Source organism: Triticum urartu, chromosome 4A, assembly GCF_056163025.1.
Source record: "Triticum urartu cultivar PI428250 chromosome 4A, HENAU_Tu73, whole genome shotgun sequence".
In the NCBI taxonomy this organism is placed as follows: Eukaryota; Viridiplantae; Streptophyta; class Magnoliopsida; order Poales; family Poaceae; genus Triticum; species Triticum urartu.
The window spans coordinates 507903066-507975154 of NC_141876.1; the positions used below are offsets into that span (position 1 = coordinate 507903066).

Consider the following 72089-nt stretch of genomic DNA (forward strand, 5'->3'; position numbering starts at 1 on the left):
TTATTTTACGTACCTCGAAGCCTTTCAGCAGACACATAAAAGCTTCATGCAAACCGCTTTCGGCGGATGAAATCCTTTCAATTACCGTAGCCATTAGCGTACGATGCGCTTCCGAGACGGCAGCTTTCCCCAGAAGATCCTTCAGCGCGTCCGACCGCACACAGTATGGACCCTTGCTGTCGCTCTCCTCAGGAGCCGGATACTAGGGATGCCGGGAAGCCAAAGGGTTATCCTCTGGCGATATTGGATCCGGAGATACCCTTCGCGACGACACTTCAAGGCCGCCCGCTTCTTGAGCTGGGGAGTCCGGGGGAGGTGTTTCGCTCTCCATCATCTCCGGAAGAAGATCCCCCGAAGATGAACTCTGTCGAGAAGGGCTACGATCCGGACTACAATTTACAAGCATCGGTTATTGTCTTCGGAAGTAAGGTAGGATATCTTCACTATTAAGTACTTTTTGATTACTTACAGCTCGGTAGAGGGCTGATCCCCGCGCTGACATTGTGCGGCAAGAATACCCTCCGAGGCAGGACCCTTTGGCGGAGATTTCTTCTCCCGTTTGTAAACCTTAGTTTTCGGATCTTCAGAGGTAGTCCTCTTCCTTCCCCGGGGAGAGAGAATGTCAGATTCTTCCCCTTGGTTATCCTCCCTCGTGGAGGCGCTCATTCCCTCGATTGGAATAGGTAGCGATGGAAGCCCGCTTTCGCCCTCTTTATTCCCCCCTTCATCTTCCTTTGAGGGCACTAGACAAGGTGCTGACTCGAGCATCTTTTCCAACACCGGATTGTCCAAGCCTTCAGGAAGGGGGGCCGAACACCGGATCATCTTCGCCTTTGTTATCCAGTCCTGGTAAAAGAGCGATTCTCCAGAATTTTGTCATGATAAATAAAAGGACAGTGTGTTCGGCCATGGGATTACTTACTTGGGCAGCGGGGCGGTTGCAGCTCAGGCCCACGTCCTCGGTAGTGTCCGGACACTCTATTTGGGGTCCGAAGAACGATTTGTACATCTCCTCGTGCGTCATGCCGAGGAAATTCTGAATAGTGTGTGGTCCTTCCGGGTTGAATTCCCACATACGGAGGGGCCGACGTTTGCAAGGCTGGACTCGACGAACCAGCATAACTTGCATTACCATAACCAGACTGAAATCTCCCTCGAACAGATCTCAGATATGACTCTGCAGTATTGGCACATCCTTGGCTGGACCCCATCTCAGCCCCATGCTGATCCATGACATCAGTTGTGGTGGAGGGCCCAAGTGAAAGGTGGGGGCAGCTACCCACTTGGCACTTCGGGGAGCTGTGACGTAAAACCACTCCCGTTGCCACAATCCGGACACCTCTGGAAAGGAACCCTTTGGCCATAGAGCACCCCCGCGCGCTGCGTACTACCCCTCGACCATCTTCGGCTTCACATCGAAGGTCTTGAGCCACAGGCCGAAGTGAGGGGTAATGCGGAGGAAGGCCTTACAAACGACAATAAATGCCGAGGTGTGAAGAAGGGAATCCGGGGCCAGATCGTGAAAATCCGGCCTGTAATAGAACATAAGACCCCTAACAAAGGGATCCAGAGTGAGGCCTAGTCCTCGGAGGAAGTGGGAGACAACACAACACTCTCGTTGGGTTCGGGAGTAGGGACGACCTGCCCTCGGGCGGGAAGCCTATGCGAAATTTCGGCGGTCAGATATCTGGCCTCCCTCAACTTCTTGATGTCCTCCTCCGTGACGGAGGAAGGCATCCAACGGCCTTGAAGGTTGGATCCGGACATGATTGAAGGTCTGAAGCACCTGACCTGGGCTTTGGGTGTTAGAACTTGAGGCGGGGGAAGGATTCAATTGAGCACGGGAGGGAAAAAAGAAAAAGCCTTGTCCCTTTATAAAGGGGATGAATATCAGGCATCCTCCTCGTGGCCGTTCGAGACTTACCTAAGATCTAGGAGTCATACCAACAGGCCCGGTTGGGTTACCCACGTATGTATTGATGAGAATCCTGTGATAAGGGGAACATGATCTCTGCTTTGACAAGACGTGTCAAGAAACCGCCTCGCGTTATGTGCGGGGCTGGTTAAAGAAAAACGGTTCAAATAATTACCAGGCCGTGGCGTGATGTCATGCTGCCAAAACTTGTCAGCAGATTAGATTTGTGGAAATATTATTCTCTCTACGGTGGTATGTGGAACTTATTTTGCAGGGTCGGACACTATCCTTGTATTCAAACTCTTCCGTGGTGTATTCGGAGGAGGAACCCGCCTTGCAATGCCGAAGAGAACACTGTGCGCCAGACTCATCGTCATTGAAGCCTGGTTCAGGGGCTACTGAGGGAGTCTTGGATTAGGGGGTCTCCGGACAGCCGGACTATATCCTTTGGCCGGACTGTTGGACTATGAAGATATGAGATTGAAGACTTCGTCCCGTGTCCGGATGGGACTCTACTTGGCGTGGAAGGCAAGCTAGGCAATACGGATATGCATATCTCCTCCTTTGTAACCGACCTTGTGTAACCCTAGCCTCCTCCGGTGTCTATATAAACCGGAGGGTTTTAGTCCGTAGGACAACATACAATCATACCATAGGCTAGCTTCTAGGGTTTAGCCTCTCTGATCTCGTGGTAGATCTACTCTTGTACTACTCATATTATCAAGAACAATCAAGCAGGACGTAGGGTTTTACCTCCATCAAGAGGGCCCGAACCTGGGTAAAACATCATGTTCCCTGCCTCCTATTACCATCCGCCTTAGACGCATAGTTCGGGACCCCCTACCCGAGATTCGTCGGTTTTGACACCGACGGCGGTCATGGATCTTCAACAGGATGGCTTCACGGAGAGATTCAAGTTTCATTCCACTCCTCCCAGGAACGCTCACTTGCGTCGGACTCCCTCACTTGAAGACTCTGACTACTCATCCTCAGCTGCAACTGTCAATGCCAGAGTTATTGATGACGAAGATGATGCTACTTCACCGACTACCACTTCGCCTCAAATCGACACTGCACCAAGTTCGTCTGCACCACCAGACCTCAACGACGACCCTACTGCTTTGCCTACTCCTCATGGGAACGAGTAGAAGCTCTATGTCTTCAAACCTTTTTGGTCCTCACTGACAAAAGGGGGAGAAGCATATGAGTTGATAGTCTTCAAGCGGGTCCATAAGGGTGGTTGCTATACTTTTGCCAAGTGCTTACAACTCTCGCTTTTGATACATTTGGTTCTTTTGAGTTGCAACACTTAAACTTGATGGTCGTCTGCTACCTTTTCTGTCAACTATGTGATGCGATGATAAATTCCGCATGTGTGACGATAAATTCCGCACGAAGTCATTTTGCAGACGTCCATTTATCATTATGCATGTCATTATCTTTTTTATATCTTTTCATGCATGATGAATTGTCTTCATAAGTTGAAGAGGATCTCCATAAGTACAACTTGCCATGTGCATTTGCATTCAAAAGCAAAATACTCATATGCACATCTTCAGGGGGAGCCTTTTGCTACTTATGAAGACAATACCTTAATCCTTTACGATTTCAGTTACTTTTATCCCCGTTGAGAACTTCAGCCAGTTTGTCATCAATCACCAAAAAGGGGGAGATTGTAAGTGCATCTAGTGCCACCCCTAGTTGGTTTTGGAGTATTGACGACAAACCTGGTTGAGGGACTAATGTGTTTGTGAGAATTGCAGGATAACATAGGTAGTAGTCCCTCATTGATTCGGTTTACCTACCGGAGATGACCCTTAAAAATGTGTGAAGACATTGAAGACAATGGTGGTCCGTGAAGAGTTTCACATTGAAGACTATGACATGAGAAGACATCGTATGAAGACTATGGATTGCGAAGACATAGTTGTTTCGTAGTTTCCTTTTCTTCTTTGTTGAGTCATAGGAACCACCGTACTGTTAAGTGGGGTCTAAGTGAACAAAGTCAGAGTGACTGAAGTGATGCTCAACCAAATCCTATGTCTTCGAGCGAAGACAATGAGAGCAAATCTTATCCAGAGCTAGATAAGTCAGCTTTACTTGTAGCACAAGTCAAGCTGCCGCGTGTTTTGAAATCTAACCGTTAGACACGTGTCAGTTCCTTAGTGACCTAGGGTCATTTAGGACAAATTAGGTCGGGTTGCCTCGTGGCTATAAATAGCCCACCCCCTACACCATAAATTGGTGGCTGCTCAGAGTTAGTGCACGACTTTTGTCGTTTGAGAGCAACCCACCTCGAAGCCTTTGAGAGAGAAATCCTTGCGAGGACAAAGCCCTAAACACCCAGAGCCAAAGAGTGTTAGGCATCACTGAAGTCTTTCTGTCTGCGTGATCTGAAGACTTGTTACACTTGAGGACTATGAATCCTCCAGCCGGTGAGGCGTCGCGTTCTAAGCATCCAAGAGTCATTGTGGATCGCCGGTAAACAAAGTCTGTGAAGGTTTGGAAGTCTACCTTGAAGACTTACCAGCGTGATTGGGCGAGGACTGTGTGTCCTTAGCTCAAGGGGAATAAGGTGAAGACGTGGTCTTCTGAGTTGAATCTCAGCCTCCCTAACCAGACGTACAGTTGTCACAGCAACTCGAACTGGTCCAACAAATACCTGTCCTCACCAAGCAACTGGTTCTATCCTTACCTCTCTCTTTACTTACCGTTTGTCTTCATGAAGTCATTGCCTGCTTGCATGATATGATTGACTTCACTATGTGAAGACTGTTGTTAATTGGTTTCATACTTTCTTCCATCTTGATCCATACTACCTAGTTGCTCATAGTCTTCGTGCTTTCACTTCATTGCTTACTTGACTATGGCATGTCTAGTGTAGTCTACCTTCCGCTGCATATCGATAGGTTCATTTCTACTGTTTGTCTTCAAAGCCCCCGTGTTTTGAAGACTTCCATAAAAATCGCCTATTCACCCCCCACTAGTCGATAACTAGCACTTTCACTCACTCGCACCGAGTGGCCCCGTCGCCGCCGTCCACCGCTCGCATAGCCACCGGCCTCCCCTACGCCCCTAGACACGCCCCTGAGCTCCACTAAGACGCCCTCGTCCTCTCCACCGAGTCATGCAACGCTGGGTGCCCGGGAACGCCGCCACCACCGCCGTCTTCAACTCTGGCCTCCGAGATCGCCGGCAATGCCCCGACGGCGTCCGACCTTCCCCGAGCCCACTGAGACTCATGCTGCAACCGCTGTGAGCTCACGGACCGACCCCCTCCTCCCCTGCTCGTGCTCATACTCTAGCTCACGGACTGACGCCATCGTGAATGTCGCCGTCGTCGTTACGGCCGGCGAACGCCGCGTATGAGCACCCGGTCGAGTTCCTGCCGCCCCGTAGCTTCTGCCCGTGCTCTTCGTTCGCTCTAAATCGAGCTGCAGCCCCGTGCCCGTGCACCACCGAACTCCGGCCGGCGCCCAGCTCGACGCCACCGCTGCTTCGGTCCACCTTGCTCCCTCCCATGGCCACCGCTAGATGCGCGCGTGCGCCAGCAACCCATAGCCGCAAACTGCGCTCGAAACCGTCCCCTGTAGCACCTTCCCATGGCATCTCCGTCGTCGGTTTTGGTCGCCGTCGGCCGAACTCCGGCGAAGCCGATGTGGCACACTTAATTAGCACTAATGACCCTGCTAAACACGTCTTGAGCCACTGCCATGTGGGCCCCTATGCCTGTTTAGGTTAATTTAATCTCTGTTTAGATTAGTTCATAACCCAGTGGGACCCACGCGTCAGTTTTGACCATGCTGACATGGCTGTTGACCAAGCCCACCTATCTGTGACTCTAGCTAGCGCTGTCTCACTGACCTACGGGTCCCACCGCTCAGGTTTGACCCGAGGCAGCCCTGTTGACCATGCTGACGTCACCCTGACGCATTGCTGATGCAATAACTCATTCTCTGGATTAGTTTGAATTTAGATTAACCAGGAAAATCCAGAAAAATGTTTAGAACTTCTAAAATTCATAGAAATTCAACCGTAACTCCAAATGAAATAATTTATATATATGAAAAATTATCGGAAAAATCCAATCTATCCATCTGTACTATTTCTATGCATGTTGGAAAAACTTAAAGTTTCTGAATTGGACAAAACAAATAAATGGCATTTAAATAACCACATGTGGAGTTTGAATTTGAACCTTTGGTTCGAACCAACTTCATTTAATCTGATTGCTAGTTGCATTAGCTCAAATCACAGCATATTGCCATGTCACATTCATGCATCATATTGTTGCATCGCATTGATTGTGTTCTTCCTTGTTTGCCGGTAATTGCCCCCTCTCAATAGACGACGTTTCGACGATGAGTTTGATGACACCGATGAAGAACTATACTATCTTCAGAAGTGCCAGGCAAGCAAAACCCCCTTGTTCATTCTGATACAATCCCACTCTCTCGCTCTTGCTCTCTTTTACTGCATTAGGACAACCATGTTTCAACTGTTACACGCTGCGGTAGTTGAACCCCTTTCCTCTGCATGACCTGTCATTGCCACAGTAAATAGATGAAACCCCTGCAGGGTTAACATCATCTATTCGAGTAGCCGTGTCCACGGTAAAGGACTTCTGGGTTGCCTGTACAGTTCATAGACAAGTGAAAGTGGATACTCTAAAATGCGCAAGATAAGCGTGAGTGCTATGGACGGCGTTCTCGTAGGGAGACGGGAGCGAATCCATAGTGGAGTATTGATATGGTGAATATGTGGACTCATGTGCGCCACCTCAAAGAGTTACTCGTAGTCGTAGTTCAGGATAGCCACCGAGTCAAAGCTGGCTTGCTGCAGTTAAACTCCACCACCCCCTTTGTTGATACTGATGCATATGTAGCTAGCTCTGATGTAAGTCTTGCTGGGTACATTTGTACTCACGTTTGCTTAATTTATGTTTTTGAACAAAGACTTCAGTCTCGCTAATAGTTCCGCGTGGACTTCGACGTTTAGCTTGTTACCTCAGCTACGATCTTGTGCCCTCGGCAGGGTCTTGTAGACAGTCAGGTTTCTTAGCCTTTTTCTTTTGTAGTTGTTTGTACTCAGACAAGATAAGCTTCCGCATGTGCTTGTTGCTTGTATGACTTGAATGCTGGGTCATCAGACCCATGTTTGTAATATCTGGCTCTTCGGAGCCTAATGAATAAATACTTTGAGTTTGTAGAGTTTTGTTGTGATGCCATGTTGTATTTACACATATCGGGCATATTGTGTGTATGATTGAAATGCTTGGTATGTGTGGGATCCGATAACCTAGTTGTTTATCCTTGGTAGCCTCTCTTATGGGGAAATGTAGTCTAGTGCTTCCACCGAGCCATGGTAGTCTGCTTCAGCCCGGTTTATCGGAGTCTTGCTAGCCCAGTTACTACTGCTCCAAAACACTTAGACTGGCCGGCATGTGATCCACTTCGTTCCTGTGTCTGTCCCTTCGGGGAAATGTCACGCAGTGATTTCTGGAGTCCTGCTAGCCTGCTACATCCCGGGTTCTCGGAGTCCTATTAGCCTAGTTGCTACAACCCGGATTCACACGTTGATGACCGACACGTTCGAGACTGGGTCATGTATGCCTGTCCCCGTAAGTTAGTGCCACTTTGGGTTCACGACTAGTCATGTCAGCCCGGGTTCTCTATCATATGATGCTAGCGACACTATCATATACGTGAGCCAAAAGGAGCAAACGGTCACGGGCGAGGTAAGGTGGCACCCGTGGGAATACCGTGCATGAGGCCGCAAAGTGATATGATGTGTTACATGCTAGATCGGTGTGACTTAGCATCGGGGTCCTGACAGCTTTGGTATCAGAGCCTGACTGCCTGTAGGATTACCAAGCCAAACTGGTCGAAGTCGAGTCTAGAAATTCTTTAGTTATATAAGGGAATTGATTGTGGAAGGGAACGTAAGGCTCTTTTTACTCCTTTACCTTATGCCCTTCTGATATGAGTCATCCTCTTCTCTTCTACGGGGATTAAGAACTAGGCTTCTCATCTTTCTATCAGGATAACGTGTTACTAATCTATAGACTTGTAGGAATGTTTGATTCAAGCCTCAGTTCAGCTCTTATTACCTCCGTGTGTTGACAGTTGCTCTCGGAACATTGATATTCTGATGTTGAGTGGTTATGCCACCATTTTTGCAGGATGTCTCAAATCTTTTTGAGCATTTACAACCGTTATGTTGTCCGAGTCATCCCAGGTTTCGAAATAGTGTGATGCATTTTCAACTCCCTTCATTCTATTTCCGATGTTTCTTTGGGCTAGTTTAACCACACTAATCGGTGAGTTGAGGTACTCTATTGCCTCGACATATATGTTGGAGCTATTATCATGACCCTAAGTGTCTTAGAGGATCACCCAGTAATCTAGCAATGCTTATATATATCCCCAGTGTGATGATTCTGGCCACCATTCTCGAAAGCATCTTGTGATGTTATTTAGTTGGTAGGTATTCTATTTATGGGTTCTCGAACCCAAGATTCACTCTACTTACTTCCTGTTGATAGTGTTTGCTCGTTCCTTTAGGGTATTAGTAACCTTTGTGATAGTCTTTGAGGACCGTGGTATATCGTTCTTCCAATACCATGAAACATTATGGCAGAAGTTCTTTTGAACCAAAAGATCACAACAAGAGTGCTCTTGACGAGTTCTTCATTCGATAGTTGTGAATCTGCCAGTTCTACCTTTCTGCATGGGTTAATCGGAAGAAATGTTGAGCTTTTCTTGACATACTAATTTATGCATCCACAACTCAGAAAGTGATATGTTCCTTTGAGTTGCCCCTTTTTAGTTGTATTCTGACACTCTTGTATCAGTTGATAGTGAGGAGTAGTTGTGCATTCATGTTAGCGATGCCTATTATTCTTGTGGTCCCTGAAGCCATTCTATTCCGGAATGACTAGGAGAAACAAACTCCGGTACCTCATCCATTTTTAGGATTGGGTCAAAGTAGTTGTATTCCATAGATCAAAATGCCAATCCAGTTTTTGTTCTGTTCTACCTTGGAGTATTACCATCTTTATATCAAGAATATCATGGGAATTGCACACCATCATATGAACCCTTGATACAGTGATACTTCTTGCCATCATTATTCATTCCTCGGTCCCCGTGTTGTTGCAACCGGAATGACGACAAGTGAACTATGATGTGTGAAATCAATACTCCTAGCAACCCCGTTGCTTGGTACTTAATGGACAACAATCTCATTCTTAGCATGTTGGTTATTCAATCATCATCTTGAGATTGATCGTGTTACCTAGTCCATTTTCCTGGTGCACTCCTCGACCAATGAGTTAGGATTGTGTCAATCCCTTGTTTATTTGATCATATTGTCTTGCCCTGAAGAGCAAGATTGTTCTCGAGCTTAATAACATATTGGTGGTTCGTGATTTTCTGAATATCTTCTCGGAAGTATCACCAGGCTGTCCCCTGACTGTTATGTTGAGCTTGTGATCAAGTTGGTTTCTTGTAAACCACCCCTTCTCCAAGAATCTATGTTGGATACCCTGAACTAGTTAGTTAAGCTAAACAACAACTTGGAGAGTTGGAAGATAAAGCTTTGCCTTACTTAATTCATTCTAAAGGGATATCTTTTGAATGTATGTGTTGAAGAAAGATGATATCTTCATCAGTTGGTCCTCGTGATCAGTTATTGGATCTATTATCTTGTCCAAACTTTGATTCGAGTGTGGGCTATATCCTCAAATCAAATCAGAACCAACGATGTTCGTAATGTTGTCTTACTCGTGGTTTATCCCTCGAGCATACACCATTACATGTTTTGGTCTGACCAATGCTATCACCTTGTTCACATAACTGTGGAATTCCATTTATATGGAAACCATGATGAATTGTTATTGAGCCCATCAACAACATCCCTATGTTCTCCATGACTTTGTTGGACATTAAGCTAGTGTTGGAAACTTTGTAAGTAATGCCTTCGTGTTCCATTCATGAAGCTTATGCTTGGATGGAAGAAGTGACTTCCTCGAATTCATGTGCATTCTATGCAAGTTGCTGCTGTGAATCCGAGAAAGCTTGTTTTTGCTTCCTCTGGAATCGTCCCAAGTTAGTCACGCATGTGCAAAGTATACTATGGTTTGAGAGATTAGCTACCTCCATTCCACATGTATTTCCTAGCACATCAAGCCACTTATTGATTTGTTCAAGGAAAATAAGCTCCTTCTTAAGACCCGAGGCTTATACAAGGACTTCGATATCCTCAATGATGGTTCCCCACCCGAACTCGGTAGTGTTTTATTATAAGACTACTACATGGTCATGCTTGTCTTGGACAGCGTGTTCACAGATTTGTAGCAGAACCATCTCATGTTTTGGAGCTTGCTATCGTAGTTCATTTCCCGAGAATCTCGCAACGTTATCTCGTCGATTTGTGTTGCAACTTTTCTTTTCAGACATGTTGAGTCTGAAGTATCTGTGACTAACCAGATCTGAATCTCAGGCAGACATGATGGTCTGGAACATTCCCAACATTTGCATTTTGTTCCCACCTTGCACCCACGTTTGTGCCATTTTACTCTGGTCTACCTTTTCAGTAATTGTTATCCAGGATTATCTTCAGAAGTGGTCCTACCATGGGTCCCATCCATTTTCGATGATAAGCAAAAAATCATCCATTGCGTTGTCTTCAACAAGGTAGTCCACATCATCCATTCTAGTCTGAGTATGCCATTCCTTTGAACTCTTTGAAACGATCAATTTTGATTTTCCTTAAGATGGTATAGAGAGTTTCAATGATCTCTGTATCAAAAGTAATTCTTTTTGCCACTTAAGGGAATAATTCTATGAGTCACCCTCCCCGAGGTGTCCTGTTATAGAATCATGGCAATTATCTCCTCACTACCTTGGAAACCATGCACCATCTTACTCCAGCGTGGAATTGTTGCTTACCAAACTGAATCTTTGTCATCTGTTATTGTTCCATCCATCTGAAGTGTGTTTTGAGTCTCAACTCAAGGGGTGTTCTTTCGTCTCACTCCATGAGTTGATCTTGAGTGCTCGAACTTTGAGGAGATCGATTCCTATAGAGTTTCTCTCTGCCGTCATCATGTTGGATGAAGATCTCAAAAACAAGACGTCAAGATCAATTGGAGCAATGGATCAACATCTTCGAGGAGGGCAATTGGTTCATGAAGATCATGTTAGCCTTGTGTCCCCTCTGCCTTCTTACCTCACGTCTTGAATCTCGGGATGAGATTCTTGTTTAGTGGGGGTGAGTTGTCACAGCCCTAGCTTTAGCTTTGCTTGTGGACTAGTCTTGGTTGTTGCATCATGTTTAAATTTTTGCTTAAACTTGAAATGGGGATGTTCAAACCCTAGCACCAAAGGAAATGCAACTAGGATCAAAATAAATATATTATCAGTGAACCCAAAATGCCCTTCAGAAAAGTTCATAATTTTTGAATTGGTCTAGAACCTCTGCCAAAAATGGTGCACACTTTTCTAGGTCATTTATGGATTTTTGAATTAACTCATATTTTATTTGAATTGGAGCTATTAATTCCTATAAAATATTTGGTAGCTACAAATATTCTGAAACTTACTAAGGGCCTCTGAAACAATTCAGTTACTGCCCACAAATATTTTCAGGATTTATCAAAATGATTTGGTTTATAAACTAAATCAAAACAGAGCAAATAAAAAGAAAAACAGAAATAAGAGAGAGAGAGAGAGAGAGAGAGGACTTACCTGGCTTACCTGCAGCCCACCTGTGCGGCCTAGCACTGTAGCTGGCCCAACCCACTAGCCTCCCCCCCAGTCGTCTTCTTCCCCTGCCAGGAGGACGAGTGCATGGCCGCAGCGTGCCGGCATGCGCCCCGGCCACCTCCTTCTTGCCGCTTCCCCCTCGACGCCTTGGTGAAGCCGCAACCACTGGAACCCCCTCGGCCTCTCCCTCATGCTCCTCCCCTCCTATGCTCTCTCACTCACTCGCACTGAGCGGCCCCGTCGCCGCCGTCCACTGCTCGCATAGCCATCCGCCTCTCCTACGCCCCTAGACACACCCCTGAGCTCCGCTAAGACGCCCTCGTCCTCTCCACCGAGTCACGCAACGCTGGGTGCCCGGGAACGCCGCCACCACCGTCGTCTTCAACTCCGGCATCTGAGATCGCCGGAAATGCCCCGACATCGTCCGACCTTTCCCGAGCCCACTGAGACGCGTGCTGCAACCGATGTGAGCTCACGGATGGACCCCCCTCCTCCCTTGCTCGTCCTCGTACTCTAGCTCCATTCCCCACCTCCGCCGAAGCTTGCCGCCGCCGCGAATGTCGCCGTCGTCATTACGGTCGGCCAACGCCGCGTATGAGCACCCGTCGAGTTCCTGCTGCCCCGTAGCTTCTGCCCATGCTCTTCATTTGCTCTAAATCTAGCTGCAGCCCCGTGCCCGTGCACTATCGAACTCTGGCCGCCGCCCAGCTCGACGCCACCGCTGCTTCGGTCCACCTTGCTCCCTCCCATGGCCACCGCTGGATGCGCGCGTGCGCCAGCAACCCATAGCCGCAAACCTCGCTAGAAACCGTCCCCTGTAGTGCCTTCCCGCGACGTCTCCGTCGTCGATTTTGGTCGCCGCCGGCCGAACTCCGGCGAAGCCGGCGTGGCACACTTAATTAGCACTAATGACCCCGCTAAACACCTCTTGAGCCACTGCCATGTGAGACCCTATGCCTGTTTAGGTTAATTTAATCTCTATTTAGGTTAGTTCATAACCCAGCGGGACCCACGCGTCAGTTTTGACCACGCTGACATGGCCGTTGACCAGGCCCACCTGTCTGTGACTCTAGCCAGCGCTGTCTCACTGACCTATGGGTCCCACCAGTCAGGTTTGACCCGGGGCAGCCCTGCTGACCATGCTGACGTCACCCTGACGCATTGCTGATGTAATAAGTCATTCTCTGGATTAGTTTGAATTTAGATTAACCAGGAAAATCCAGAAAAATGTTTAGAACTTCTAAAATTCATAAAAATTCAACCGTAACTCCAAATGAAATAATTTATATATGAAAAATTATCAGAAAAATCCAATATATCCATCTATACTATTTTCATGCATGTTGGAACAACTTAAAGTTGCTGAATTGGACAAAACAAATAAATGGCATTTAAATAACCACATGTGGAGTTTGAATTTGAACCTTTGGTTCGAACCAACTTCATTTAATCTGATTGCTAGTTGCATTAGCTCAAATCACAGCATATTGGCATGTCACATTCATGCATCATATTGTTGCATCGCATTGATTGTGTTCTTCCTTGTTTGTCGGTAATTGACCCCTCTCAGTAGACAATGTTTCGACGATGAGTTCGATGGCACCGATGAAGAACTATACTATCTTCAGAAGTGCCAGGCAAGCAAAACCCCCTTGTTCATTCTGATACAATCCCACTCTCTCGCTCCTGCTCTCTTTTACTACTTTAGGACAACAACGTTTCAACTGTTACATGTTGCGGTAGTTGAACCCCTTTCCTCTGCATGACCTGCCATTGCCACAGTAAATAGATGAAACCCACTAGCATGAGTAGGAGTTGTTTGAGACCTGATGTGCCTACTCATTCATGCTTGTTTGTCATGCCTGCTACTGCTTAGATTTGAGTCAGGTCTGATTCATCGAGGATGAATTGGAATGTGGTGAATAGGTCCTACTGTTGAGAGCTAAGTGTGTGAACATGATTTGGTAAAGGTAGCGGTGAGAGGCCATGTAGGAGTACATGGTGGGTTGTCTCATTGCAGCCGTCCTCAGGAACTGAGTTCTGTGTTTGTGATCCATGAATAGTTACTACCATGCATTGGAATGATTAAGTGCCCCTCTCGAGTTATTAATCAACCTGATCTCTGTCCATGAGTTGCAACTAGTTTCTGGTGTTTGTAGGTTGTGTTAGTAGTCTACCAAGTGGCACCCGGTATAGGTGGGCTTGGGACAGACTAGGCACCGTGGCACGGTGTACCAAGCGTAGATCCATTCGTCGAGGTGGGCTTGGGAACCCTGCACACATCGTTTGGGGCCGTGAGTGGCACCCCGGCCGGATCTCCTTGCGGATGGAACCCGAATATGCGATAAACCTAGACTAGAGACTTGCGTGGTTAGTCAGGTCGTGGCCGACTCCCTCACCAGGCTTCCGCTTGAAGGTTGCCGAGATACACGACGTGTACATGGTGGTAAGTGGCGAGAGCGTGTGTGAATAAGTACACCCCTGCAGGGTTAACATCATCTATTCGAATAGCCGTGTCCGCGGTAAAGGACTTCCGGGTTGCCTGTACAGTTCATAGACAAGTGAAAGTGGATACTCTAAAATGCGCAAGATAAGAGTGAGTGCTATGGATGGCGTTCTCGTAGGGAGACGGGAGCGGATCCATAGTGGAGTATTGATATGGTGAATATGTGGACTCGTGTGCGCCACCTCAAAGAGTTACTCGCAGTCATAGTTCAGGATAGCCACCGAGTCAAAGCTGGCTTGCTGCAGTTAAACTCCACCACCCCCTTTGTTGATACTGATGCATATGTAGCTAGCTCTGATGTAAGTCTTGCTGGGTACATTTGTACTCACGTTTGCTTAATTTATGTTTTTGCAGAGAGACTTCAGTCTCGCTGGTAGTTCCGCATGGACTTCGACGTTTAGCTTGTTACCTCAGCTATGATCTTGTGCCCTCGGCAGTGTCTTGTAGACAGTCAGGCTTCTTAGCCTTTTTCTTTTGTAGTTGTCTGTACTCAGACAAGATAAGCTTCCACATGTTCTTGTTGCTTGTATGACTTGAATGCTGGGTCATCAGACCCATGTTTGTAATATCTAGCTCTTCAGAGCCTAATGAATAAATACTTTGAGTTGTATGTTATGCCATGTTGTATTTACACATATCGGGCATATTGTGTGTATGATTGAAATGCTTGGTATGTGTGGGATCCGACAACCTAGTTGTTTATCCTTGGTAGCCTCTCTTATGGGGAAATGTAGTCTAGTGCTTCCACTGAGCCATGGTAGTCTGCTATAACCCGGTTTACCGGAGTCCTGCTAGCCCAATTACTACTGCTCCGGAACACTTAGACTGGACGGCATGTGATCCACTTCGTTCCTGTGTCTGTCCCTTCGGGAAAATGTCACGCGGTGATTTCCGGAGTCCTGCTAGCCTGCTACAGCCCGGGTGCCCGGAGTCCTGTTAGCCTAGTTGCTACAGCCCGGATTCACACGTTGATGACCGACACGTTTGAGACTGGGTCATGTATGCCTGTCCCCGTAAGTTAGTGCCACTTTGGGTTCACGACTAGTCATGTCGGCCCGGGTTCTCTGTCATATGATGCTAGCGACACTATCATATACATGAGCCAAAAGGCGCAAACAGTCCCGGGCCAGGTAAGGTGGCACCCGTGGGAATACCGTGCGTGAGGCCGCAAAGTGATATGATGTGTTACATGCTAGATCGATGTGACTTAGCATCGGGGTCCTGACAGCCCTGGGTTAAACGGATGGCGGGGGTGGGGGGAGCATGGCGGTGGCAGGCGGTTCAGGGGAGGGCGGGGTGGCGGCAGGCGGTTAGGCGTGTGGCGGGCTGAGAAGATGAACAGTGCATCAATTTCGGAGGTTGAAGAAGCCCTTCTTAGCATCCATGTTGCATCCAACGGCTCACAAGACTCGACTGACCCAAATTGCTCCTTTAGATTGCAGGATCAACGTGGCATTCAAGGTCTTGAAGGTAGATTCCGCGTCCGCACCGGGTTTGCGGGCTCGGCACGGGCGCGACCGGCTTCCGCCGCGACAGCCACCATGCGCGCCTCCTTCGCGTGGGCGGAGATGACAATGACATGCTAGTTCCTCCTCGCCGGCATGCTGGAGCACGCGCTCGTCCTCCTCTTCGTATGCTGCGTGCATAGACGCGGCTCCACCAGCTGCTCGCGTGCTTGGCAGTGCGGTGGCATCATGAGGAGGGACTGCAGACGTTGTGAGCGGGCGAGACTTCGGCTTCATGGTACAGGGATGGCGGAGACACGATGGTGATGGGCGAGAAATGGTTGGCCGGAGCAGGCGGGCGCCGGCATGCGCAACGGCGGCGGCATATTGATGAGTGCATGTATGGGAGCTTAGTTTAGTTTTATATAGGGTTAGTCAAACTTCAAAGAAAACCGTACCGGTACACGTAAACATTAGACTGAGGCAACGCTTATATTAGTTACCACAACCACAATACGGAATCCTATGCAAGCGCGTGAACCGCGGCCGTGCGGTCGATCGAACGGCGCATCACCGTGTCGCGCTCGAAGGACACCCACCGAACCTTTTTGTGTGTGTGAAAACAATCCCCGAATATTACTCAACTTTTTTTCCTAGAAAAGTTCTTGACGCTACAATATTTCCATATATTTGAATTTAGCTCCAGTTTGTGTTTGTTTGGATTTGGACGTTTTAGGGGCGCCCTAGTTTTTTTAATACTGATTTTGTGTGTGTGACTGAGAGAGAACGTGTGTATGTGTCCATATGTGTGTTGTGACGGAAGGGCAATGTGGAGACGGTATGCGTGTGATAGAGACATAGATAGGTGTGAATGTGCAAATGATCATGCATGAGTGAGACATAGACAGATGCCGATACGTTGTGTATACATGAGAGAACAGTTTTCTATTTGTACTTGTGTGTGTGAGAGAGAGAGGAGCATCCATAACACAACAACCATCTCTCTCGATTCGTCCATTCCTCGCACGATCGCATGTAACACATGCATCAACGCACACATTTTGACACCCTCACCTGGCCCCTGCCCACCTCAAGGTCCGCACATCGCTCTCTATCTCGCACGCACAATCTCTTCATGAAAACCCTATTTAGTATGTAGCTTTCCATCACATACACACACATTTCTCTCCATAGGTTTGATTTCTCTCAATACCTGACACACACACACACACACCGCACACACACTCCCCCTCCCCTGAACACACAATTCATCCCCATCCAAGGCTATATGGCGACCACTCTCGCTTGTGCTTCTCTGCACCCCAGCATGCACAACACCTCAACCTTCAAAGAGGGCATTGAGGAGATCGAAGACCAGCGACCACACTGCACTAGAGAATGCGGGGCCATTTGGAAGCAGGATGATGTGACGATGGCTGACTGACTCCTCCCCCTCTCTCTCCCACACAAAATTACCAATCCCTCTCTCTCCCGCGATAAATTATCAATCCCTCAACCCACAAGATCCTTCCCCTCTCATCCATGTTTTTCCAGTTCTCTCATCAAACATGTTGTCTCTTCTCCTTCCACGTCTACAGGATTCGGATGCACACACATCTCACGTATATTACATGTCTCCATCTATCTCACAAACCTAACTTCTTCCTCTCTCTCTCTCTCTTTCTCTCTCTGTCTCTCTCGTTAGGTTTGTCTCCTACTCTCTTGTCCACATACACACAATCTTTCCCGCCCTAGCTGCTCCATCTTCGCAATCTCTCTCTACACATTTCATGCACACATTGGGATGTGTTCAAAAGGTTGCTTTTATAATGGATGATGTAGAGTTATGGTTGGTTTTGTTGCATCCTACAAAGTAATAACTATGAAATGCATTTAGATTCTCATTTGATTGCGATTATGTGAGTTTGAGCATATTGTGAAGTACTATAGAACTCGTATACATCTTGAATTCAACAATGATTTTAACTATTCAATTGTACAGGCCATTACATTCGAAGTCAGTAGCCTAATGTATTTATTTCACAATTACAACAAATGATTAATTCACTACAAACTAAGAAAACAAATGTGTACTCCCTCCCTTTTTATTTAAGTCCGCGTATTAGCATTGGTCAAAGTCAAGTTTTGTAAACTCTCAGAAAGTTTATAACAAAAAATATTAACATATACAATAACAAATAAATACCATTAGATTCATTATTGAATGTACTTTAGGAAGTTTGACTTTGGTCAAACCTAATATGCAGAGTTAATAAAATCGGAGGGAGTACTAGTAGTTACTAGTACTACTCGCTAGTTTCTTAGCCCAATCACTCAACACGCCACACGAGGAGTTCAGTGTCACAAAATTTTGAGGTCAGCGGGAAAATCTCCCGTGACCCTGATTCGAGCAGTGCGAAGTTACCATCATAACCTTCGGAACAGGTTTACGGATTACGCTTGGTAGGGGCCTGTTTTCGTAACTTCAGGTTCACGCTACCTAGCCAACCCCACCCTAGCACCCAGAGTAGTACACCTGAATACTCCCCATTTTCTATCCCCACACCAAAATAGTCTTCTCGACGACACCGTAGCCTTCGTGCTCCTCCCCTTCTCCATCGGCGCACTCGTCCACCGCAGCGCATCTGCCTCATCGACAACCTCGTATGCCGCACTAGAGCCGATCCACCGTTGTCGTCATACACGGAGCCTCTTCCCCGGCATCGTCTTCCACGGTCTCGGATCTACTTCCCAAAAGCCGACGCCAAGCGCAGAAGCACCACCGTCGTGGACAATGAACTGACTCCCGTTGCCGACCATGATGCACAGAGGTCGCCGCGACCATCGTTCTCCTCCTCGATCAGTAATGTGTGTATTGAATCACTTAGCAGTACATGTGCAGTTCCAATTTTGTTCATACCTACCCTTCAAATTTCGTTGCTATTGTTCCCGTAAAAGTAATTGGTTATAGCCTCCATTGTCCAACAGAATATCAACTTGTAATTGTGCGTCGCTCCTATATCGCACTGTGCTTGGGTAGGTTCTTCATCTGCAACCAGTAGTGTGCCAAATGATGGAAAGTTTTTTAGAACTAGCAAGATGCCCATGCGTTGCACGGAACATCAAGAGGCATTTGTATGAGTAGTTTACATCTTGTAGGAGAAAAGGATGAATGAGGGAAGGCCTTATTTGCAAATATGGAGAGGGGTGTGGGTATCTTTATGCAAAATTACCATAGTTTCCTTCCTATCTGTCCGATATAAATAGGACAACCTATATTGCAGGATGGCAGGCACACCATCATCACCAACTATGTTTTTTAAAAGAAAAAAAGAGTAGAGAGTAGAGAAGTAGAGATAAATATTATAAATATAAAATAAATATAACAGTAGAGAAGAGAGTAGAGATAAATATAAAATATAAAATAAATATAACAATAGAGAAGAGAGTAGAGATAGCAGGGACGTCAGGAAAGGATCGCGCGCGCGGGGGGAAAAGCGGCCGGGCACGCGCTAGTTTTGGCCCGCGGCGTCCGACGCAATTTATAAAATCCAACGCCCTCCCACCGCTCTGTGCCTTGCCACCGCTCTCTCCCCTCTCTGTGCCTCACCACTGCTCTCTCCCCGCTCTGCACATCACCACCGCTCTCTCCCCGCTCTTTCTCGCCTCGCCGCCGCCGCGCCACCATGTCGCCGCGTCGCCGGGAAACTTGGGGATACCGCGGCGTCCGCGCGCGCCCCTCCGGCAGCTTCTCCGCCGAGATCCGGTTCCACGGGATGCGCCTCAGCCTCAGGAATTTCGACACCACCAACAAGGACACCCGCGCGTACGATGCAGTGGCGTGGCGCCTCCGGTGGCCTCATAGAACATTGAACTTCCCCAACATGCCGATGCGGGAGCGTGCGCAGGAGCTCGTGCCTCTGCCGCGGATTATCACTGGCGAGGATCGTTGCGACAACCAGAGGCGGGGGCACCGTCTCGGCATCGCCGAGATGGACGAGGAAGCCATGGCGTTGTGGCGCCAACGCTTCCCGCAGGACATCATCAATGAGCATGAGTTCTACATGCAAAGGAGGGCGAAGAGGGAGAAGAGGAGGGCGGAGCGAGCCGCCTATCGCGAGGACATGCGTACGCGAAAAGCGGACGCTCAATTCAACATGAGGCTAGGAGCAGCGTCGCCCTGGGAATCCGACGACGATCAGTATCTTCACGCCTACATTGAGACATCGGAGGAGGACATCACCGAGGAGGAGTCGAACGACGAGGAGTAGTTGAACTATCTATTTTTTATCTATCTATGTTATATCTGTGCTGAGAATTATCTATCTCTCTACTCTCTACTCTCTATCTCTACTTCTCGATCTCAGCACTATAAACACTTTTTAAAAGCACCGCGCGTTGCGCTTCTGTTGGAGATGCTCTAACATGGCAGACGAGTGCTTTAATGTTGCCCACAAGATGCGTGAGTATTAATAGTATATTTTTCTTGCCATGTTGAGATTTTAAAACCATGAGTGCGAACATGCAGAGGAGCAATGGAGACCAAACACGGGATAGACATCTTCAAGGAGCGTGGCAAGTTAAAGAGGAGCTGCACCGAACCTGTAAAACGAGCTTTGGTAAGTAACACCCTTTCAATCACTTTCATTTAGCCTCGTGTTCTTCGATGTGTATATGTTGTAGTTTGTGTTTCTCTTAGCCTCGTGTTCTTCATGTGTAATAAGAAGAGTCTTAATCATCCTAGTGCGTTCGCTTTTAGCTTGATGTAGGAAGTGGGTGTTCTCACCTTGTAGTCTGTTTTTATTTTTTTCCTTTTGAATTCACTTTTCTGAGTCATGTTTATCTGGCTTCTCCTAAATGGATCTGGGTTGCTCTGCGAGGAGGGAAGTATGGTCAACCTCAAGATCATGTTTCCAAAATGAGGCCGGATTACACACAAGGTGCCAATTCCCTAATGATGCTGGATTAGACACAAGGTGCAAATTCCCAGATGATGCTGGATTACACACAAGCCAGGTGGAGTCATCAACTGTTCATGTCCTCGTGGCTCTAGTAAAGGCTGAAAGAAAGCGTGTAGTAGCCCTTGAGAATGTATCTGAGTTCCTGAAGAAGCGAAAAGAGCAATCAGATGCTCTCTTCACCCAAGCCAAAGAAGAGATGGAAGAAGCCAGAAAGAAGCTAGCAGAGGCAGAGCAGGCTAGGCGTCTCCTGCTATCTAAAACTGTTGTCAATACAAATTTTCCTTCATAATAGCTAGGTCCAAATGTTTATCCAGTTAGCATGCCTATTGTGATGTCCGCGCATCTACTGATGTGGCACAAAATAATTTTTAGGGTCATGTAATAACAACAATTACTTTCCAAACAATAAAAGACGAAGCATTGGACATGGTATAGTTCACGCTCAAGCCCAACATTCCAAGTTCAACTTCCACATCAAACTCATGTTCATAGATATTTGCACATTCATAGATAATGTCCACAACCATGATTCACTTCAAAGCCAAAAAAAATGTGAGGAGAGTTATAAATAGAGAAAAACCTCTAGTTCCTGCTACTAGTGCGAGCACAACAAGTCAAGACCATGCGTAATTAATTATATTTTGATCATTTTTTGTGTTCTAAAATGCCGGCCGGCTCACGAAAGTACGTGTTGCCGGCACACGTGCGGATTCAATGGAGGCAGGCGGGGCAGTCTGAAGCCGATTGCATGCGGCGAGGAGGTGTGTTCAGCCAGGCATGCAGCGAGTGGGGCCCTCTTGGTCGGCGCGCCGGTTCAATGCCTGCGCTATGAGAGGTCACGTCCGTGTCAGAGCAATCACTCCCTCCAGTCCTTTTTTGTTTGGGTATAACAAAATCTCGTTTTCCATTCACATTTTACAAGTAAAATTTGTGGACAAACTTTGACCCAAATTACAATGGGGACTAGTAAACCAGGACGGAGGTAGTAGTTCTTTTTTATCAAAGAAGGGTTTCCCCTTCCGATTTTCATTACTGAAAACCAACATCAAAGACATAGTATTTGCCCTAGAACTACCAGGTTCAACATCTCGCAATATAAACCCATACAATCATATGCCAAGGAGGTAGTAGTTACGAATTCCATTTTCGCTTCATACCAATCATTCTAAAAACTACTTAACTACTTATAACGCGCCCTTGAAAATCGGAACTCTTACCCGGCTAAAAAATGATATTTTAAACGTGGCTACTCGATCTGTGGCTACTGGCGATACACCACCTCCAGGTCGTTCACCTGTGGTCCCGACCATCAACTCCTATGGATCAAATTATCACGCGAGCTGACTATTCCTACAAAGGTGCGCTCCACCACGTACCCGGTACCCGCGCATGCAACAATCGTGCACCTAGGGTTTTAGGGTTTATTTGTTAACGGTGCATTTACGTAACTCTCATGTGTGCGAGACAGCGAGAGACCGACTGCGTGCGTGCGCCTCTTCTCTTCGTATATGTACTCCACCGTTTTTCTGGTGTCCAGAAAATTATACAGTAGTAATAACTACTAGCAATGTGCCAATGCGTTGCCACACGATCAAAGTAGATTAATACATATTCACCGATTTGATAGAAAGAAGTGTCTAGTTTTGAAATACGTGTATCATTAAAAATATCTTATGTTTCACTCAAAATATATTCCTTTGGCGGTTTTGATGAGATAAGGGAGGAATGTTGTTGGTTTCAAGATTCGAGAAGTGGTATATCTCTAATTTCTATTCTTACTAGCAAGATGCCCATGCGTTGCATGGAACATCAAGATCTTGTGGGAGAAAAGGATGAACGAGGGAAGGCCTTATCTGTAAATGTGGAGAGGAGTGCGGGTAAATTTCCATAGTTTCCTTCCTATCCGTTAGATATAGATCGGACGGCCTATATTGCAGGATGGCAGGCACACCATCGTCACCGACTATGCTTTTTATAAGAGTAGGGATAAAAAACAGAGTCGGTGATGATGGTATGCCTGCCATCCTGCAATATAGGCCGTCCGATTTATATCTGATGGATAGGAAGGAAACTATGGCAGTTTTGCAAAAAGATACCCACACCCCTCTCCACATTTGCAAATAGGGCCTTCCCTCGTTCATCCTTTTCTCCCACAAGATAAATTACTCATACAAATGCATCTTGATGTTCCGTGCAACACATGGGCATCTTGCCAGTTGTTGCAAAAAGCCCATGTGTGTGTGAGAGAGAGGGAGAGAGGAGGAGGACGGAGTGCATGTGTGACAAAGACACAAAGAGTGTGTGTGTGAGAGGTATCAACTTAAAATGAGGCGATAGTGTGTGTGCACGATCGAGAGGGCGTGTCTCAAGAATGGACCAAAAATCTACATAGATACAAGGAGCATGAGAGAGACATGTACGCGATAGTGGAAGCACGAGTATGTGGGTGTATAAACCTATCTGGAGGGTAGTCGATCAATGATGTGAGAGAAATATGAGTCGGGGTGCGAAAGCGAGAGTTTTGTGGGTGTTAGAGAGAGACGATAGTCGGGAAGGGGAGTGGAGGAAGGAGCTGTGTGTGTGTGTATTTATGAGAGAGAGAGAGAGCGGGGGGGGGGGGGGGTTGTCTGATTGGTAAACAAACAAATAATGTCAGTCTTATAACTAGGATGTAGACGGAAAGGAGACCGCAACAAATGTTGTGTCTACAGGAGAGAGTTATTTATTGGTATGAGTCATATCTAGAGACATATAGGGTGTGTGAGAGAACCCCATAGAGAGAAAGACAAAGTGAAAGACGAGTGAGACTGTGTGTGTGGAAGTGAAAAAGAAAGCTTAGGTACCTAGTGATACCAGAGAACGGTAGAGACATGAGAGATAATGAAAACCGTGTAATGTATAATGATAGAGAGAGTGTGACACTTGTCAAGGGAGACGTTGAGAGACCATGTTTGTGAAGATAGGAGAAATATGAAGTGAGCGTGCGGGTGAGCTGGAGAAAAGAGAATGATAGCTACATGAAGGAGCATGCGAGAGAGATGGGCGTGAAAGGAGTCAACATAAAAGGGATTCAACTATTTGAATTCAAGATGATGATACATGTAATTCATACTCGAACCAAAATTGATCTATCAAACATGCATACTCATATGAATTCACGCGCATCTATGTTATTTAATATGTAGATATTACTGATCCATACATTTTAGTAGAACATAATTTGGTTTATTTTTTTTTGAATTCAACCTTTTGATTTTGAGATCATTGTATTTGTAAGTCATATTATATACATATAAAGGAGCAGAATTCTTTGTCGTGCTTTTGAAAGTATATATATATAAATGATGTATATAGAATTTTATTCCAATCGCAAATGGATCCTGCCCGAACAAAAATAGAATACAAACTGGATTCGAATTGAGTTGGCATGGTAAACGTGTACTCTTGCTCTGCAAAAATTTGAACGAAGCGGGGAAAGTCGGAGTAACTGCCCGAAACCAAAATCTGCGAGATGGAAATTACTGCCTATCCCTGACACGCAAAGCCTATCAGCTCAATTTCTATAGGTTCTGATAGGGGTAGGTTTGTAATTTCACTCAAACATGACATAACCGCCTCTCACCCGGATTCATACATGGTGGACGCCAAAACACATTGTCTCCTCGGCCGAAATCGACTCCCTCCCCAATTCATACACGGTGGCGCCAAAAACAAACTATCATCGGCAAATATTCGGTGTATGCGAGATTACCGTCCTATCCCCAACCGACTAATATTGCTGTGATGTAGGAAATTTTAAACGGGGGCTAAGTTTGTAAATTTCCTGGCATTTGAGACAAGCGCGCCCTGAAGACATGGTTCCCCCCTTCCTCTCTCCCTCCATTTCCCCATTCGTACTCCGTGGGCGCCAAAACACCCTCACCACCCCAGCCTCCTCTGTCCGCCACCCCATCCACCGCCGTCCTCCTCCACCATGCCGGAGCTGATACCCGACGCCGTCGTCCATTACAAGAGATCGACCTCTCTCATCCACGGCTTCGGACTGGGATCCTTGCATCCCATTCTCTCGCTTCATTCCCACCGTCGTCCACCTTACCGGCGCCGCTCCTACGATCATCTCGTCCACCACACCCCGCCGCCACCGTCTACCCTCCTAGATCTGCTTCCACGCCGCTGACAGCCATCGCTACCGCAACACGGTCAAATTCTTAGCAGATGCATACACGGCGCCGCACCAGAGGCGGTACTCTTTCGTATCTGCTCAACTTATTTATCGCAACAAGATAATAGATCGCCATTGCTTTACTCTGATTTCTTGTCCATCACTTGCTAGTTGAAAGCAAACATTGGTTGCGAAGTTGCCTTTGTCTGGTTTGCACCTTCAGATCCGCCATGGCACGCTCAACACTATACTCGCAATGCTTATGGTTTCCCCTTTTATATTCCACACTAGTTAAATGACAGTAGACTAAATTTCAAAATTGGGTCAGTCGATTTTTCAGAGCTCGCCGGAGTTCACCGGTGCGAAGGAAGGGGCTCGGGTGGGGACGGCGGTTGTGGGGGGCGGTGGTGGGGCCTTGCCGAATGAAGACAACTCGACGCTGGTGGGGGTGGGGGTGGCGGAGGAACACATGCGGTGGGGGTCGGTGGTTCAGCCGGTGGCCCGTGCGGTGTTTTGTATGGGAAGAATCAGAGACGAGGAAGAAGAAGGGTTAGCAGACGTAGGATCTTCATCCAACCGCCTGAAATGGTCGACTGACCCAAATGACAAAAGTCACGCGACTTGCATGAAGACATGCCTTTATATTCAGTACCATCATCGTACCTGCTTAGCACTGCTCCTGAATCCATCAAGCTAAACAACATGCCACTCATAATTCCAAACTTATTGCTCAAATACGAATATGATATGATGCTGATATTAGTAAAATAGATAATGTTTAATTTGTCAGCTAATGTTCCTACTTTACTTTCAAAAAGCACGTGCACCACATATAGAGAGACAGCAGGGAGTTGCATTCTTAATGCGCTCTGATTCATCATGTGTTGGCACTATGCAACGAACATTTTATTATCCAAAATCTTCTTGCTCTTCTTTAGCATGTTCCTCTTCCGTTCTTCTTTAATAAGTACTCTCTCCGTTCCTAAATACAAGTCTTTGTATAGATTCCACCATGGACTACATATGGAGCAAAATGAGTGAATCTACACTCTAAAATGTATTTGTATACATCTGTATGTGATCCATAGTGGAAATCTCTACAAAGACTTATATTTTGGAACATAGGGAGTATGATAGTAGTACAGTATGTTCCTTGTAGTGAAGATGAGCAGGGGCATTTGTAGTGTAGAGGTCTATACGGTCGGTTGTGATGGACACTTTGAACTCTTCGGGCCTCTTTAATTCATAGGATTTACTAAACATAGGAATAGGATTTGTAGTGGACTGCCCACTTGAATCCTATAAGATTAACAAGGAAATGCGGGGAGCTATGTCACCTTTGAGAATTACACTGATATTAACAATACCGCGCCTTCAGTTGAAGAGAGCCGGTATCCGAAGCCTTTCTAGCCATACCGGCAATACTAGCACATATATTCCAGCAAGTTCCACTTTGCTAATTTTACTCCTGATGCTTATGGTTTTCCCATTATATCTACACTATGATCTGCGTAGCTGCTATGTGTCAGCACTAGCAGCAGTCCACTCTTGAAGCTAAACAACACACCAATCATAAGTCCAAAGCTTACTTCTTCAAATACGAATTGTGATATGATACTGATATTAGTTAACAGACACACATTTAATTGGTCAGGTAATGCTCCCACTTGATCTTCCAAATGCATGTGGCCACATATAGAGAGACAGCATGGAATTAAATTTCTTTGGGCGCTGTGATTCATCATGAGTGGGCAACCAACATTGTATGCAATGAAGCGGAACCTCAAGAATATGCTTCCTCTTCTGTTCTTTAACATGTTCCTCTTTTGTTATTCTGTATTTAGTACGTACAGTGTGTTCCTTGTCCGGAAGGGGCGCAGGGACATCTGCAGTCAATAGCTGATAGAGTTGGCATGTACGTGATTGATATGCTTTCAATTAGTAGCGGCAATACAACACCGTATTTTCCAGCCACTTCCACTTTCCCGATTTATATATTGTGTTTATGGTGTACCCCTTTTATGTACACTACGATCTGCCTAGTTGCTGTGTGCTCTTGTTATCATCGTTTGGCAATAAACTCTCTACAAAGTATATTATGAACCTATCATCTGCTAACTATCCTTACATCTAGAACCTACTTTTTGTGTGTACTTGTGCCAGATTATATTAATGCACACACCATATTACAGCAAACATGAGCTCTCTCATCAGAATCCAGTGATAGCACACAAGGGTTTACAGGGGCGCCCCTATATTAGAATATCCTCTGCATTACAAAGATAATCTCACTACTATTTATGTTTTCATGGTTCTCAGATATTATACGTAATTACAGTGAATATCAGAATCCGCGCATCAGAAGATTATTGTGGAACACTGCAACCACTTACAAAATTGGCACCAAGGCATTGACTGCCATTCCGGATGCAATGAGACTCATACGCTCCCCACCTATAGATTCTTGTTCAGAATATGATCCTAATGACTATTCTAACCTTGAGGAGTCAAAGGCAGATGGCCTGTCCTGTTCACCCATCAAGGTGCATGTTCTAATTTGGCAAGGTTTTATTGATTGCGCGTATCTTGCATATGTTGTCTTGCATTTCTTCTACTTTGTTGCACCGCCATCTGCTTAGTTTACTTATCATATATGTCAATATGCCATGCCCATCCATTATCATACATATTCCATCTGTCATCATACCATGTTTTTCCACTCAAATGTTGTTCTTGTGCATCAGACATCAAAAAGGAAGAGGGTGGTTGCCAAACCTGAAGGAGCACCAGCAAAGTTCTTGAAAAATATGGTGGTGCCGGAGAAATCAGACAGCACCCCACTTATATTGGTTGTACAACCAGTGACACAAAACGTAGGACCGACTCCAGTAGACTGTACCCATACTTCACTGGCCACACCACTAGCCCCACCACACAGGACCTGCACTCCAGCAAAATGTATGCCGATTTTAGTTGCCATAGCACCAGCCGTACCACAGAAAAATCCCACTCCAGCAAAAAGTACAACAAGTCCACCGGTCGAAGACCTATCCCAACTGCGGAGACGGCCAATTCCTGCAGATTGAAACCCCATTCCAGTTATTCCCAGTTTTAAAGACAATGCTTTCAATGTTGTTAGGGACTATGTGCATATATTCCCATCATGGGAAGATTATAGTGAAGACAAACACCATTTTCACATCTTCCTATCCCACTTACCTGTAAGTGCTATTATTCATGGTGATTATTTTCCTATTTTCTGCTGATTGAACACATCAATGATTTACATTACATTGTTGTAAGTAGGTGAGGGACAATCTGGATAGTCATGACGAGCAAAGCTTGCTTGCTCTTTTCAAGGAAGCATTGCAGCAGTATCGGTGTTACCTGAGGAAATTACACTTTGATGGCAAGTCTATAAACGAATTTCCGGTGAAGTATCCCATGCTAAATTTAGAAGACATTGAATGGAAAAACCTTGTTATGCACTAGTCTCGCTCTCAGGATGAGGTATTGTCTATGATATCACATGGCAATTTGAACTTCTACTTTTTCGCATGTGCATTACAGATCTTTTTTTGCAGGAAATAAGCTCGAAGAAGAATTCCGGTTTGAAAAGAACGACAGTATATCGCAAATATGCTGCTCGCTGCTTTGCTCTTATTAGTACCTGCTGTCCTGTATCACTGTACTTGCATTCATACCTGGTTCATTATGTGACAGCAGTATGCATGATAGCTTACTTATCAATTGTTCGCTCCAAATTATCAGATCTGTATGAATGGTTACATTAGTGTAGAATATATCCAATGCTAATGAATTTTTTTAGCTCTGCATTGTTCTTGTAAGTACCTATTGTCCTTTATCAGTGTGCTTATATTGACAGGTAGTTGTTCATGTACCACCACTCTGCAGCTTATTTTACTTTACCCTCCATTTTCTACGCATCAGATCTATATTTACTCTTACCATAAGGTTGGATAACACCAATGGTCCTGAAGAAGTTTAGCTCTGCATTGCTCTTGGCTGTACCTGTTGCCTGTATCGCTGTACTTACATTTATACCTACTTGGTTATGTAGCATCACTCTTCATCTTATCTTAAATGTTCTCCATTTTTTTTTATATTATCATATCTATATTTACTCTTAACAAAATGTAGAATAAAGGCAATGCTTATGAAGAAGATTATGTGGTAAACTTCTTGAATTGCCCCCCATCAGCATGGACAAGGGCTTTATAGAGCCTACCTTCACCAATAATGTAAGTTTGTCCTTCTCAAGTCTTCAAACTTTGTTGTGTATATTTGGTTAGGCATGACTGCAACAGCTATTTATTTTTGGTGTTTGCATCAAATTGCATGTTTAAAGTTTATTATGTAGTTCATAAACAAAAGTTTGTCCTTCTCAATTTAAGTTTTTAGTTGTACAACCAAGTTCCTTCTTCATACCATGTAAATTAAACTATACAGAGCAAGTGATCTTCTTTTGCACTCCATGCATGCTTCTGTTCTTGATCCATAATCCAGTGGTGTGGTGAACCTACCCACTACAACACAATGTCATATTCTGCAATGTCTTAACTATGAACAATGTCATATCATTCTACTATTATTAAAACCGTCTCTTTGTTTGCCAATCTGAAATGGGATAAATTGACAGCACACTAACTATTGATACTTATGAGTTCTTGATCTGTAATCAGTGATGTCGTGAAGCTGCCAACTCCTTCACAATGTCATTTCCTGCCATGTCTTAACCTGAACAATACCATATTGTGTTAATGCTATTTTAAACCGTGTCACTTTATTCATCAGTAAGAAATGTGATGAATTGCCAGCACTGATACTTATATGTGCAAAACCTGTCATCTGTCTGCTTGTTTATCTTTCAGAGTGAAGAGGATATAAGTGTCAAACAAACACAATCTCATCAGCTTGCTCAGCTGCTTGCGCTGCAGCTCCCGAGCAGGGCTAACCTTTCTTGAACTCTATTGAAGTGCTCTCGGTTTTGTATATTATTTTGTCGGCGTGTTTATTTGTACTGGTGGCGATCTTTGATGCCCAGTGTATGTAATATGCTGTCTACTTGTGCTTTATTATCACAGTGGAGAACTTTGATGCCCGGTGGATGTAATATGCTATAATTTATTTATTGTATAGTCTAGGTTTTTTCTTATTAACGATGCTGCAGTTATTTTACTGTATATATATCCTGTCTTCGCAGTAAACCGGCCAAACCGTAAAATTACGGTACATATAATCGGGCCATCATGCAAATCACTACATAATCAGTCCATTAACAGGCCTAAATGTAAACTGGCCCACTAGTAGATTTGGTCCTCTAATAGGCCGAGTAAACCGCCGACCCTATTTTCGCAAGAAAACTCAATGGGCTTTTAGGAGGCTGAAAAGTAGGTTGGGCCTGAAACGTGTCGAACAGCTCACGGGCCGACAGCAGGACGAAATAGACCTCGGCCCATGATTGTGCCAATCACATCATGAGCTGTTAACATGCCAAAATTGTCTTGGTCCTTGTTTGGCCCAATCAGATTATCGGCTGTGAGCAGGCCGGATGCAAACCGGGTCGTAGTTAGGCCCAAGTACATGACGAGCTTTTACCAGGCCGGAATAAATATAGGGTCGAAATGTTAAACAGGCCTTTAACCGGCCAAAACTAATATCAGGCCGAATTACTAAATGGGCCTTTAGCAAGTGGGCCCAAAAGCATAGCGTCCAGTTGACGGGCCGAATCTGATATGGGCCATAATTTAGCCCAAAGCCTCTTAAAGGGTCGGATCTGATCTGGGCCATAATTTGGCCCAGAACATGGTAGGCTTTTAACAGCCTGGATCTCATATGGCCCTTTATTGGGCCCGGAACGTGGTAGGCTACTAATGGACCGGATCAAATATGGGCCGACATTTGGCCCAAAACATGGCAGCCTGTTAACGGGCCGGCCCATTAGTGTCCTCAAAATCTTGTGGGCTTTTAGTTGGGCCGGCCCATTATGGTCGGCAAAATCTCGTGGGCCTTTAGCTGGGCCGGCCCATTATGCGATGAAATCTCATGGGCCTTTAGCTGGGCCGGCCCATTATGGTATGAAAAATCATGTGGGCCTTTAGTTGGGCCGGCACATCTAATCTTTATGGGCCACTTTTGGGCCAGTCCACGTGTCAACATATCATAGGCGCATCTCGCCCATTGGATGAGTGACACCTGTGCCAACGCGGAGTTGACACATGGTTCCGTTAGCCAATGAGAATTTTACACGTGGAAAATAGTCATTGGTCGTGGTTGTTAGCGGGTTATCGGATCCAAAACCGGACTCGATAGCTTAACAGCGACTTGTTACGGTGGATGCCACGTGTCGGTCACCCTTGACGAACGCACTTCCATGACGCGGCATTTATCGTCATGGAAGTGAACACTTCCGTGATGATAATTTTGGTAATGTCATGGAACACTTCTACGACAGCACATGTATGACTACCTTCATTCTGTCATAAAATCGTCATGGATATATATGCATGACAGAAAACGTGACCTACTGTGACAAACACGTATCATCACGGAAGTGTCTTTTTTTGTAGTGCCTCAACCTACTGCACCCACTGGTACAACGACGTCCTAAACAAACGGTTTAAAACCCCTTTCCGCGACGGCATTTGGAACCCTCGCCAAGTGAGTGTGAGCGATAGGGGGGTCCTTCCCACACGACCTAGAAATTGTCGGGGATAGGCCCTCGTGGGACCCAAGCTGGGGCCGTGTGCTATTGGGCAAGGCATGGAAACCCAATCATTTCCATAGGTATGTACATCCCATGCGGTGAATCCCAGAAATCATTTCTACATCCCACACGGTGAATCCTAGAAATCATTTCCGTAGGTATGTACATCCCACACGGTGAATCCCAAAAATCATTTCCGTAGGTATGTACATCCCACACGATGAATCCCAGAAAATCATTTCCGTAGGTATGTACATCCCACACAGTTCTTTGTGTGGAAACATTTGTGCAAGGTGGACTAACGCAAACAGTTCGCTGCCGGAAGCCGTGTGTGATTGTTACTTGATCGAACACGCCTACTTTCTAGAAACCGTGCTGGTTGTTTGAGTTCATCGCCCATGGTGTTGTCTGAGTAACCGTTTGCAATAGAAAACCCCAATAAGCAGCGTAATTAGCCTATTATTGATAATCCATGTACTAATCAAACTGATATTTCTTATAAAACACGCCAGATATTTCATACCCGTATAAAAGCAACCAGGATTTCATAATCGAGTTACATTAGATAGCTTCGGCACTCAGTTACGCCATTACACAATAGCACCAAGTTTCACATGCAGCATCAAAAACCTTTGGAAAGTAGCATCATACATGGTAAATAGACAGATGAATCTCCTCTGGGAAACTGCAGAAGTGTAAGGCAAATATTGAGCCTTCAGTGATGTTGAATGTCCTTGCAACTTTAGGCCAGTGGCTATGGATAATTGCCCTCCCAACCTTCGTCCTCTTCAGCAAGACTTCAATATTGTACCGTGGGTGTTGAATGAATACCTTCCTCGCCTCTTGACCACACAGGTGGTTTGAGAGGTAATCATCGGTGAACTGCTTTGAAAAGTACTGAAAACAAATCTATGCATAAATCGCTGTTGTAAATTTTGAAATGGAGCAAGGGGTAAAAACAAGGTAAAAGAGTTGGTACCATCCTATAGTTGACTGATATCTTCTTCATTGTGCAAACAAAGATCTTTCTTTTATTCGTCGCAAGATTCTTCATCCTAACAATCTTTCTGAGTTTCTTAACTTGAATGATATTCATGGACATCTAATTTCCCCATATGCAAAATGGGTCGAACAGTGGGTCTGAGCCTCTGACAGCAGGACCTACATGTGCAAGACCAAATTGTAAGAAACCTAAATATTAGAATGATTCCTGCAACTGCACAATAATGTGCTATTAGCCAAAGGGCCCTACTTGAACAAACCTCGATGGTAAACCGCAGTGTCTCCCATTGTTTCCATGCAACATATATAAGGAAGATCTTGATCAGGTTAACTGAGAGTTTCCATACTATCAGTAGAATATGTATTGAGTACAGCCAAATTCGATTGGTGTCACATGCATAACTGTACAAAATTGTACCCACAGCAAATGAAAATCAAATTGCAGAACTGAACCAAACAGTTAAATGGACAGCAGACCAAATGAACCAAAATAATTAACTGAGCATGACATTGCAGAGTAGAAACATGTATGAGAAGATAAGATAGTTAACAAAACAAAGAATGCTTGAGAACAGTACTACGAAATGTAGCAATTGTTGGACCAAAGTGTTAACTGAACATTACATTTCAGAGGACCAAACTGTTAACTGAACATCAGATTGCATATTAACATTACAGAGGACAAATCACTAGAAGGCACTGGCTGAGAGGCTGTGGCCTCAAGAAAACATCACAAACTGTATTTTAAAGTAGACAACTGCGCGGCTGTGTCGACAGTGGCCTCGAAGATGAGGTGCTCCTCCAAGATCTGGCGGTCGACAAGCATGTCATCCATAGCGACCTCGTTCGCGCATGCAGCCGCATGCTACTCAGCTCCATGTTATACTGCGTGTAAAATGGCTATGGGTGGCGCTTAATTGGAGGAGGGGGGCAGTGATTTTGGTGGAAGGTGTCGCTCCGTCAGTCGGGGCATGTGGGACGGGAAAGGAGGAGGATGGTGTGGGTGGGGTGTGGATTACCTCACCATATCGACGAGGCCGCGCAACAAGAAGAAGGGTCGGCAGTGAGGAGGCCCCGCAGCAAGAAGAAGGGTCGCCGACGAGGAGGCGGCGTTGCAAGAAGAAGGGTCGCCGGCGAGCAGGCGGCGCTGCAAGAAGAAGGGTAGCCGGCGAGGAGGCGGTGCTGCAAGAAGAAGGGTCGCTGGCGAGGAGGTTGAGCTGCCCGTAAGCAGCAGTGAAGGTTTGAACTTGGAAAGCAAGGAGGAACAATGGAAATGTGGCTTTTGGTAGGAGGGAGGGGCGGGGGGATAGATATTTCCGCGGTGGCAAAAAAGTTTCGCTCGGTGCCGCGAGAAACTAGCGCGCATGTGTGGTTCAAGCGGGGCGGTGGACTGTAGACGATGAAGCTTCCAGCGTAAGCCCGACAAGACGGTGCGCCAAGATATTTTATATCGCATCCCACACGATTCTTTCTCGTAAACTGTTTGTCGTATACCTGATTTTTTTCATTATGTTTTGAAAGACAAAATGGTGTTACGGAGGGAAAGGATGGTGTTTGACTTGCTATAACATTTACGTACAGTGAACATGCAACTTGTACATGAGCGTCGTGTTTAAATTTGGAATTATTCTAGGTTCGTTTGGCATTTTTATGCATTAATTGAGTTTCTGGGCATTTAATGTGCATAATTCAAATTTGAACTACAAGAACATTCTGCAATGCACCAAAGTTTGCTGAAAAATCACATGTGTGTCTTTGGGTGAATTTATAGGTCTCATGCAAGAAATGGGAATAAAATTCAAACATCTGGGTGTCGTGGCTCGGCCAGAATGATTGAGAAACTTGGTTTTTTAATTCCTATAAATCCAAAACACGGCTGAAAATCATGAAACTTGGCATGCTGTCATGACATGGCACCAACATGCTGCAGTAAATTTTTGGCCGAATTGGGACAAGCTTTGGTGTAAGCTTCTTGCAAACCGGAGCTTCCCTCAAGAAGGCTCCTGGTTCCGAGAGGGAACGTGTCACTTTCGTGTGCGAAACGACATACGTACAGTGCCTTCTCACCCCTTAATTGTTTTACACAGGAAGATTAGACCAAATAGAAGTATCGTGCTAAATTTGGGAATTATTCCGTGTTTGTTTCGCCTTTTTTATACACTAATTGAGTTTCTAGGCATTTAATGTGCATAATTCAAATTTGAACTACAAGCGCAGGCTCCAGTGCACCAAAGTTGTTTGAAAAATCACATGTGTGTCCTTGGGTGAATTTCTAGGTCCCATACAAGAGATGGGAGTGAAATTCAAACATCTGGGCGTCGTGGCTCGGCCGAAAAGATTGAGAAACTAGGTTTTTTAATTCCTGTAATTCCAAAACACGCCTGAAATCATGAAACTTGGCATGGTGTCATGACATGGCACCAACATGCTCGGTAATTTTATTGGCCGAATTGGGACAAGCTTTGGTGTAAGTTTCTTGCAAACCGGAGCTTCCCTCAAGAAGGCTCGTGGTTTCGAGAGGGAACGTGTCACCTCCGAGTGCGAAACGACATACGTACACTGCCTTCTCCCGCCTTAATTTTTTTACACAGCTAGATTAGACCAAATAGAAATACCGTGCTAAATTTTGGAATTATTCCGGGCTCGTTTCGCCTTTTTTATACATTAATTGAGTTTCTAGGCATTTAATGTGCATAATTCAAATTTGAACTGCAAGCACAGGCTCCAGTGCAGCAAAGTTGTTTGAAAAATCACATGTGTGTACTTGGGTGAATTTCTAGGTCCCATGCAAGAGATGGGAGTGAAATTCAAACATCTAGGCGTCGTAGCTCGGGCAAAAAGATTGAGAAACTTGGTTTTTTAATTCCTGTAATTCCAAAACACGCCTGAAAATCTTGAAACTTGGCATGGTCTCATGACATGGCACCAACATGCTGCGGTAATTTTTTTGGCCAAATTGGGACAAGCTTTGGTTTAGGCTTCTTGCAAACCGGAGCTTTCCTCAAGAAGGCCCGTGGTTCTGAGAGGGAACGTGCCACCTTCGTGTGCGAAACAACATACATACACTGCCTTCTCTCGCCTTAATTTTTCACACAGCCAGATTAGACCAATGGAAGTATCGTGCTAAATTTTGGAATTATTCCGGGATCGGTTCGCCTTTTTATACATTAATTAAGTTTCTGGGCATTTAATGTGCCTAATTCAAATTTGGACCGCAAGCACAGGCTCCAGTGCACCAAAGTTGTTTGAAAAATCACATGTGTGTCCTTGGGTGAATTTCTAGGTCCCATGCAAGAGATGAGAGTGAAATTCAAACATCTGGGCGTCGTGACTCGGCCGGAAAGATTGAGAAACATGGTTTTTTAATTCCTGTAATTCCAAAATATGCCTGAAAATCATGGAACTTGGCATGGTGTCATGACATGGCACCAACATGCAGCAGTAATTTTTTTGGCTGAATTGGGACAAGCTTTGGTGTAGGCTTCTTGCAAACCGGAGCTTCCCTCAAGAAGGCTCGTGGTTCCGAGAGGGAACGTGTCACCTCCATGTGCGAAACGACATACGTACACTGCCTTCTCCCGCCTTAATATTTTTACACAGCTAGATTAGACCAAATAGCAGTACCGTGCTAAATTTTGGAATTATTCCAGGCTCGTTTTGCCTTTTTTATACATTAATTGAGTTTCTGGGCATTTAATGTGCATAATTCAAATTTGAACTACAAGCACGGGCTCCAGTGCACCAAAGTTGTTTGAAAAATTACATGTGTGTCCTTGGATGAATTTTTAGGTCCCATGCAAGAGATGGGAGTGAAATTCAAACATCTGGGTGTCGTCGCTCGGCCGAAAAGATTGAGAAGCTTGGTTTTTTAATTCCTGTAATTCCAAAACATGGCTGAAAATCATGAAACTTGGCATGGTGTCATGACATGGCGCCAACATGCTGTGATAATTTTTTTGGCCGAATTGGGACAAGCTTTGGTGTAAGCTTCTTGCAAACCGGAGCTTCCCTCAAGAAGTTCGTAGTTCCGAGAGGGAACGTGTCACCTCCGTGTGCGAAACGACATACGTACACTGCCTTCTCCTGCCTTAATTTTTTTACACACCCAGATTAGACCAAATAGAAGTACCGTGCTAAATTTTGTAATTATTCCGGGCTCGTTTTGCCTTTTTTATACATTAATTGAGTTTTTGGGCATTTAATATGCATAATTCAAATTTGAATTACAAGCACAGGCTGCCGTGCACCAAAGTTGTTTGAAAAATCACATGTGTGTACTTGGGTGAATTTCTAGGTCCCATGCAAGAGATGGGAGTGAAATTCAAACATCTGGGCATCGTGGCTCGGCCTGAAAGATTGAGAAACTTAGTTTTTTAATTCCTGTAATTCCAAAACACGCCCGAAAATCATGAAACTTGGCATGGTGTCATGACATGGCACCAACATGCTGCGGTTATTTTTTTGGCTGAATTGGGACAAGCTTTGGTGTAAGTTTTTTGCAAACCGGAGCTTCCCTCAAGAAGGCTCGTGGTTCCGAGAGGGGACGTGTCACCTCCGTGTGCGAAACGACATACGTACACTGCCTTCTCCCGCCTTAATTTTTTTACATAGCCAGATTAGACAAATAGAAGTATCGTGCTAAATTTTGGAATTATTTCGGGTTCGTTTGGCCTTTTTTATACATTAATTGAGTTTCTGGGCATTTAATGTGCATAATTCAAATTTGAACTACAAGCACATGCTCCAGTGCACCAAAGTTGTTTGAAAAATCACATGTGTGTGTCCTTGGGTGAATTTCTAGGTCCCATGCAAGAGATGGGAGTGAAATTCAAACATCTGGGCGTCGTGGCTGGGCCAGAAAGATTGAGAAACTTGGTTTTTTAATTCCAGTAATTCCAAAACACGCCTAAAAATCATGAAACTTGGCATGGTCTCATGACATGGCACCAACATGTTGTGGTAATTTGTTTGTCTGATTTGCGAAGGCGCACACATTAACAATCAACAAAGTCATTTTGGAACAAGTGTTGTCATGTTACAAATCGGAAACACAAGTATTATTGAAACCGTGGGCGTTCGACTTACCAATTACGTGCGGCCACGCGTCCCCTTTTTTTATTGGCTAGGAGGTGTCGTGCGGGGTAGCTATTTGAGTACGGGAGGCGTGCAATCAGACCCCTACGCGTGCTCATCAGGAGGAGAGCCCTTTTGATCACTACCCGCCGCACACCTCCCTCACAACGTCTCCATTAATGGCGCCCGAGCACCTGTTCTACGGCATGGCTATATATCTCACTAGACTGATATTTAATAGAGAAAAATGAAAATCTGAAAAGAAAGTTTTGCACGGATCTTGATGTAAGATCCAATGGACCTATATAGCATTGACTGCGACTTATAGCAAGCATGATGAATATAAGGACGATGACATTGGATAATAATAATTGTCTTACATATTTATAAACATAATTAAAAAAGCCACATGCGGCAACGCCCGATATACACAAGGGAAAAAGAATAAGGAAGACAACTAGTCTCTGCGGCGGACGGCGACGAGCTCTTTCTTGTCTTCAAGATGCTGGTTGAGAGCATCCACGGATTCCTACACCAACCTTCTACGCTCGATGCGCATTATGGCATTCTCGTCCATAAGTTTCTCGACGATGACACCGGTCCTCTTCAACAAGGCAATGGTCTGCTCCTGCTGCTCCGCACTTCCGATGATCTTCGCCCTCAGCAGGTCACGCTCGGCCCGGAGCTTCGCATTGCTCTCATTTAGTTGCCGGATGACGTCGGTAGACTGTTCAAATGAGGCTTGCAGTTCATCCTGCAACCTCGCCCACCTGGAGATCTGATCCATCTGCCTAAGGACGAGGGCACACATGCGCCTGTAAGAGTCCTCGCCTGCCCGCGAGGCATTTTCCTAGGACGCCGCGGCGTGGGAGGACATCTCTACCACATTTACGGCGCGGCGGGACATCTCTTCTGCTTCCGTGGCATGGCCAAACCAGTCTGCTGCACCGACGGTGCGGCGGGTCCTCCGTGCTGCTTCGGCGGCTCGACGGGACCTCTCTGCTTCTACGGCCGTGCGGCAGGACATGTTGGCTGCTTTCGTGGCGAGGTGGGACATCTCTCGTGCTCCCGCTTCCAGGATCGCCTCTCCCTGGTGGCAATCTCTCGACCTAGAACTCACGCTAGCCATTGCGGACGCAAGGGAACGATGATGAATGACTTGTTTGTTTTTGACTTTTTGTGGATGAGGAGTTGAGGAGGAATGCGCAGTCATCTTGGAGTAGTAGTATTTATAACCACGTAGTAATTCGCTCCTAAGTGGGAAACCGTTTAGGTTTTGATCGGTGTGAACAGGTTTGCAATTTGGAATGTGATGGGATGCGGCCTCCTTGTTCTTCTAAAAAAATTGTGACGGGACACATGCTCAAAATTTACTGATGGTTATAAGTGCGGCACTATTCCCAGAAGGTGTAACATGGGCACGTACGCCTTCTCGGCCGCATACGTGGCGTTTGCACCATAGGGTGCACTGCAATAGGCAATGCCAGCACCATCACGCACGGTTCTTTTAATTAGAATATGTGTGCCCGTCCTACGCACACACGTTGATCTATCTAACTGTTTCAGTTTGTTGTGGCTAATCGCAAACAGTTCATCCATGTGAAGTGTATGCCATCAATTGCAGACGCTTTGATCTGGCTGACCCGTTTCTGTTATGTTGCCTAATCATAAACAGTTAATCCTTCTTAAGCATATGCCCTCAATCACACACACCTTGATCTGGCTGACCGTTTATTTTGTGTTGCCTAATCACAAACAGTTCATCCGAGTGAACCGTATGCTGTGTATCGCACACGCCTTCATCTGGTTGCCCGTTTCTTTTGTTCCTCCTCATCGCAAACAGTTGATTGAACTGAACTGTATGCCCTTCATCGCACACGCAACTAAAACCTGAACCGTGTTTGATGCATCTGTCATCGCAAATGTTTTACACATTTCTGACGGTTTTCATACATCACCGTTTGCGATTATGGCATCGCACACAGTTTCTCGAAGGGTCTCTGATCATAGTGTCGCATTAGCACCATCCTGTAGTAGTGACCTACTGAAAATATTGAATATGAAATTCTTTCGGGTATGATAGAACAACTGCTAGCTAACCCTTATGCAGGAGATGGAACCGAACATCCTTATATGCACTTGATATATGTGGAACAAATTTGTGGATTGTTTAAGCTTGCAGGTTTATCTGAATATGATGTTAAGAAGAAGGTTTTCCCTTTATCTTTGAAGGGAAAAGCATTGTCATGGTATAGGTTGTGCGATGATAATGGAAATCTGGACCTGGAAAAGCTACGTCAGGCTACCTATTCTGCACAACTCCAAACAAGCTGAAACTTTACGAAGATTTTTTATGAAATATATGAGGAATATTGGAGACAATAAGTACCAGAGGGGGGCCACCAGGTGGGCACAACCCACCTGGGCACGCCCTGGTGGGTTGTGCTCATCCAGGCCCACCTCTGGTGCCCATCTTCTGGTATATAAGTCATTTTGACCTAGAAAAAGAAGGATTGGACTTTCGGGACGGAGCGCTGCCGTCTCGAGGCGGAACTTGGGCAGGAGCACTTTTGCCCTCCAGCGGAGCGATTCTGTCGAGGGAACTTCCCTCCCGGAGGAGGAAATCATCGTCGTCATCATCACCAACAACTCTCCCATCTTGGGGAGGGCAATCTCCACCAACATCTTAAACATCACCATCTCATCTTAAACCCTAGTTCATCTCTTGTGTTCAATCTTGTTATCAGAACAGTAGATTGGTGCTTGTGGGTGACTAGTAGTGTTGATTACATCTTGTAGTTGATTACTATATGGTTTATTTGGTGGAAGATTATATGTTCAGATCCATTATGCTATTTAATACTCCTCTGATCTTGAGCATGTTTATCACTTGTGAGTAGTTACTTTTGTTCTTGAGGTCACGGGAGAAATCATGTTGCAAGTTATCATGTGAACTTGATATGTGTCCGATATTTTTATAGTATGTATGTTGTGATTCACTTAGTGGTACCATGTGAACGTCGACTATATGACACATCAAATATTTGGGCCTAAGAGAATGCATTGTGGAGTAGTTATTAGATGATGGGTTGCGAGAGTGACAGAAGCTTAAACCCTAGTTTATGCGCTATTCTGTAAGGGACCGATTGGATCCAAAAGTTTAATGATATGGTTAGGATTTATCCTTAATACTTTTCTCGTAGTTGCGGATGCTTGCGAGGGGGTTAATCATAAGTATGAGGTTTGTTCAAGTAAGAACAACACCTAAGCACCGGTCCACCCACATATCAAATTATCGAAGTAGCGAATACGAATCGAATCAACATGATGAAAGTGACTAGATGAAATTCCTGTGTACCCTCCAAAACAATTTGCTTATTATAAGACACCATTTTGGCCTGTCCTTTGCCTCAAAAGAATTGGGCTACCTTGCTGCACTTTCGTTACTATTATCATTACTTGCTCGTTACAAAATACCTTACTATCAAACTACCCTGTTACTTACAATTTCAGCACTTGCAGACATTACCTTGCTGAAAACCACTTGTCATTTCCTTCTGCTCCTCGTTGAGTTCGACACCCTTACTTATCGAAAAGAGCTATTGATCCCCTATACTTGTGGGTCATCAAGGCTATTTTCTGGCGCTGTTGCCGGGGAGTGAAGCGCCTTTGGTAAGTGGAAATTGGTAAGGAAACATTTATATAGTGTGCTGAAATTATTGTTACTTGTTACTATGGAAAACAATCCTTTGAGGGGTTTGTTCGGGGTATATTCACCTCAGAACCACAGTTAGCTACCCCTCAACCTACTGCACCTACTGAAAATATTGAATATGAAATTCTTTCGGGTATGATAGAACAACTGCTAGCTAATCCTTATGCAGGAGATGGAACCAAACATCCTGATATGCACTTGATATATGTGGAACAAATTTGTGGATTGTTTAAGCTTGCAGTTTTACCCGGAGATGATGTTAAGAAGAAGGTTTTCCCTTTATCTTTTAAGGGAAAAGAATTGTCATGGTATAGGCTATGCGATGATATTGGATCTTGGAATTGGAATCGATTGAAAATGGAGTTCGATCAAAAAATTTATCCTACGCATCTAGTTCATCGTGATTGGAACTACATATATAATTTTTGGCCTCGTTAAGGAGAAAGTATTGCTATAGATTGGGGGAGGCTTAAGTCAATGTTATATTCATGCCCCAATCATGAGCTCTCAAGAGAAATTATTATTCAGAATTTTTATGCTCGGCTTTCTCGTGATGATCAATCCATGCTCGATACTTCTTGCATTGGTTCTTTTATGAAGAAGACTATTGAATTCTGGTGGGATCTTTTGGAAATAATTAAACGCAACTCTGAAGATTGGGAACTCGATGAAGGTAAAGAGTCAGGTATTAAGCTTAAATATGATCGTGTTAAATCTTTTATGAATACCGATGCTTTTCAGAAGTTTAACTCGAAATATGGACTTGACTCTGAGATAGTAGCCTCCTTTTGTGAATCATTTGCTAGTCATGTTGATCTCCCTAAGGAGAAGTGGTTTAAATATCACCCACCTATTAAAGGAAAAAATTAAAGAACCGGTACTAGCTAAAGAAGAAACTATTCTTTATACTGTTGATCCAGTTGTTCCTACTGCCTATATTGAGAAACCACCATTCCCTGTTAAGATAAAGGAACGTGCTAAAGTTTCAACTGTGGTTAACAAAAGTTACATTAGAACACCTAAACCTGATGAACAAATCAAAGTAGAATCTAGTGTTGCTATGGTTAAGGATCTCCTGGAAGAAAATGTAGATGGGCATGTTATTTACTTCTGTAATGAAGCTACTAGAATTGTCAAATCCGATAGAACGGATAATCATAGACCCGTTGTTGGCATGCTCGTTGTCTCAGTTAAAATAGGATATCACTGTTATCATGGTTTATGTGACATAGGTGCTAGCGTGAGTGCTATTCCCTATACCTTATATCAAGAAATTATGAATGACATAGCACCCGCAGAGATAGAAGACATTGATGTTACTATTAAACTTGCTAATAGAGATACTATATTACCAATTGGGACTGTTAGAGATGTTGAAGTCTTGTGTGGGAAAATAAAGTACCCTACTGATTTTCTTGTTCTTGGTTCCCCACAAGATGACTTTTTCCCATTATCTTTGGTAGACCTTTCATGAACACCGTTAATGCTAAAATTGATTGTAAGAAACAAATTGTCAGTGTTAGCTTTGGTGATGAGTCTCATGATTTTAATTTTTCCAAGTTTAGTAGAAAGCTTCATGAAAAATAATTGCCTAGTAAGGATGAAATAATTGGTCTTGCTTCAATTGTTGTGCCTCCTACTGATCCTCTGGAAAAATATCTGCTAGACCATGAGAATGATTTACATATGCATGAAAGAAATGACATAGATAAGATTTTCTTTGAACAACGTCCTCTGCTTAAACATAATATGCCTATTGAAACTCTAGGAGATCCTCCTCCACCTAAAGGTGACCCTGTGTTTCGATAAAAACAATTGCCGGATACTTTGAAATATGCTTATCTTGATGAGAAGAAGATATATCCTGTTATTATTAGTGCTAACCTTTTATAACATGAAGAATAAAGATTATTGAAAGTTCTGAGGAAACACCGAGCTGCTATTGGATATACTCTAGATGATTTAAAGGGCATTAGTCCCACTCTATGTCAGTGATACATCTCCAACGTATCTATAATTTATGAAGTATTCAAGCCAATATATTATCATTCTTGGATGTTTTACAATCATTTTATAGCAACTTTTTTATCATTTTTTTGGACTAACCTATTGACCCAGTGCCCAGTGCCACTTGCTGTTTTTGCTTGTTTCTTACAACGTAGAAAATCAATATTAAACGGAGTCCAAACACCGTGAAACTTTTTGTGGATTTTTTATGGACTGGAAGGAACCCAATGGGCCAGAGCTGCACCTGGGGGATGCCCCGAGGGGGGCACAACCCACCAGGGCGCACCAGGGCCCCCTGGCGCGCCCAGGTGGTTTGTGCCCACCTAGGTGGCCTCCCACACCCCTTCTTTGCACTATAAATTCCCAAATATTCCGAAACCCTTCGGGGTTAACCTAGATCAGAAGTTCCGTCGCTGCAGGGCTCCATAGCCACCGAAAACCAATCTAGACCTGTTCTCGCACCCTGCCAGAGGGGGGAATCATCTCCGGTGGCCATCTCCATCATCCCGGCGGCCACCACGATGAGGAGGGAGTAGTCCACCCTCGGGGCTGAGGGTTTGTACCAGTAGCTATGTGTTTTATCTCTCTCTCTCCATCGTGATCTATATCATGGGCTTTGTTAGCATAGATGGATCATATGATGTTTGTCCCCTCTCTATCTTGTTGTGATGAATTGAGTTTTTCCCTTTGAGATTTCGTTGTTATCGGATTGAATACTTTTATGGATTTGAGAACACTTGATATATGTCTTGCAGTTGAATACTCGTGGTGACAATAGGGTATCGTATTGATTCAAGTGATATATGTTTTGGCACTCAACTTGCGGATTCCCGCAGTGACATTGGGGTAATCTATGCATAGAGGTTGATGCACGTTCTTGTCTTTGTTTCTCCGGTAGAAATCTTGGGGCACTCTTTGTAGTTCTTTGTGTGGATTGAGTATTATGAATATGAATATGCTTTGGTGTTATTCTAGTATAAACTCTAGGATAGATCGAACGGAAAAATAGCTTTGCGTTATTTTAGTACGAACTCTTGAATAGATCGAACGGAAATAATAGCTTTGTGGTGGCTTCATACCGTACAAACAATTCCTATCTTTTGTTCTCCGCTAATAGGAACTCGGGAGTGACTCTTTGTTACACTTTGAGGGATAATCATATGATCCAACTATGTTAGCATTGTTGAGAGGTTGCACTAGCGAAAGTACGGACCCTGGGCCTTGTATTCAAGCATTGCAATACCATTTTTGTGCCCATTTACTATTTGCTACCTTACTGTTTTTATTTATTCAGATTATAAAAATATATTTCTACCATCCATATTACACTTTTATCACCATCTCTTTGCCAAACTAGTGCACCTATACAATTTGCCATTGTATTGGGTGTGTTGGGGACACATGAGATTTCTTGTATTTGATTGCAGGGTTGTTTGAGAGAGACCATCTTCATCCTGCGCCTCCCACGAATTGATAAACCTTAGGTCATCCACTTGAGGGAAAATTGCTACTGTCCTACAAAACTCTGCGCTTGGAGGCCCAACACGTCTCTACAAGAATAAAGTTGCGTAGTAGACATCAAGCTCTTTTCTGGCGTCGTTGCCGGGGAGGTGAGTGCTTGAAGGTATATCTTTAGATCTGGCAATTGAATCTTTTAGTTTCTTGTTTTATCACTAGTTTGGTTTATAAAAGAAAACTACAAAAAATGGAATTCAGGTTGCATCATATTATTGATCATCTTTATAATATCTTTCTTGAAGACGATGGTTCGGAAAATTGTGCTCGATTTTTAGAACAAGAAGTCCATAAAATGTTTGGCACAAAATATTTGAATGATGAGCATGATTGCAATGTTGTTAGTATGAATTCTTTGAATATCCATGGTTCTAGTGATATGCAAAGCTACAAGCTTGGGGATGCTAGATTTGATGAATATGATATTTTTAGTCCCCCAAGTTTTGATGAGAAAATTTATTATGATGATTGCATGCCTCCTATTTATGATGATTATATTGATGAAAGTGGATTGGGAGAGGTCGTGACTTTATTTAATGATGATGCCACTATTTTGGAAGAGGTTGCAATTGATTATGACAACAAAGTTGCTATCTATGATGATTATGGTGATGACATGTATGCTATATTGAATAATGATAACCATGAAACTTTTCATAATGATTTTAATTTTCACTCTCATGATAGCTATTTTGTTGAGTTTGCTCCCACCACTATTGATGAGAAGAAATTTTCTTATGTGGAGAGTAATAAATTTTCTGTGCTTGTGGATCTTGAAAAGAATGCTTTATGTGATAGCTATATTGTTGAATTCATTCATGATGCTACTTAAAATTATTATGAGGGAGGAACTTATGTTTGTAGGAATTGCAATAATATCAAGGTTCCTCTCTATGTGTTGAAAATCTTGAAGTTATGTTTGCTTTGTCTTCCTATGCTAGTTTATTCTTGTTCCCATCAATTGTTTTCTCACAAAATCCCTATGCATAGGATGTGGGTTAGACTTAAATGTGCTAGTCATATGCTTTATGATGCTCTCTTCATGTTTCAATTCTTATCTTTTATGCGAGCATCATTGAAATCATCATGCCTAGCTTAAAAGGCATTAAAAAGCGCTTGTTGGGAGACAAACCAACACTTTTACCTACTATTTTTGTGTGTTCACATGATTAGGCCACTGTATTAATCACGTTTTATTTCTTTTGTTTCAATAAAGTTCCAATTAAGACCTTTGGGATGGCTTACGGTGATAGTTGATTTGATCTTGCTGAAAAACAGAAACTTTTGTGCTCAGGAAAATAATTCGCATTTTTAACAGAAGCGTGATAAAACACTGATTCTTTTTTCAAAAGATTAATATACAAATTTACCAGGTTGTCCTAATTTTTCAGAGTTCTTGGAGTAGCAGAAGTATGGTTGGAGTAGAGATTACTACAGATTGTTCTGTTTTCGACAGATTCTGTTTTTAATGCATAGTTTGCTTGTTTTCTAGTTTCTATGGCTTATATTGCTCAATATAAATTGTGGAAATGATATGCTACAGTAGTAATTGTGTGATAACAATTATGAATCTTGTATTTGACAGTACCAAAGTGAAATGGTTTGCTCTTTATCATACTAACATATCTCACGAAGTTCCATTAAGTTTTGTGTGATTTAAGCTTTCAAGTTTTGGGTGAGATATCGATATGAGAAGAACAAGGAGTGACAAGAACCTAAGCTTGGTTATGCCCAAGGCACCCTCTAAGGTAATATTAAAGGAAGATCCAAGCAACTAAGCTTGGGGATGCCCCGGAAGGCACCCCCTCTTTCGTCTCCAACATTATCGGTAACCTCACTTGGAGCTATGTTTTCATTCGTCACATGATATGTGTTTTGCTTGGAGCGTCAATTAATTTTGTTAGGATTTGCTTGCTTTTATTTAGAATAATGTTTTGCATCTTTTATTTCAATAAAAGTGGCAATGATAGCCTTTGCAATGCTTATTTTGCAAGTATACTTGTTGCTGTTTGAAAACAGAAAGTATACCGTTTTTGAAAAAATTACCTAGAAAATTAAGAATGTGATAAAATGTTGAATCTTTTTGCATAATGAGATCTGATAAATTTTATACAGTGTGGTAAATTTTCATAATGTTTGGAGTTGAATAAGTATTGATACCCTTGCATTCTTTACAGACTATACTGTTTTGGCAGATTGCTGTTATGTTTGCATTGTTTGCATATGTTTGCTTGTTTAATGATTCTATTTGAGGATAGGAGTATTAAATATGCAGAGGCATTTAGTGTTCAATGTTGAATAATAATTTTAGTGATTTTATACATTAGAGAATGATAAGGTTTTTTGCATTGGTACTAGCTTATCTCACGAATTCTTGTTGGGTTTTGTGTGGATGAAGCTTTTGAGATTTAGGAAAACCGTGATATGAGAAGAATTAAGGACACACAAAAGCTCAAGCTTGGGGATGCCCAAGGAACCCCAAGATAATATTTCAAGAACTCTCAAGCATCTAAGCTTGGGGATGCCCCGGTAGGCATCCCAGCTTTCTTCTTCAACAATTATCGGTTAGTATCAGTTGAGCCTAAGTTTTTGCTTCTTCACATGAGTTGTGCTATTGTTGGAATGTAATTTTATTTTGTTTTGCTTGCTGTTTTAATAAAATACTTAGATCTGAAAGTTTTTAAATAAAATAGAGTCCTAAAATATTTGCCAGAGAGGCTAAGTAAGTGGCATTCACATCCCGTCAACGGAGCTCTTTTCTATGTCATTTACTCTAGTGCTTCACTTATATCCTATGAGTAAATTGTTGAATAAATTGAATGTCATGAAGTTGAAATCATATCATGCCTAGTGGTAGCTTCACATTGGGTTTAGAAAGTGAAATCTTTTGACGCTTGACAATCACAATATTGGTCATACAAGCAATTCATGAATAATTAGTATAAGGAAGAGAACTTTCACATATAGATACACTATCATGGAAATCTTTTGTGATTGTGAGCCCCATCAAAATATTATATGCCAAAATTGTTGATGTTGGACAAGGAAGATAACGTAATGGTTTATGTTTGTTCATATTCACATAGAAGTTATATTGTCATAGATCCTTCAACATGTGGTGCTTGCCCCCATCTTTGCTAGCCAAAAATTCCGCACCAAGTAGAGATACTACTTGTGCATCCAAAAACCCTTAAACCCAAATCTTATTTTCAAGAGTCCACCATATATACCTATATGCGGTATTTTTTGCCGTTCTAAGCAAATTTGTATGTGCCATCTCTGATTTTCAAAATAAATTTCTTTTTTGTGTGCTCGTACCGCTTGCGAGGCGGTGAGGGGAGGCCAATATTTTCCATGCTAGATGTGTTATTCTCACGATGAGTGTTTATTCACTTGTGATTGCACGAGAGGAAGGCAATGGTATTAGGGATGCCCAGTCCCGAAGTGAAAAATGAATTTACTTTATGTTTTCAAATAATAAACTCTTGGAAAGTGTTGGTATGGAGGGCACCTGTGGATATGGTTAGCCATGGAAAGTGAAAGTATGGTGGAAAAAGGAATAAACTTTATTTTCTGTTTGGGAACCGCCTATGATATATCTAGCATGGAAAGTGTTGGGAGCTCTAAGTCGTTTTTGTTGGTGGGAAAAGTATGCCTCTCAAAATGTTTTTATCTCTCAATTTTCGCTTTGAGCTCTGGCACCTCTACAAATCCCTACTTCCCTCTGTGAAGGGCCTATCTTTTACTTTTCAGTATTTACTTTTATGCAAAGAGTCAAAGTTTTTCTCTCTATTGCTTTTTATTTTTCTCTTTTGGCAAGCATCATGTGGTGAGGAAATATCTAGGCACATATATCCAGTTGAATATGGGTAGCATGAGTTATTATTGTTGACATCACCCTTGAGGCGAATACATTGGGAGGCAAAACAATAAGCACCTATCTTTCTATGTGTCCAGTTGAAACGTTTTGCTCATGTGTATGTGGTGAGTGTTAGCAATCATAGAAGACTAGATGATGGTTGAATATGTGGAGCTCTTACTTAAACTCTGTTGAATAAGTTGAATTGCAATTGCTTGGTGACTAAGAACATAGGTTGTTGGGTTTCAGGAGAATTCATTGTTTGAACCTTAACATGTGAACTGGTTGCCACTATAACATGAGAAGTTTCATAAGAAAGAATTGTTGTTATGATGCTAGGAAAAGTGATTGAAATTATCATTGATCAAACTTATGCACTTTGCTAGCATTCACACTTCATAAATTATTTCTTTTATCATTTACCTACTCAAGTAAGAGTAGGAATTAAGCTTGGGGATGATGATACGTCTCCAACGTATCTATAATTTATGAAGTATTCATGCCAATATATTATCATTCTTGGATGTTTTACAATCATTTTATAGCAACTTTTTTAATCATTTTTTGGGACTAACCTATTGACCCAGTGCCCAGTGCCAGTTGCTATTTTCTGTTTGTTTTTTATATCACGGAAAATCAATATTAAACGGAGTCCAAGCACCGCAAAACTTTTTGTGGATTTTTTATGGACCGGAAGGAACCCAATGGGCCAGAGCTGCACCTGGGGGGGTGCCCCGAGAGGGGCACAACCCACCAGGGTGCGCCAGGGCCCCCTGGCGCGCCCAGGTGGGCTGTGTCCACCTCAGTGGCCTCCCACACCCCTTCTTTGCACTATAAATTTCCAAATATCTCAAAACCCTTAGGGGTTAACCTAGATCATAAGTTCCGCCGCCGCCGGGCTCCGTAGCCACCGAAAACCAATCTAGACCCGTTCCGGCACCCTGCCGGAGAGGGGGAATCATCTCCGTGGCCATCTTCATCATCCCGGCGGCCACCACGATGAGGAGGGAGTAGTCCAACCTCAGGGCTGAGGGTTTGTACCAGTAGCTATGTGTTTTATCTCTCTCTCTCTCGTGATCTATATCATGGGCTTTGTTAGCATAGATGGATCATATGATGTTTTCCCCCTCTCTATCTTGTTGGGATGAATTGAGTTTTTCCCTTTGAGATTTCGTTGTTATCGGATTGAATACTTTTATGGATTTGAGAACACTTTGTATATGTCTTGCAATTGAATACTCGTGGTGACAATGGGGTATCGTATTGATTCACTTGATATATGTTTTGGCACTCAACTTGCGGATTCCCGCAGTGACATTGGGGTAATCTATGCATAGGGGTTGGTGCACGTTCTTGTCTTTGTTTCTTCGGTAGAAATCTTGGGACACTCTTTGTAGTTCTTTGTGTGGATTGAGTATTATGAATATGAATATGCTTTGGTGTTATGCTAGTACGAACTCTAGGATAGATTGAACCAAAAAATAGCTTTGCGTTATTTTAGTACGAACTCTTGAATAGATCGAACGGAAAGAATAGCTTTGTGGTGGCTTCGTACCCTACAAACAATTCCTATCTTTTGTTCTCCGCTAATAGGAACTCGGGAGTGATTCTTCGTTACACTTTGAGGGATAATCATATGATCCAACTATGTTAGCATTGTTGAGAGGTTGCACTAGCGAAAGTACGGACCCTAGGCCTTGTTTTCAAGCATTGCAATACCGTTTTTGTGCCCGTTTACTATTTGCTACCTTGCTGTTTTATTTATTCAGATTATAAAAATATATTTCTACCATCCATATTACACTTTTATCACCATCTCTTCGCCGAACTAGTGCACCTATGCAATTTGCCATTGTATTGGGTGTGTTGGGGACACTAGCGATTTCTTGTATTTGATTGCAGGGTTGTTTGAGAGAGACCATCTTCATCCTGCGCCTCCCACGGATTGATAAACCTTAGGTCATCCACTTGAGGAAAATTGCTACTATCCTACAGAACTCTGCGCTTGGAGGCCCAACACGTCTCTACAAGAATAAAGTTGCATAGTGGACATCAGTCGGCACAAGATTAATATCGAACCTGATGCTAAACCCGTGGTTGATCACCAACGTCGGTTAAATCCGAAAATGAAGGAAGTGGTAAGAACGAAAATCTTAAAACTTCTGGAAGAGGTATAATCTATCCTATAGCTGATAGTAGATGGGTAAGTCCTGTTCATTGTCTCCCTAAGAAAGGAGGTATCAATGTTGTTCCTAATGATAAGAATGAACTTATTTCATAAAGAATTGTTACAGGCTATAGAATGGTAATTGATTTTAGAAAATTAAACAAAGAAACTAGAAAAGATCATTACCCTCTGCCTTTGATTGATCAGATGCTAGAAAGAATATCTATGCACACACATTTTTTGCTTCCTTGATGGATACTTTGGTTTTTCACAAATACCTATTTCTCAACCTAATCAAGAAAAGACTACTTTTACTTGTCCCTTTGGAACTTATGCCTATAGATGTATGCCTTTTATTTTATGCAATGCACCTGCTACCTTTCAAAGATGTATGACTGCTATATTCTCTGACTTTTGTGAAAAGATTGTTGAGGTTTTCATGGATGACTTCTTCGTTTATGGAAGTTTTTTGATGATTGTTTAAGCAATCTTGATCGAGTTTTGCAGAGATGTGAACAAACAAATCTTGTCTTGAATTGGGAGAAGTGCCACTTTATGGTTAATGAAGGTATTGTCTTGGGTCATAAAATTTCTGAAAGAGGTATTGAAGTGGACAAAGCTAAGGTTGATGCAATTGAGAAGATGTGCTACCTCTTGAGCACTGCATTGGTTTTCCCCGAAGAGGAAGGGATGATGCAGCAAAGTAGCGTAAGTATTTCCCTCAGTTTTTGAGAACCAAGGTATCAATACAGTAGGAGGCTACACGTGAGTCCCTCGTACCTGCACAAAACAAATAAATCCTCGCAACCAACGTGATATGGGGTTGTCAATCCCTACACGGCCACTTACGAGAGTGAGATCTGATAGATATGATAAGATAATATTTTTGATATTTTTATGATAAAGATGCAAAGTAAAATAAAAGCAAAGTAAAAAGCAAAGGAAATAACTAAGGATTGGAAGATTAATATGATGAAGATAGACCCGGGGGCCATAGGTTTCACTAGTGGCTTCTCTCAAGAGCATAAGTATTCTACGGTGGGTGAATGAATTATTGTTGAGCAATTGACAGAATTGAGCATAGTTATGAGAATATCTAGGCATGATCATGTATATAGGCATCACGTCCGAGACAAGTAGACCGACTCCTGCCTGCATCTACTACTATTACTCCACTCATCGACTGCTATCCAGCATGCATCTAGAGTATTAAGTTAATGAAAACAGAGTAATGCCTTAAGCGAGATGACATGATGTAGAGGGATAAACTCATGCAATATGATGAAAACCCCATCTTGTTATCCTCGATGGCAACAATACAATACGTTCCTTGCTGCCCCTACTGTCACTGGGAAAGGACACCGCAAGATTGAACCCAAAGCTAAGCACTTCTCCCATTGCAAGAAAGATCAATCTAGTAGGCCAAACCAAACTGATAATTCAAAGAGACTTGCAAAGATAACCAATCATACATAAAAGAATTCAGAGAAGATTCAAATATTGTTCATAGATAGACTTGATCATAAACCCACAATTCATCGGTCTCAACAAACACGCCGCAAAAATAAGATTACATCGAATATATCTCCACAAGAGAGGGGGGAACATTGTATTGAGATCCAAAAAGAGAGAATAAGCCATCTAGCTAATAACTATGGACCCGTAGGTCTAAGGTGAACTACTCACACTTCATCGGAGGGGCTATGGTGATGATGTAGAAGCCCTCCTTGATCGATGCCCCCTCCGTCGGAGCTCTGGAACATGCCCCAAGATGGGATCTCGTGGATACAGAAAGTTACGGTGGTGGAATTAGGGTTTTGGCTCTGTATCTGATCGTTTGGGGGTACGTAAGTATATATAGGAGGAAGGAGTACGTCGGTGGAGCAACAGGGGGCCCACGAGGGTGGAGGGCGCGCTTGGGGGGGGGTAGGAGCGCCCCCTACCTCGTGGCCTCCTCTTTTGTGTCTCGACGTGGGTTCCAAGTCTCCTGGATCATGTTCGGCGAGAAAATCACGTTCCCGAAGGTTTCATTCCGTTTGGACTCTGTTTGATATTCCTTTTCTTCGAAACCCTAAAATAGGCAAAAAAAACAATTCTGGGTAGGGCCTTCGGTTAGTAGGTTAGTCCCAAAAACAATATAAAATTGGATAATAAATCCCAATGATGTCCAAAACAGTAGATAATATAGCATGGAGCTATCAAAAATTATAGATACGTTGGAGACGTATCAAGCATCCCCAAGCTTAATTCCTGTTTGTCCTCGAGTAGGTAAATGATAAAAACAGAATTTTTGATGCGGAGTGCTACTTGGCATAATTTTAATGTAATTCTTCTTAATTGTGGTATGAATATTCAGAACTGAAAGATTCAAGATAAAAGTTCATATTGACATAAAAATAATAATACTTCAAGCATACTAACAAAGCAATTTTGTCTTCTCAAAATAACATGGCCAAAGAAAGTTCATCCCTACAAAATCATATAGTTTAGTCATGCTCCATTTTCGTCACACAAGAATGCTCTCATCATGCACAACCCCGATGACAAGCCAAGCAATTGTTTCATACCTTAGCAATATCAAACCTATAAACTTTCACGCAATATATGAGCGCGAGCCATGGACATAGCACTATGGGTGGAATAGAATATGATGATGGGGGTTATGTGTAGAAGACAAAAAGGGAGAAAGTCTCACATCAACGAGTCTAATCAATGGGCTATGGAGATGCCCACCGATTGATGTTAATGCAAGGAGTAGGGATTGCCATGCAATGGATGTACTAGAGCTATAAATGTATGAAAGCTCAACAAAAGAAATTAAGTGGGTGTGCATCCAACTTGCTTGCTCACGAAGACCTAGGGCACTTGAGGAGGTCCATTTTTGGAATATACAAGCCAAGTTCTATAATGAAAATTTCCCACTAGTATATGAAAGTAACAAAACAAGAGACACTCTATCATGAAGGTTATGGTGCTACTTTGAAGCACAAGTGTGGCAAAGGATAGTAACATTGTCCCTTCTCCCTTTTTCTCTCAGCATTTTTTTATTTAGGCCTTTTTCCTCTTTTTTATATGGCCTTTCTCTTTTTTTCCTCACTTGGCACAATGCTCTAGAAAATGATGATCATCACAGTTCTATTCATTTACAACTCAATGATTACAACTCGATGCTAGAACAAAAGATGACTCTATATGAATGCCTCCGGCGGTGTACCGGGATATGCAATGAACCAAGAGTGACATATATGAAAGAATTATGAACGGTGGCTTTGCCACAAATACTATGTCAAGTACATGATCATGCTAAGAAATATGACAATGATAAATGTGTCATGATAAACGGAATGGTGGAAAGTTGCATGGCAATATATCTCGGAATGGCTATGGAAATGCCATAATAGATAGGTATGGTGGCTGTTTTGAGGAAGATATAAGGAGGTTTATGTGTGAAAGAGTGTATCATATCACGGGGTTTGGATGCACCGGCGAAGTTTGCACCAACTCTCAATGTATAATCCATGGACTCAACATTAGTCATAAAGAACTCACATACTTATTGCAAAAATCTACAAGTCATCAAAAATCTCGACACTACGCGCATGCTCCTAGGGGGATAGATTGGTAGGAAAAGACCATCGCTCGTCCCCGACCGCCACTCATAAGGAAGACAATCAAAAAAACACCTCATGTTTCAAATTTGTTACACAACGTTTACCATACATGCATGCTACGGGACTTGCAAACTTCAACACAAGCACTTCTCAAATTCACAACTACTCAACTAGCACGACTTTGATATTATTACCTCCATATCTCAAAACAATCATCAAGCATCAAACGCCTCTTAGTATTCAAAACACTCATAGGATTTTTTTACTAATCTTGAATACCTAGCATACTAGGATTATTTAATCAAATTACCATGCTATTTTAGACTCTCAAAATAATCTAAGTGAAGCATGAGAGATCAATAGTTTTTATAAAACAAATCCACCACCGTGCTCTAAAATATATAAGTGAAGTACTAGAGCAAAACTATATAACTCAAAAGATATAAGCGAAGCACATAGAGTATTCTAACAAATTCCAAATCATGTATGGCTCTCTCAAAAGGTGTGTACAGCAAGGATTGTTGTGTTAAACTAACAAATAAAGACTCAAATAATACAAGACGCTCCACGCAAAACATATATCATATGGTGAATAAAAATATAGCTCCAAGTAAAGTTACCGATAGAAGTAGAGAAAAGAGGGGATGCCTTCCGGGGCATCCCCAAGCTTTGGCTTTTAGGTGTCCTTATATTATCTTGGGGGTGCCATGGGAATCCCCAAGCTTAGGCTCTTGCCACTCCTTGTTCCATAATCCATCAAATCTTTACCCAAAACTTGAAAACTTCACAACACAAAACTTAAAGTAGAAAATCTCATGAGCTCCGTTAGCAAAAGAAAACAAAAGACCACTTCAAGGTACTGTATTGAACTCATTATTTATTTATATTGATGTTAAACCTAACTTCTCTATGGTTTATTAACTATTTTACTGGCCATAGATTCATCAAAATAAGCAAACAACACATGAAAAACAGAATCTGTCAAAAACAGAACAGTCTGTAGTAATCTGTAGCTAACGCAAGATCTGGAACCCCAAAAAATCTAAAATAAATTTCTGGAAGTGAGTAATTTATATATTAATAATCTTCAAAAATAATTAACTAAATATCACTTTCAAATAAAAATGGCAGCAGTTCTCGTGAGCGCTAAACTTTCTGTTTTTTACAGCAAGATTAACAAGACTTTCCTCAAGTCTTCCCAACGGTTATACTTGGCACAAACACTAATTAAACACAAAAAACACAACCTAAAAAAAGGCTAAATAAATTATTTATTACTAAACAGGAGCAAAAATCAAGGAATAAAAATAAAATTGGGTTGCCTCCCAACAAGCGCTATCGTTTAACGCCCCTAGCTAGGCATAAAAAGCAAGGATAGATCTAGGTATTGCCATCTTTGGTAGGCAATCCATAAGTGGCTCTCATAATAGATTCATAAGGTAATTTAATTTTATTTCTAGGAAAGTGTTACATGCCTTTCCTTAACGGAAATTGGAATCTAATATTTCCTTCCTTCATATCAATAATTGCACTAATCGTTCTAAGGAAAGGTCTACCAAGAATAATAGGACATGAAGGATTGCAATCTATGTCAAGAACAATAAAATCTATGGGCACATAATTCCTATTTTCAACAATAAGAACATCATTAATTCTTCCCATAGGTTTCTTAATAGTGGAATCCGCGAGGTGCAAGTTTAGAGAGCAATCATCAAAATCACGGAAACCTAACAAATCACACAAAGTCTTTGGAATCATGGAAACACTAGCACCCAAATCACACAAAGCATAGCATTCATGATTTTTAATTTTAATTTTAAGAGTTGGTTCCCACTCATCATAAAGTTTTCTAGGGATAGAAACTTCCAATTCAAGTTTTTCTTCATAAGATTGCATCAAGGCATCAACGATATGTTTAGTGAATGCTTTATTTTGACTATAAGCATGAGGAGAATTTAGCATGGATTGCAACAAGGAAATACAATAAATCAATGAGCAATTTTCATAATTAAATTCCTTGAAATCCAAAATAGTGGGTTTAGCAACATCTAGGGTTTTAATTTCTCCGATCCCACTTTCATCAATTTTAGCATCAAGATCTAAAAACTCCGAATTCTTCGAACGCCTTCTAGGTAAAGGTGGATCATATTCAGTCCCATCATTATTAAGATTCATATTGCAAAACAAAGATTTAATAGGGGACACATCAATAACTTTTAGATCTTCATCTTTATTTTCATAGGAACTAGAGGAACACGCTCTTATAAAGGCATCTTTTTTAGCACGCATCCTAGCGGTTCTTTCTTTGCACTCATCAATGGAAATTCTCATGGCTTTGAGAGACTCATTGATATCATGCTTAGGTGGAATAGATCTAAGTTTCAAAGAATCAACATCAAGAGAAATTCTATCAACGTTCCTAGCCAACTCATCAATCTTAAGCAAATTTTCTTCAATCAAAGCATTAAAATTCTTTTGCGAAGTAATAAATTATTTAATATTAGATTCAAAATAAGAGGGCATCTTGTTATAATTTCCATAAGAATTGTTGTAGGAATTACCATAATTATTAGAGGGATTACTAGGATAAGGCCTAGTATTAAAATTTCCTCTATACATGTTGTTACCAAAATTGTTCCTACCAACAAAATTCACATCCATAGATCCATTATTATTCTCACAAGTAGACAAGGGCATATCATTAGGATCAGAAGAAACACTTTTACTAGCAAATAATTTCATAAGTTCATCCATCTTTCCACTCAACACATTAACTTATTCTATCGCATGCACCTTTTTATTAGTAGATCTTTCAGTATGCCATTGAGAATAATTAACCATAATATTATCTAGGAGTTTAGTAGCTTATCCTAAAGTGATTTCCATAAAAGTGCCTCCCGCGGCCGAATCTAAAAGATTTCTAGAAGCAAAATTCAATCTGGCATAAAAAATTTGTATAATCATCCACAGATTCAAACCATGAGTAGGGCAATTACGTATCATTAATTTCATCCTCTCCCAAGCTTGTGCAACATGTTCATGATCAAGTTGCTTAAAATTCATAATATCGTTTCTAAGGGAGATGATCTTAGTGGGAGGAAAATACTTAGAGATAAAAGCATCTTTGCACTTATTCCATGAATCAATACTATTCTTAGGCAAAGACGAAAACCAAGCTTTAGCACGATCTCTAAGCGAAAAAGGAAATAGCTTCAATTTAAGAATATCATTATCCACATATTTCTTCTTTTGCATATCACACAAATCAACGAAGCTATTTAGATGGGTAGCGGCATCTTCACTAGGAAGGCCGGAAAACGGATATTTCATGACAAGATTCAGCAAAGCAGTATTAATTTCACAAGATTCAGCATCGGTAAGAGGATCAATCAGAGTGCTAATAAAATCATTGTTGTTGGTATTGGTAAAGTCACACAATTTAGTATTATCTTGAGCCATCGTGACAAGCAAGCAAACTAACACACAAGAAAACAAAAGGCAAGCGGGTAAAAAGAGGCAAATAGAGAAAGAGAGGGAGGATAGAGAGAGAGGGCGAATAAAACGGCAAGGGTGAAGTGGGGGAGAGTAAAACAAGAGGCAAATGGCAAATAATGTAATGTGGGAGATAGGGATTGTGATGGGTACATGGTATATTGACTTTTTCGTAGACTCCCCGGCAACGGTGCCAGAAATCCTTCTTGCTACCTCTTGAGCACTGCATTGGTTTTCCCCGAAGAGGAAGGGATGATGCAGCAAAGTAGCGTAAGTATTTTCCTCGGTTTTTGAGAACCAAGGTATCAATCCAGTAGGAGGCTACACGCGAGTCCCTCGTACGTGCACAAAACAAATAAATCCTCGCAACCAATGCGATAAGGGGTTGTCAATCCCTACACGGCCACTTACGAGAGTGAGATCTGATAGATATGATAAGATAATTTTTTTAATATTTTTATGATAAAGATGCAAATTAAAATAAAAGCAAAGTAAAAAGCAAAGGAAATAAGTAAGTATTGGAATATTAATATGATGAAGATAGACCCGGTGGCCATAGGTTTCACTAGTGGCTTCTCTCAAGAGCATAAGTATTCTACGGTGGGTGAACGAATTACTGTTGAGAAATTGACAGAATTGAGCATAGTTATGAGAATATCTAGGCATGATCATGTATATAGGCATCACGTCCGAGACAAGTAGACCGACTCCTGCCTGCATCTACTACTATTACTCCACTAATCGACCGCTATACAACATGCATCTAGAGTATTAAGTTAATGAAAACAGAGTAACGCCTTAAGCAAGATAACATGATGTAGAGGGATAAACTCATGCAATATGATGAAAACCCCATCTTGTTATCCTCGATGGCAACAATACAATACGTGCCTTGCTGCCCCTACTGTCACTGGGAAAGGACACCGCAAGATTGAACCCAAAGCTAAGCACTTCTCCCATTGCAAGAAAGATCAATCTAGTAGGCCAAACCAAACTGATAATTCAAAGAGACTTGCAAAGATAACCAATCATACATAAAAGAATTCAGAGAAGATTCAAATATTGTTCATAGATAGACTTGATCATAAACCCACAATTCATCGGTCTCAACAAACACACGGCAAAAAGAAGATTATATAGAATAAATCTCAACAAGAGAGGGGGAGAACATTGTATTGAGATCCAAAAAGAGAGAAGAAGCCATCTAGCTAATAACTATGGACCCGTAGGTCTGAGGTGAACTACTCACACTTCATCGGAGGGGCTATGGTGATGATGTAGAAGCCCTCCTTGATCGATGCCCCCTCCGGCGGAGCTCCGGAACAGGCCCCAAGATGGGACCTCGTGGATACGGAAAGTTACGGCGGTGGAATTAGGGTTTTGGCTCCGTATCAGATCATTTGGGGGTACGTTGGTATATATAGGAGGAAGAAGTACGTCGGTGGAGCAACAGGGGGCCCACGAGGGTGGAGGGCACGCCTGGGGGGGTAGGTGCGCCCCCTACCTCGTGGCCTCCTCTTTTGTGTCTTGACGTGGGATCCAAGTCTCCTGGATCATGTTCGGTGATAAAATCACATTCCCGAAGGTTTCATTCCGTTTGGACTTCGTTTGATATTCCTTTTCTTCGAAACCCTAAAATAGGCAAAAAAAACTACAATTCTGGGTTGGGCCTCCGGTTAGTAGGTTAGTCCCAAAAATAATATAAAAGTGGATAATAAAGCCCAATAATGTCCAAAACAGTAGATAATATAGCATGGAGCAATCAAAAATTATAGATACGTTGGAGACGTATCAAAATGCCATGTCCTAAAGATATCAAAAGTATTCGTAGTTTTTGAGGTCATGCTGGTTTCTATAGGAGATTTATCAAAGAGTTTTCTGAAATTTATAAGGCCAGCACCAAACTCTGAACTTGTGGGAGTTCGACCCGGCCCAACAACGGGCTTTCAACTTGTGGGAGTTCGACCCGGCCCAGCACCAAACTCTGAACAGGCTCTTCGACACAACACACGAGGATGCCTGGAAGGTGCTATTCAAGGGTGCTGAGGTCCCTCCCTCCCTCACCGAGGACCGCGGGCTAAGCCCGAAGCGCCGAGCGCATTCGGTGAGTTCTATACATCCAGTAGGATATTTTATTTCCCCTAGCTTAATTATGTGCGGGGTCTGATCTCCATGCCTTTGACGGGACTGGGTGGAGACGTCGGGGCAGATTAACTGTTCGGCCCCTCTGCCCAAAGACACTGCGGACGCTCTCCTTACGGAGATGCTGACTCCGGCCCCTTATAAGGTGCCGGAGAAGACCAAGAAGGCCAAGGGAACCCGAAAGAGTTCCTGATTCCAGGCGTCATCGGACTCATCGTCCGATAACTCTGCGACACACTCCTCCCCCGAAGACGAGGAGGAAGAAGAAGATGCTCCCCCTTCAGTTGGGGAGACAAGAAAAGGAAGTCCGCCCCAACTGGGGAGGCCGAAGGGTCCAAGAAGGGAAGGACTCTCCTTCCGGACAGTTCCACCACCGCCGCCGAAGGCGAAGACGAGTGGCTGCTCAGGGCCAAGCTCCTGGCGAAGTCGTAAGTATTCGGATACTAGAGTAACTCATAGCATTCCTTTGTCGCACTGCTTCCCCTAACGCCGAATATGATTATGCAGACTGCCACGAGCCCGTATCGATGTATCGTCGGACGGCTCCCTGGGCTCGTCGAATATAGATAGCGATCCACTTCCGACCACCACCTCCCCTTTACCTGCGGATGATGCCGAGGTATTGTCTCAAGAGGCACCGGGTCGAGGGGAGATAGTCCCGGAGGCGCCTCAAGGCGACCTTCCGGACTCCGGGAGCAGAGGGAACAAGGCCCCTGAGGGCTCCGAGTTCGGCCCTCGGCCGAACACCGCGCCGGAACCTCCAGTGGTTCCGGACTCGGGCAGGCGGCCTCCTTCCAAGAGGGGCAAGACGCCTGTGCTGGTGACCTCTGTCCATCCAGAGGCGCCAGACAATCTGCTGGGAGCGCTTCGCAGCGCTTCCATCAATGAGGAGCACCGTACTATTATGAGTGCGGTGGTCCAGAAGGTTCAGTCCGCCAAGAGCGGATTGACTGAAGCTTGTGCCAGCCTTCTAACAGGCTTTGAGGTAAGTGTTTAACATATAGGAAAAATATTACCGCATAGACAGTAGCCCCTGATGCTCTGTTCGGTGTTCACAAAGAAAAGCCGAACAGAGGATCAAACAATATCGCAGGAGTCTAATATAAGTATGTCAATATGCGTATGCAGGCTTCGCTGCTGGCATCTGCCGCACTGACTGCGGAGGTCGCCGCACTGAAGCAGGACCTTAAAGGGTCCAAGGACGAGCTCGGCCTTGCCAAGAGGAAGCTCGAGGAGAACAAAGGTAAGTAGTACCTAGTCTATGGATATGTATAAAAAGAATGCGATTGCAAAATGACAGGATCATCATGAATTTGCTAGGGGCCACGACCGAAGTGGGGACCCTAAAGCAAGCGTTGTCCAAGGCCGAAGATAAAGCGGCCAAGGAGTGCACCGAGCGGGAAAGGCAAGAGGCTCGGGTGGGCGAGGTGCAGCAAGAGCTCCAGGCTCTTGTGACAAAGCACGAGGCGTTGGAGCTTGACTTGAAGACGCGAGAGTATGATCTTGCCGCGGCCCTCGAGAGCGCAAAGAGTGCCAAGGCCGAAGCCCAAAAGGCCCTCCAAGATATTGACGCGATGAAGAAAATAGCGGCGGGTAAGGCATTCTATATGCAAAGCAAGCATGTGAGAGTAAATTACCTATTACTTACCCGAATTTGGAGCTCTCGAGGAGCATTCGCAAATTTGCCCCGCAGCGTGTCGGATGCCGCACAATTTTACCAGGCCGAGGAGGGAAGCTCAACGGAGAAGTTGTTCTGGTCTCAGTATACTGGGACCGAACACCCGATGCCTCTGAGCGACCAGCTAAAGCAACTAGTCGAGCTACACAAGGCGGCCGAACAGGACATGAAGGGCCTTATAGTCCGGCTGTGGCCTGGCGATGCCCTTTCGAACAGCTACTTCGGCCTGGTGAGGCGGCTGGTGGATGCCTGCCCACGGCTAGAAGTCGTCAAGCGGTCCGTCTACATTGAAGGTGCACGCCGGGCTTTCGCCCGTGTGAAGGTGCAATGGGCCAAGCTAGACGCCGTGAAGCTGATCAAGGAAGGACCGCCGCAGGGCAAGGAGCATCGCACCCCCGAAATTTATTATGAGGGTGTCCTGAAGGGTGCCCGTCTTGTAGCGGACGAATGTCCAAATGATGTAATATTTCAGTAAACTTGCTCGTGTGATCCTGTATGACGAAAACTTGTTTCATATGCGCTATGCAACGCTTGTTTGAATTTAAAATATTACCTTCTGTTTGGCTATTTATCCAATCTAAGAGATGGCTAGTCCTCGGCTTCTGCCCCCATGCCACGAGTGCTGGGGTGTTCGGGATAAACCCGAGCACTCTTATTCCCATTTTTATGTCCTTCGAGGGAGGTGCTCGGCACAGCGAACAAGGCAACTGGACTAATAATGCTTTATCACTCTCACTTAGCCATAGAATTCTATAATTTTAAATTTCGGCGAAGCCCCTAGTATTCGGAAGGCCGAATTCGGGGCGCGATACACGCCTTTAAGCCGGACAGGACCGGCTCCTCGCTCTAAGCGGCATAAGTCTTTAGGGACTCGAAACCTCGCCGAACAGCGACCAGTCTCTCGCCTGATCATGACAGTCAGTTTTAGCTTTCTCTACTGAGGTGCTTAGCCCAGCAGAACCAGGGCACAATCGCAGTAGTTCTCCTAGTGCTACCTTAGCCGATAGAGCGGAACGTAAGGTACCAAAACATAGGAGCCGGGCAAACCCAACATTTGACCAAAGACATGATTCAGAGCTTATGCATATAATGCTATAAGTTCGGGGTGCCGCACTTGTGAAAGTGTTCGGACTTCTCACACCATATTGTGGGGTACTTAAGCCCCTGGTGTATTGGTCGTATCAAAGTGTACGGTTGCAAGGCGTCATTAATGAACACATATATAAAAAAAGAATGCAATAATAGTCTTAATGCTATGCATTGTTTATTCAAAAAGGTGCGTTAAAGCAGAATGACACAGGTAGTGCGATAAGCAAAAAGTAGGACTATGTCCCTTCCAAGGGCAAGCTGAGGAATAGTATTAAAGCAAATATTTCACTCGTTATCGTAATCCACCTGGGAGTTCCGTGGTGTGACGTAGCTTTCTGCCTCCTTGGTTGCTGCATCATGTGTTCGGCAATCATGCTGCCGGACAGGGGTTCCAGAGATTAAAGTCCTGAAAGAGAAAAATAACAAAGCGGGAAGCCCCTAGTGCGGTTTAAGCCGTGTATTGGGGCGTGCCGTAGTTGTGCCCCCTCCCTGCATGTGCCCATGGTATTTTTAATGCGTAATTATGTACGCGTGGCACGAATTTCGCCGTTTGGCTTGGGCCGGGGTGGGGGCCGCATTGCTACATGAGCTCAGATCGTGCCAGGCGGTCTAGTTGTCGATTACTCTGAGCGCGCTTGAAGGTGTCCGGGTCTTGAAACGCCGAACTGGTGGATTGCCTTGAGAGGCTGCTTTGCACTTCTGCTGCGAGGGCCGCAGTGTGCTCCTCCGTGTGGAGAGAGTGCTCTGTGTTTCCATTAACTATGATGACCCCCCGAGGTCCTGGCATGTTGAGCTTGAGGTATGCATAATGTGGTACCGCATTGAATCTCGCAAATGCGGTTCTCCCGAGCAGTGCATGATAGCCACTGCGGAACGGGACTATATCGAAGATTAATTCTTCGCTACGGAAGTTATCCGGGGATCCGAAGACCACTTCCAGTGTAATTGAGCCTGTGCAATGGGCCTCTACACCTGGAATAACGCCTTTAAAGGTCGTTTTTGTGGGTTTGATCCTTGAGGGGTCTATACCCATTTTGCGCACTGTGTCCTGGTAAAGCAGGTTCAGGCTGTTGCCGCCATCCATAAGGACTCGATTGAGGTGAAATTCATCGATGATTGGGTCTAGGACCAGTGCGGCGAATCCGCCATGACGGATACTAGTGGGGTGGTCCCTGCGATCGAAGGTGATCGGACAGGAGGACCATGGGTTGCACTTTGGGGCGACTGGCTCTAACGCATATACGTCCCTGAGCGCACGCTTCCGCTCCCTCTTGGGGATGTGGGTTGCGTATATCATGTTCACCGTCCGCACTTGTGGGGGGAACCTCTTCTGTCCTCCGATGTTCGGCTGCCGGGGCTCTTCCTCGTCATCGCTATGTGGCCCCTTATCTTTGTTTTCGGCAATTAACTTGTCGGCCTGCTTGAATACCCAACAATCCCTATTGGTGTGGTTGGCTGGCTTGTCGGGGGTGTCGTGTATTTGACACGAGCGATCGAGTATGCGGTCCAAACTGGACGGGCCCGGAGTGCTTCATTTGAATGGATTTTTCCACTGACCGGGTTTGGAGCCTTTGAATCCAGCATTGACTGCCGTATCTTCAGTATTATCGCTGTTAATGCGGCGCTTATGTTTCTTGTGACGTGACCTGCTATTGCCGTCATTGGTATCCGAAGTACCATGGTTCTTTGATATGTTATTACTACGAGCCAGCCAGCTGTCTTCTCCCGCACAAAAGCAGGTCATGAGTGTCGTGAGGGCTGCCATAGATTTCGGCTTTTCCTGAGCAAGGTGCCGGGCTAGCCACTCGTCGCGGATGTTGTGTGTGACGCCCGGATAATTAGGCTACAGTAACCCTCTGCTAATGATGCCATGTCACCTCGATTACTATTGCTAACCTTGCGTTAGTTCGAAAACGATTCGAATTCAAATTCAAAATCAAGCAAGCAACAAAAGTTTTGAAACGCTAAAACAAAAATGTCCTAAAGGTGTCGGATAAATCATAGGTAATTGTGGTGGCGAAACCAAACTCTGAAGAAGTGTTTAAAGGCTCTAAAATAATTATGACAGTATCAAAAACAATTAATTACATGCCTTTTACAATTAACAAAATACTAAACTATTTTATTGGGGTCCATAGTTAATGTGGCAGTAGTATATTTAGATACACTAAATTAAAAACTACTTTTATCTTTTAGATTTGAAAATAAATTAAAGGCTAAAAGAAAACATGATAGGAGAAATAAATAAGCAGAAAAGAAAATAAAGAAAAAGGAAAAGATAAAAAAAAAGAACACCCCCCCCTCGCTGGGCCATGGCCCAGATGGCCTCGGTGCCAAACAGGCCGGCCCAGCCGGCGCCTACATCACCCATGGGGCAACCGAACCCTAAATTCCCTCCCCAGTCGCCCCACTCCCCACTCCCCTCGCCCCCACACACCCCCACTCCCCCCGCTGGATCTGGATCGAGGCAACCGTGCCCCGACCCCATCGACGCCCTCGCCGGACCGCTCCCCCCCCCCCCCGTCGACCCCCCCCCCCGGACTGCCTCCCCGTCGCCCAGTCGTCTTCGCCCTCCTCCTCACCCCCCGTTGCCCCTGACCCTACAACCCCCGTGAGGAAACCCCCCCTCCTCCTCCCCTCACTTCCATCTCTGACTCCGCGCCCGTGGCGTCCTCGCCGGCGATGACCGCGCCTCCGCGCGCGCGCCCGCGCCCCCGACCACGTCGCTGCGCCGTTCTGCCGCCCGCACGCTGCTCCGCTCGCGCCCGTGGCTCCATGGCCGCACCCCCTGGCCATCGGCCCCGCGTGTCCTCGCCACTGCAGCCTGCCGCTGCCACTTCCCTGCAGCTGCTCGCCGCTCCCGCACGCGCTCCGAGCGCTTCCCGCACAGCACCTACAGCCGCCAGCCTCTCCCTGCCGGACCGGCCCCCGCCGCGCCCCATGCCGTGCTCGCCGCAACCTCCATCCCCCGCACGCTCTGCATAGCTCCGGTCGCGCCTCCACGCGCGTGCCTGCGCCCCTACCCCCGCAGCGCCCTCGCGCGTGCACGCCGCCGGCCTCACCTTGCTCGCCTCCACCATGCCCACTCTCTGTCGGCCCCGCGCTCGCCTTCCTCACCGGCCCAGCGAGCGCACACCCCTGCTCCCCTGCCATTGCGCGCGCCCGCACGCTCGCCGGTCTGCAGCGCCACCGCTGCCGTCTCGCCCACTCACTGGTGTCGCAGTCGGCATCCGGCACGTCCGCAACCGCCCGACGCTCCTCCCGTCCTTCCCGCTCCGGCCACTGGCAACCGGCCTCGCCGCGGCCGCGGCTCCCTCGCCGGGCGCTCGTTGCCGCCCGAACGGCCTCCGGTGGCCGCCCGCGCATCGCCGCGGCCTCGCCCCGCTGCCTCGCGAGCGGGCTCGACCCCGTACGGGTTGCGCCCGCTGCCCGCCTGCCCATCGCCTGCTATTGGCCCCTATGCCTATGACAAGGGGGGCCCACGCCCCTGGAATGATTTTTAAAAAGGAATTAAATATAATATAATAATAATAATTAAAGAATTAATTAACTTAATTAATCATGTTTAATTAAACAAATTAAACATTAGTTACCTAATTAACCTAATTAGCTAATTAAGTAATTAAGTAGTCACTGACTACTGAGGCCCACCCCTAATTAATCCTGGTTAGGCTAATTAATATTGGTTAATTAAAATGTGTCGCTGACAGGTGGGACCCACCTGTCAGGTTGACCAGGTCAACGGTCAACGATGACTGATGACGTCATGCTGACGTCAGCGAGTGCTATTCTGGATAATGTTGATTTAATTAATTAAATAAATCCTAAAAATTATTTAAATCTTTTAAAATTAATATAAAATAAACCGTAACTCGGATGGAAAAACTTTGTACATGGAAGTTGCTCAGAACGACGAGACGAATCCGGGTACGCAGCCCGTTCGTCCGCCACGCATCCCTAGCATAGCGAACACGCAACTTTCCCCCTCCGGTTCATCTGTCCGAAAACGCGAAACACCGCGAATACTTTCCTAGATGTTTTCCGCCTTCATCGGTACCACCTCGTACCGCGTTAGGGCACACCTAGCATCACGCTTTGTCATGTCATGCATCGTCATGCATTTGTTTGCATTATATTTATTGTTTCTTCCCCCTCTTCTCTCGCTAGACACCGAGACCGACGCCGCTGCTACCCAGTACGACTACGGTGTTGACGACCCCTCTCTCTTGCCAGAGCAACCAGGCAAGCCCCCCCCCTTGATCACCAGATATCGCCTACACTTCTCTATACTGCTTGCATTAGAGTAGTGTAGCATGTTACTGCTTTCCGTTAATCCTATCCCGATGCATAGCCTGTCCTTGCTACTACTGTTGATACCTTACCTGCAATCCTAATGCTTAGTATAGGATGCTAGTTTATCATCAGTGGCCCTACATTCTTGTCCGTCTGCCATGCTATACTGTCGGGCGGTGATCACTCGGGAGGTCATCACGGGTATATAATATATACTTTATACATGATACATGTGATGCCTAAAGTCGGGTTGGCTAGAGGAGTACCCGCGGTTGATTCACGAATTGGGGGCTGGAAGGACATACTTTCCCGACGGCCCTCTGTGTGGATCTTTGTGGCGAAGCGACAGGGCAGGTTGAGACCACCTAGGAGAGAGGTGGGCCTGGCCCTGGTCAGCGTTCGCGGTTATTTCAAAATAACACGCTTAACGAGATCTTGGTATTTGATCTGAGTCTGGCTACTGGCCTATACGCACTAACCATCTACGTGGGGACAGTTATGGGCACTCGACGTCGTGGTATCAGACGAAGCCTTCGTGACGTCAGCGACTGAGCGGCGCACGCCGGGTTGGACTGGAACGCCTGCTCTTGTATAAGGGAGGCTAGGTCTGCTCACCGGCCGTGTACGCAATGTGCAGGTGTGCAATGGGCGATGAGCCCAGACCCCTGCGCCATAGGATTTAGCCCGGCATGCTGACCTCTCTGTTGTGCCTAGGTAGGGCTGCGACGTGTTGATCTTCCGAGGCCGGGCATGACCCAGAAAAGTGTGTCCGGACAAAGGGGATCGAGCGTGTTGGGAAATGTGGTGCACCCCTGCAGGGAAGTTAATCTATTCGAATAGCCGTGATCTTCGGTAACAGGACGACTTGGAGTTGTACCTTGACCTTATGACAACTAGAACCGGATACTTAATAAAACACACCCTTCCAAGTGCCAGATACAACCGGTGATCGCTCTCTCACAGGGCGACGAGGGGAGGATCATCGGTTAGGATTATGCTATGCGATGCTACTTGGTGAACTTACCATCTACTCTCTTCTCCTGCTGCAAGATGGAGGTTACCAGAAGCGTAGTCTTTGAAAGGACTAGCTATCCCCCTCTTATTCCGGCATTCTGCAGTTCAGTCCACATATGATACCCTTAATCCATTTGATACCAATGCATACATATGTAGTGTAGCTCCTTGCTTGCGAGTATTTTGGATGAGTACTCATGGTTGCTTTGATCCCTCTTTTCCCCCTTTCTGTACCCGATTGCTGCGACCAGACATTGGAGCCCAGGAGCCAGACGCCACCGTCGATGACTACTACTACTCGGGAGGTGCCTACTACTACGTGCAGCCCGCTGACGACGACCAGGAGTAGTTTAGGAGGATCCCAGGCAGGAGGTCTGTGCCTCTTTCGATCTGTATCCCAGTTTTTGCTAGCCTTCTTAAGGCAAACTTGTTTAACTTATGTCTGTACTCAGATATTGTTGCTTCTGCTGACTCGTCTATGATCGAGCTCTTGTATTCGAGCCCTCGAGGCCCCTGGCTTGTAATATGATGCTTGTATGACTTATTTTATTTGTAGAGTTGTGTTGTGATATCTTCCCGTGAGTCCCTGATCTTGATCGTACACGTTTGCGTGTATGATTAGTGTACGATTGAATCGGGGGCGTCACATTGTGCTTGAAAGCTGCTAGGGCCTCCGCATCCGGACAGTCGACGATTTGATTTTTCTTTGTTAGGAACCGTGTCCAGAATTGCCTACCCGATTCCTCTGGCTGCTGAATTATATGGCTTAGGTCATCGGCGTCTGGTGGTCACACGTAAGTGCCCAGAAAGTTGTCGAGGAATGCGGCTTCCAGATCTTCCCAAAAGCCAATGGACTCTGCTGGCAAGCTGTTGAGCCAATGCCGAGCTGGTCCTTTTAGTTTGAGTGGGAGGTATTTGATTGCGTGTAGGTCATCACCGCGGGCCATGTGGATGTGCAGGAGGAAATCCTTGATCCATACCGCAGGATCTGTCATGTCGTCGTATGATTCTATATTTACGGGTTTGAAACCCTCTGGGATTTGATGATCCATTACTTCGTCTGTGAAGCATAGGGGGTGTGCGGCGCCTCTGTACTGGGATATGTCGCGACGCAGCTCGAATGCGTCTTGCCCGCTGTGTTCGGCCCGGCCGGTCTTACTTTTACTGTATCCGGCGTGACGATTGTCATCTCGCATAGTGGCACGCCCTCGTGATCCATAGATCGATCTTGCATATTTTGCTTTGTCCTCCAATATGTCTCGCAGATCTGGCGTATTTCCCCATGCCTTTTTATGAATGGCGTCGGGGTGCAGGATGAGCTTTTGGCTGGAATGCCTCTCTATCGCGGCCACGAGGTGACCGATTAGCCGTGTCATACGCTTCTTCCTCCAGTCGAGGTAGCAACCTGCATTTTGGGTAACTCTTGGAGGGGCGTTCGAGTTTATATTCCTCGGCCGCGAGGACTTCAGTCCATCTGTCAGCTAGCAGATCTTGATCAGCTTGAAGCTGCTGCTGCTTTTTATTAAGGCTATTTGCCGTGGCTATAAGCCGGTGCTTGAAGCACTCTTGTTCGACGGGATCCTCTGGCACGACGAATTCGGCATCGTCGAGGCTTGCCTCGTCTTCGGAGGGGGCATGTAATTATCGTCCTCCACCTCTCCATATTCCGCTCTCTCTGGAGGGCTGGCCTTTCCATCCTCCTATCCTAGATCGTGCTGGAGGGGATTGTTGCCATCTTCGGCACTATCCGGAGTGTTATTATCTCCTGTGCCGGTATCACCACTTTTGCTTTGGCGGGACTTAGAGCGGCGCCGCTGACGTCGGCGCTTGGGTTGCTTTTTGGAGGGGTCATCCTCCGTTGTCTCGTCGCCATTACCTTCTTTGGGTGTGTCCACCATGTATATATCATATGATGAGGTGGCTGTCCAATGCCCTGTGGGCTGTGGTTCCTCTTCGTCTCCAGCATCGTCGTCCATACCGTCGATGTCTTCGGAGTCGAAGTCGAGCATGTCGATTAAGTCGTCGACAGTGGCTACTAAGTGGGTGGTGAGTGGGCAGCAAATTTCTTCGTCATCCGCATCCCAATCTTGCCGGACATAGTTCGGCAAGGATCCTCCTGACAAGGAGAGAGACCTTAATGAGTTCAGTATGTCGCCAAAGGGTGAGTGCTGAAAAATATCCGCGGAGGTAAACTCCATGATCGGTGCCCAATCGGATTCGCTAGGAACGGGCGCAGGCGGTTCGGAGTCCGTGGCCGGAGAAGGATCCGACAGTCTGACAACACGGCTCTCGTGCAGGGTAAGGTCGATGTTCGGCTCGATCGCCGCTGAGGGTAAGGCCTCCGTGGCGGGGTCTATCCACCCGTCCATGGACGGCGCAGCTGGCTCCAAATTGAGGGTCGGAGCGGCTGCCGGTGCGATCTCCCGGACGCTGTCTGATGGTAGAGCTAAATCGTACTCATCATGACCGCGTGACGCACAAGGCAGAGGCTCGAATCCGTCGAAGATCAAGTCTCCGCGGATATCGGCTGTGTAGTTTAAGCTTCCAAACCTGACCAGGTGGCCAGGGGCATAACTTTCGATCTGCTCCAGATGGCCAAGCGAGTTGGCCCGCAGTGCGAAGCCGCCGAATACAAAAATCTGTCCGGGGAGAAAAGTCTCACCCTGGACCGCATCGCTAACGATGACCGAAGGATCCATCAAGCCTAACGGTGACGACATAGAGGAACTCTCAATGAAAGCACCAATGTCGGTATCAAAACCGGCGGATCTCGGGTAGGGGGTCCCGAACTGTGCATCTAAGGCGGATGCTAGCAGGACGCAGGGGACATGATGTTTTACCCAGGTTCGGGCCCTCTTAATGGAGGAAAAACCCTATGTCCTGCTTGATTAATATTAATGATATGGGTAGTACAAGAGTAGATCTACCACGAGATCAGAGAGGCTAAACCCTAGAAGCTAGCCTATGGTATGATTGTATGTTATTCTATGGACTAAAACCCTCCGGTTTATATAGACACCGGAAAGGGCTAGGGTTACACAAGGTCGGTTACAAAGGAGGAGATATACATATCCGTATTGCCTAGCTTGCCTTCCACGCCAAGTAGAGTCCCATCCGGACACGGGATGAAGTCTTCAATCTTGTATCTTCATAGTCCAACAGTCCGGCCAAAGGATATAATCCGGCTGTCCGGAGACCCCCTAATCCAGACTCCCTCAGGCCCCCTCTCCCATTCTCTTCTGGTGGCGCCGGAACGCTATCGTGGCCATCATCATCATCATCATCGTGATCTACTCCAACACCTCCACCATCTTCACCAACATCTCCATCACCTTCCCCCCCCCTCTATCTACAGCGGTCCACTCTCCTGCAACCTGTTGTACCCTCTACTTGAACATGGTGCTTTATGCGTCATATTATTATCCAATGATGTGTTGCCATCCTATGATGTCTGAGTAGATTTTCGTTGTCCTATCGGTGGTTGATGAATTGCTATGATTGATTTAATTTGCTTGCGGTTATGTTGTTGTCCTTTGGTGCCCATCATATGAGCGCGCGCGTGGATCACACCATAGGGTTAGTTGTATATTGATAGGACTATGTATTGGAGGCAAGAGTGACAGAAGCTTCAACCTAGCATAGAAATTGATGCATACGGGATTGAAGGGGGACCAATACATCTTAATGCTATGGTTGGGTTTTACCTTAAAGAACGTTAGTAGTTGCGGATGATTGCTAATAGTTCCAATCATAAGTGCATAGAATTCCAAGTCAGGGATGACATGCTAGCAGTGGCCTCTCCCACATAATACTTGCTATCGGTCTAGTAAAGTAGTCAATTGCTTAAGGGGCAATTTCGCAACTTCTACCACCACTTTTCCACACTCGCTATATTTACTTTATTGCTTCCTTACTTACAACAGCCCCTACTTTTTATTTATGTAATCTT

The 72089-nt window shown here is 44.7% G+C and overlaps 1 protein-coding gene across 1 annotated transcript; it reads left to right on the forward strand.

Annotated features, from left to right (window-relative positions):
- Window positions 1–19319: 19319 nt before the first annotated feature.
- On the forward strand, window positions 19320–19904 carry LOC147976340 (uncharacterized). Its single transcript, XM_087520829.1, has one exon. The coding sequence runs from the start codon at window positions 19320–19322 to the stop codon at window positions 19902–19904; it is 585 nt and encodes a 194-aa protein (XP_087376955.1).
- Window positions 19905–72089: the final 52185 nt, after the last annotated feature.

What these genes read in the sequence shown, in the direction of transcription:
- LOC147976340 (XM_087520829.1), top strand. Translation starts at nt 19,320, where the DNA reads ATGTCGCCGCGTCGCCGGGAAACTTGGGGATACCGCGGCGTCCGCGCG.